Source organism: Lygodium microphyllum, chromosome 1 (genome assembly GCF_053477565.2).
Source record: "Lygodium microphyllum isolate KBCC chromosome 1, Lygodium_microphyllum_v1.1.10, whole genome shotgun sequence".
NCBI classification, from domain to species: domain Eukaryota; kingdom Viridiplantae; phylum Streptophyta; class Polypodiopsida; order Schizaeales; family Lygodiaceae; genus Lygodium; species Lygodium microphyllum.
This window is the reverse complement of record NC_141135.1, coordinates 146,397,266-146,469,354: the sequence shown is the minus strand read 5'-3', so window position 1 is coordinate 146,469,354 and position 72,089 is coordinate 146,397,266. Positions and strand designations below refer to the sequence as shown.

Genomic DNA, 72,089 nt, shown 5'->3' with positions numbered 1-72,089 from the left:
TCTTATCCTTGGTTTTTGTCTGTTACTTTGCAGGCATTCTCTTTGATTGTCTGTGTTTGTGGTATATGTGTGTGTAACCATTTGAATGGCGCCCTCTCGTACTCCTCCCCCAATCCAGTATGTTCCTTTGGCTTTACATGATTATTCATTGTTACTGGATTCGGACATTGTCGCTAAAGCGGGCTTGTCCAAGTTCGTGAGCCTTTCTTTCCCACTGGTTCCAGATGATCCTACCATTTGTGACGAGTTTTTAACCTCTTACAGTAAGAGGTCTGGTCCAGTCCATGGCACTACTGTTCTTCTGACACCGAAGAGTCTAGGCAAGGCTCTTGGTCTGCCATATCGTAGGGAGTCTGTCCCTACTGCCAGACAGTTGTTCACCAATGACGATATTTTGAAGCTGTTGCAGAAGCAGACTCAAGATGTTCTTGATCCGAAGAAGGTCATTACCACATCAGGAGTCGGTGTTTCCATGATTTCCAATCCCCTATGGAAACAGCTATGCCAATTCCTTTAGGATAGGTTCATGCCTGCAAAATCCCCATTTCATTATCTTTCCAAGGAGTTGTTTACAACTTCACGAATGATTTTGAAAGGCATAACTATTGATTGGAGTACCTACCTCCTCTCCAAGATGGATCACCACTTTATCCAAGCCACTCGAGGAAATGTGACTAATGTTACATTTGGGTCCTTTCTTTTTGTCTTCTTGCTATATGCTGCCCCTGCAAAGGAAGTTCCTTTACCTCCAATTCATCCTTCAGAAGTTCATCCTCCGCCTCATAATGAAGATGATGATGTGATAATTGAGGATGATGGTTCTCCTCCTCCCCTTGTCATTCAGAGAAAACGCCTCAAGAGGGTGGCTAAGTCAATGTCTATTCCTCCTCTAGTTCCAATGACAGTTTCTGCCCAGTCTTGCAGCACCTTGCCTGCATTCCTTTAGACGCCCAATCTTTTCAGAGCCCATAGAGATGGGATGCTAGAACTTACTATTCCTTCTGTTCACCGCCTGGTAACAGGAGATGCTATTCAGTTTCTGTGCAAGGATATCTAGAGTTCTATTGAACTTTCGATGTGACTGCATGTATCCAGCAATTATATTATTCATTTTATGATGAAGTTCAGCAGTCTAAGGAGGAACTGAATAAGACCAATATTGAGTTAGCCTCTGCTTAGGAGAAATTCTCTGACCTTTGTACGCAAATGGAGCAACAGAGTAAGCTCGCGGATACTCAGAAAGCTGAAATCTCTAAGTTGAAAGCTGAATTGGCAGAAACTAGGTCTCAAGTGATTGCCGTAACAGAGGAGAGGGATAAGTTACAGAAGGAGAGTCAAGAGATGAAGGAGGTGATAACTGCCCAAGCAGAGAAGTTTAAATCCACCACAGCTATCTTAGACCAAAGCAATGCTCAAATCCAGCAACTCAAATATGAGTTGTCTCAGTCTCGGTCTAATACACAGAGTCTTGTGCAACCAGTTTCTCTTTTATCCCCTGCAGACTTGGCAGCTCTTCAGAGACATGCTACATTATGTCCCTTATTTCAGGCCAAGGTGGAAAGATTACAATCTCGCATGGATTTATTATGGTCTTCTTTTGAGCAGTATCAAGAATATGTTCCACCAAATCATTCATTTTTTGTCCATTATCAAGAACGGAAGTTGGCCTTCTATATAAAACTTTCCACGATGGATTTACCTATTCCAGAGGATGGATGGAGTGGGGCCTGGTCATCTGATTTGCTGATAGAAGTAGTGAGGATGGTTTTTGAAGACTCTGTCACTCTAGATACGATGCTTCTGTCCTATATGTATTTGAGAGGTGATTTACTAATTCCAGATGATGAAGATTTGGCTTGGTATGTCGGAGATGTGGTATTGCAAGCTTCTTTATATGTCCGACATTTGGAGTTGAGGATTGATGAGATGTTCCAGGGATATTCTTCAAAGGTGGATGAGTATCCTGAGTTTTCATGGCACACTATGGTTGATGCTGTCATTTTGAATCACCGTCAGGTCAAAGCTTCAGCTCATGCCCAGAACAATTAACCAACTAAGGGTGGATCTTTTAGCCTATCTTTCCAACCAACCCCCATTTGATACTTCTTTCTTTGAAGCCTATCATCATAGATCAACCGTCCTTACCATGCTTAACTCATTATCAGCAAATGGCTCATAGATATGATGCTTATATTTCCCTTTTTCAATCTAACCCAAAGGTAATTTTACCCCTTCTTTTCCAACCTCTAGGATCTCCTCAAATTCCTATCTTTACCCATTATTCTTTTATTGAAGATCGAGTTTTTCTACCTCTTGATCCTTGTCCTTCCCCATCCCCTGACATTCTATCAACTTTTCATGCTTATCTTTTAACGCCTTTCTTAACCGAATCTCCTCAATTTTCAGCAAATTCATCTTTAATCCATTCCTCATTTTATGATTTTGCCTATCCATGGCTTCATCCTCTTTCATTAGTCCCTCTTCTGTCTCCTAACACTTCTATTCCTGATCCTCCTCAATTGGTTAGTGGTATCTTTTTTGGCTGATTTTTTGTTGTTTTTGAGAGCTGAATGGTTGATTTTATGAGATGGTTGATTGGTTTGGAAGTGGTTTGAGAGTGTTTTGGATAGGTTGGAATGGTTTTATTAAGCTCGTGATGTTTATTAGTAGAGATGTGAAGTTCTGATGATGTTCTGATATGTTCTGTTTGGTCCTGATAGCTTCTGTTTTGTTCTGTTTTCTCTCTGTATGGAAGGATGGAGTATTTATTGATAGGGTTTGAGATTTTTTGAAAGATTATTGAGTGATTTTTTATGGTTTGGAATGGTTTTGGTATGAGTTACGTGGTTTTGATGCTTTCTATTGACCTTCTATAACTCTCTGTTGAGCTTCTGTGAGCCTCTGTAGACCTTCTGTATGCTTCTGTATGCCTCTGTATGTGTTCTGTTGGATGAGAGTGTAGCTTGGGAAAGTTTTCTAGCCTTGGAAAGAGGTGAATACAAGTGCAAAAGAGCTAAAAGAAGTCAAAGAAGTAGCTCCTGAAGACTCAAGTGAAGACTGGAGTGAAGTGATAGTGGTGAGCTATGAAGAGTCACTGTAGTGGCTCTGGTGCCTCTTCATATCAAACATACCTCTTTGGAGGTATATCCACGACCTAAGAAGGATTATTGAGGATTATTATTGAGTATTGTAGTGAGGATATGATGTACTATTGATGGAGAGAGAGAGAGAGAGTCAGAGATAGCCAAATCTATCAAAATAGTGTGATTGTATATGAGAGATTGAGAGAGAGAACTATGAAGACATTGAAGATGAATACTATGTGATGTATTTCCATTCAAAGATGGTGTATTCCTTTGTGTTCTTTGTTCTATTGATGGATTTTGTGAAGATATTGAAGAATATGGTTGACTCTATCAAATCCATGGGAGATCTACATGATGCTGCATGAAGATTTGTTGTACCTGGTGTTCTTTTCTTCATTGTGATCCTATAAAACCTAATAAAAAAGCTTGTTGATGTTACAAGATAGATTTTCTTGCAAGAGAATTCCCTTTTCCTTGGTGTTCCTCTTGGGGCTCCAAAGAGTAGGGTCCCACCATCAGTACCACTCTATATGATGGCTAGGAGCTCTAACCAATACCAGTGCACCCACCACATGAGTCTCCAATGTTGAACTTGCCTATAAACGTAAGAGTACCCACCATCAATGAGATTAAGAGGATGAGGAAGAAGTGGCACCTGCATACTTGCGCATATCGATCACTAGTCACACAACATATGCCTTTGATGCACTCATTGACAAGGAAGCTGACTGTAATATCCTTACACACGATCATTAGACCCTCATTAGTCAACCCCAATTGCATTCTACTAATGCAAAACTCAACCTGTTTGGGGGGTAGTCCTACTGAAAGCCTTCCTAAGATCTTTTACGTGATGTGTCTAACAACAAGGCCGCTGGTAAGGAATGGCTGCTAGGATGTGCATTTAAGAAACAAGCACACTATAATGTCGACTATGACTCGTGGCACATTCACCTCACCATTGGTAATGTTCGAATAGTGATAGCTTTTAGCAAGGGTAGTGCAACTCCATCTAAGACCATAGCACCACCAATAGAGAAACCTAGTGCAAGGTCTAAGGGGGGGGGGGGGGGGGGGGGGTCATGACTTGTCCCACCTTGCCAAGATAAATCAGTCACAACCCAAAGGAGATACATCCAAGACCATTGAACAGCAACTCAAATGGGTGCTGAAATGACAACTACAGCCGCCTAAAAGCCAAACCACACAAACCCATAACCATGAAACCTCACACCCTAGGCCTAAGAGGCAAAGTTAGCGCTAACCAAAGAAAATAAATGGTCAAGCCATGATGGGTGCCCAATGACCTATTGTGCATTCAAAGCTACTATGAAGGAAACAATTGGATTTGGTTGCCCAAGACTATGAGTGGCACACTGCCCCTCAATCTAGGCCCTTCAAGCCATCTCCACAAAACAGTAAGCCAGTCTGGAATGAGAAACCAAATGACTCAAAAAGCACCAAATCCATAGAACCTCAACGAGTCTATCAACCAAAACCAAAACCAACTACCCCTAGACCAACTCAACTTGACACTCCTAGTGGCCCAATTGCTCCACAAGCAAAAGGTAGCACATCATCTAAGCCCCAAGACCACAACCCATCACACAAGTGGCTGCTAAACACCCTACTGACCATTTCATGATGTAGGCATCAGTTCCTAAGTTATCTAGTCCACCCCAACCTCCCTCTCGTAGGCCTCATACCCTTCTATGTACATAGATATATCCTTGCCTTGGCCTTAGACCTCGCCATGAACACGAGAGACAACCTGGTCACTTGTGTTAGACATTTGGATGCCACCTTCACCATGCTAGTTAGGAGCTATAAATGGTTGGATTTAGGCCTCCTCACCTAGACATTAGCAACGTAAGTGCACTCCTTGCCATATAGTTGGGAGGAATATGATTTTGTGTTCATCAAGATTCTCAAGGTGGCCAAAGTCTTGATTGACAATGAGACTTCTCGAGAGCAAGCTCTCAAATAGAGGTTGCTCACATCCTATAGTAGGAGCAAAGTCTCTACAACAATCTAGGAGCTAGAAGAGTTGGAGTGGTTAGCTGACTCTAACTCTTTCTTTCGACGAAAATGGTATGCTCTACGTCTCTAATGGAAACAAGAGGATAGTCAAATTATGACCAATGTCAAGCAAAGATGCGCAATCAAAACCGCTAAGTACGACCCTATCATGGCGCATCCCTATTTGGATCAGCTCTTGACTTATGAAGAACTATATGTTGCCAGTAGGATGAACTTTGGAGATTTTCCAACTGATTTCATGAACTACATTACATAAATAGGCATTAGGGCTCAAAACAGCATGGACAATCACACCCACTTAGAGTATAACCCACAGTTCTATACTTGGCTCATGAAGAAATAAAGCACCACAAGCAAGTGCTTCACGCCCTTAACCCTTTAACCCTTCATCCTCCAATCCTAGGAAGGATTTTCATCATTCCGAGGGGTAGGGGGTAAGTTGAAAAAGAAAACATGACTTCAACTTCAAAACTTCAAACCGAATTTCAAAAGCAAAAAAGAACAAATAAAGAGAACTTGTACTTGAAGAAAATCATTTATCGAATTCATGCTTGGAATGTGTGGATTGCTTGAAGTATGAAAAGTTTCCATTCCTTACTAGAATATTGTACCATTCCATAATGTTTGATCTTAAACTTTTTCATTTTTTGCAAAAAGTACCCTTAAAGGAGCTAATTGTAAGCTGTTGTGCCATAACAAAAACTTAGATGGCAAGCCAACTCCCATTCTCAAAGGAAGACCACAACAAGTACCAATTGGCAACTAAAATGCAAGTCTATAACCAACTAAAGTACCACAGTGTCAACAATTTGGGAGAGCTTGTGAACGAGGAAGGCTCGGTGAGATAAATAGTAGACCAGTGCAATCTCCACAAATACATAGAGAAGGTTGGACCACAACAAGTGCACGGAATTCCTAAGGACTTTCATGTCCAAAGGAACAGTGGCACAGTGACCATCAGGCAAGGTGAAACCTCTAGAAGGGTGGAAGTTGCCCTTAATCTAGAAATTGTGGAGAAGGCATTTGGGGGATTAGCAAAGAAGCTTAAGAAGAGGCCAAAAAGGGATGTGTACGGGAAACTAGGGATGGACAAAAAGAAGGTTTACACTAATGATGTATTCAGCCTAGTTGATATTCTGGACCCCACCATTCGGCTGTAGGCTAAAATGGTCCACACCCTTTTCTCAAGCCAGAGATATAATGCTCTCATGAACAGAATAGGCATACCATTACTGGAAAGTCTTGCAGAGCCAACACCTTGGATGAGGTAAATTGGAACGACTACATCTGAAAGACAATACAGGCATCGGCAAAGGTACTAGCCATAGCACCAAAGGTAGCAAAAGGGAAGCCTCCAACTACCATAGCGGAGTCTAAGAGGAAACATCCTGCCTCCAAGGGTTTGATTATAGGCTTTGGAGAAGTGTTAACTGCCATCATTCAAGAAGCTCTAGGGGAGGTGGAAAGAGAAGTAGTAGAGGAGACCCCAGAGCTGTCACCAATCCGAGAGGAATATCACTCTCTCACCCCAACAAGCCCAACCATCTCACTTTTAGTAGGAGAATAGGGGGAAGATGAAGTCCGCAAGAAACAACAGGACAATACAAAGAGAGTTGCTAATGAAAAGGAGAATGACCAACCATCTCAACAGCAAGAAACCTCGAGCGAGAGGACAGTCAGTGAGAGTAGCAAGGCTCAGAATTGTCAAGCCAAGGGGAGAGAAAAAAGATCACTCTCAAAATCCCCATAATACGAACTCAATCCACCTCTGAGGAAAACAAAGAGTTGTAGAGGGCGAAGGAGGAATTGAAGAGACAAAAAAAAAAAAAAAAGGCAAGAAGAGGAAGAAGAACAATTAAGGCAATAGAAGGAGGAGGAGATTGCCCTGGCCATTTGGAGATCTGTGGAACAACCCTCCCAATCTCAAGAATTGGCAATGATGAGCCCAACACAGGAGGATGTATCAAGCACGAGCATAGCAACTGAAGAAGTTGGACCAAGATTGGTGCGAGAAGGCAAGGGTAAAGCTTTGCCACACTCAATCCCACCTATCATGGCCGCACCAACGAGAGGCGGTCAATGAAAGAAACATCTTGGCATGGGTGCAGTACTTAGTTAGTAAAGCCCAAGAGGTTGCACTAGTATCTAACAAAGGGGCCCCTCTTGTAGGAACAAAGAGGCCAACAATCAATGCAGAATCACGCTAAGGGCCAAAGATACCTTGCTTAGAAGCATCAACCACTTTGGTGCCTTCAACCATGCACAACAATGAAGTTCAAGAAGAATTAGTAAAGGAGCTGCAAAGCCAACCCAACAAGGTGACAGAGGAGAAAAAGGCTGCACTTGTGGAGCTCAAGGAAGAAAAGATTGCATTTGCATCCTATAGGGTGGAGCAAGCAAGAGTGATGACCATCATAAACATGAAAGTAATCCCACTAAAAGATGCCTTAAAGGTAAGGGAGTGAGAAGAGTGTCTAAAGGAGTTGTATGATGAAGAAAGAGAGAATCGCATCTCCTTAGAAAATATGCGCACCTTCAATTCCCAAGAAAACAAATATCTAGAGCTAGAAATAAAGGAGTTGAAGAGGCAAAGAGAAGAGGCTAGGACAAGGCTATAGGTAGTAAGGAACCAAAGAGATGAGGAGGCCATGAAGAAGCTGATGGTACTGCACTACAGTCAGCCCTCCATGAGCAAGTCGTATTGAAAGAGTAAGTGGAACATAAAAACTAAGAGCAAGAACAAATGCACACATTGTGGCAGGAGCAGAAGCATGTTATTGCCACATTAGCCTAATACCAAAATCAAGGGCTAGAGAAAATGAGGGAGAAAGAAGAGGAATGGGAAGCTAGGAACAAAAATAGAATTAAGAATTAGCCTACAAGCTGGCCCATTCCGAGAGTGAACACCTACTAGCAAAAAGCAAAGCTGCGCCTAGATAGGAAGGGAATAGGAAAAGAAGACCTAGGCTAAAATTGCTAGTCATGTAAAAAAAGAGATGGGTGTCTAAAGGGGATTAGGGCTTGTATAAAAGGCAAAAAGTAAACGAAGAAGCTCATTCTTGTATGTAGCCAAAACTAGCTCTCCTCTTCTTCTCCTTCTTCTTGTTCTTGCTTGAGCTTTTTCTTGAGAGAGGGAGTGTGAGGGAGTGAGCGTGTGAGGGTGAGGGACCATGGTGGAGAAGCTCTCCACCTTTTTCTCTCTTCTTCTTCTATTTTCTTCTCTTCTCCTATCTCGTGCGCAGCAATGAAGCTTGGATCTTGGAGCTTGAGGATTGAGCTTGCTTGAGCTTACACCGTGGATTGTGAAGCTACTGAAGAACTTTGGGAGGAGGCAACTCAATCAAGCATGAATGTAAGCTCACTACACTCGTAGGTGTGAGAGTGCATATAGCTATGTGAAAGGTAGCCATTGCACTTGGCTTGAAATGCTTAAAGTAATAAGCAGTCCATGGGTCTTGGAAGTTGAGCGACAACTCCCACATCTCCACATAGCTTTTAGAGACTTTGGACCGTGCATCTCTCTGAACCTTTCTTCATGAGAAGTTGTGTGGTTAGAGGCACCCGAATCTACATATCATACATCATTATTTAATGAACCATAAAGTAATCGTAGTATTCATAAAGTGTTGCATAATAAACAAATGTTTACTTATATCATCATTGTTTCTCCTAACTGGATGCATAGCTATGTTGCTACTTTTTTCCATTTCTAATTTCAACCTTCTTCTTGAAGTAATTTTTAGAAATGTGGCCTTTCTAACCACAATGCCAGCACTCTCTGCTATCACCAGAATTCTAACTTGAGGTTTTCTGGTCTTTGTGTTTACTTGGAAAAGCCTTGCCAAATTCTTCCATGCAATAGTGGGAGTTTTAAATTCCTACAAATATCCCATCATACTATCTATGACAGTAACATATAGCTAGTACATGATTTTACTATGTGTTTACTTCCAATCTTTCTTAGTCTTTACTTGTTCTGCAACTGTAGCATTTAGTGGAAAAATTTTAGGTGCAACTGCCATGTCTCCTTTAATATGATTCCAAATACCTTTGCCCTTCAAGAAATTTGTCATCCTGAACGTCCATGTAGGATAATTGTTCTTATCAAGGTTCTCGCTAACAATTTGGTTGAAGTTGTCAAACATTTTGACAAAACATAAAATCTTGCAAAAATTGCAATGTACAAAGCAAGTTAATACTAGATGCACCACAACTAAACATGAAGCCAATTATATTGATTGCACAACAATAATTGCAATTTGCAATCTATATGCAAATGCCATTTATATTTGCAATGTAGCAAATATATGAAACCTTACAAATTTAAGGTATATAACATGTGTACATGTAAACAGTGGACACAATTAAAACTGCAGTATACTCAAAAACTGCTCTTGCGACGACTGCATGTCTAGAAAGGAGGTTGAAATGACCTTAAATGTTAGAAATTACAATGGATACGATCTAAATGTCTTGTCTATAGTATAGCGGCTATAACCTAAGGCAAATTGAGCAAGGTGAAAGAGCTTTTTACTCATTGCTTGCTTGCTTGCTGTTGTGCTTGAACACCTTTATCTCAGCTTTCAATTGACCTTTGTGTAGCTATGGGATGACTCTAATACCATAAAAATAATCAAGAGGGAAGAGAGGTGAAGAGACTAAGAGCATACACACAAAAGTAATGAAGACTTGAGTATGCACAGAGATAGGATTGAAAATTTCTTATTCTTCTTTCTTCGTCCTTTACACAAAAGAACTAAGTCATACAATATGATAAAAGACTAATATGAAAGTACCACAACATATGTATGCGCGGTCACTAAGCATGAATCCGCAAGGAAAGAAGAGGTGGTACAATGAATGTACCATAACTAAGAATGGACATAAGTGTAGTCTAGCTGTAGAATCATTGGCGGGTATCCTCATATCGATCACCTAACATGCCAGTGAATATTATCATGCCACATCACTGATGTTGGAAGAGAGGGAGAGAGATAGAGCAGAGCGGAAGATGAGCCTCAGCTCATTGTTATTCTTCTTCCATTATTCTTCCATCATACTAACTGAAAGAGACTTACACACATAGGTATGACTAACCAAGACTAACTGTGGTTAAGTCACTGACTACACTGACTTATTGAATGTCACACACGTGTATAGCTGTATCCAGCTAATGTTGGTCACACACATAAAGATAGACTGACTGAAGAGTAACATGAGCTTGATATTCTAGCACTCCCCCTCAAGCTCAAACCATCTGATAAACTCCAAGTAGCTATCTGAAGTACATGAACTTTTATTTACCAAGAGACTTGGTAAATATATATGCTACATGGTCTTCAGTCTTCACATGAATCAAGTCAATCTGCCCTGTAAGAACCATTTCTCTGATGAAATGATAGTGAACCTCAATATGTTTGGACCTGCATGGTAGACAGTATTGCTAGCCAACATAACACTGCTGAGGTTATCATAATGCAATCTCACTATGCTTTCTAGCTATATTTCCAAGTCTTTCAGCAGTTTCATTAACCAAATTGCTTTGCAAGCCACTAAGTCAGCTCCTCTGTACTTAGCTTATGTACTAGACAATGCAATAGTAGGTTGTTTCTTACTCTGCCAACTAATTATACTGTTGCCCAATCCAAATGCATAACCATTGTTTGACCTCCTGTCATAGGCACAACTAGCCCAATCAGCATCAGTAAACCCTGTCAAGTCAAGAGTTTTTCCATACGCATAAAATAGCCCATAATCTGTAGTACCCTTTACATATCTCATGATCCTCATGACTGCATCTAAATGTGGTTTGCGAGGCTTCTGTATGAACTGACTAATCAACCCCACTACATAACATAAGTCAGGATGGGTAATAGTCAAGTATATTAAGATGCCCACCATCTGTCGATACATGGTCACATTCTCTATGCCATTCCCAACATCAATCCACAGCTTGACATTCTAATCAAGAGATGTCTCCATAGGCTTGCATTCAGTCATACAATACTTCTGTAACATGTCATGAGCATATTGCTTCTGTAGTAGCAGCCATATACCTTGAGGCGTAGAGACTACCTCAATCCCAATAAAATACTTTAGTTCACCAAGGTCTTTGACTCTGAATTCAACCTATAAACATGATTTAATTTCAGCAATGCCCTCTTCATCATCTCCAATGATGATAAGATCATCTACGTAAACCACTAGAAACACATATCCATGATCTATCTTCTTCATGAACAGATTGTGATCTGCATCACCCAATCTAAATCCATGTTGTTGTAAATAAGTGCTAATCCGAGCATTCCATTGTCTAGGTGCCTGTTTCAGTCCATATAAAGCCTTTTTCAAGTTACAAACATGTGTAGGAAAGTCTGGATGAACATAGCCTTCAGGCTGCTCCATATATACTTCCTTAACCAAATCACCGTTCAAGAAAGCATTCTGGACGTCCATTTGCCATAATTTCCAACCTTTGCATGCTGCCAAAGCAATAACAGTTATGACTGTTGCCATTTTAGCCACCAGACTGAAAGTCTCCTCATAGTCAAGGCCATATTGCTATGCATACCCTTTTGAAACTAGCCTGACCTTATAGCATTCTAACGAACCATCTGACTTGCACTTAACCTTGTACACCCATTTGCAGCCAATGGGGACTTTGCCTTCAGGCAACTCAACCAATTTCCATGTCTCATTTTCAGCCAAGGCCACATACTCCTCATCCATGGTAGTACACCTGTTATCATCTGTGATGCATCATCAAACTTTGTAGGTTATTTGTAACTTGTCATACTAGCCATGTATGCATAATGGCAGACTGAATAACCAGTGTATGTAAACTTGTCAACTGGTTTTCTGACTCTCTTAGATCTCCGTAACTATGGCTCACTCTGAGCTTGCCGCTCATGAGGCGGTACATAATGACTCTACCTTGCTTCAGGCGTCATAATAGACGAAATGCCCAACTCACTATCCAAACTATCACTGTTGGATGACTCATAACCTGCTGTAACTGGACTTGTCACATCCTCAAGCATCGTTTCTTTTCCCTTATCCAATCTCCCCCTCACTAACATATCCGTGTCAGTGGATGTAGGAGTATGACTCTGCAAGTGTCCTGACCAAGGACTTACTGTAGGTGACCCATTACTTGTAGGACCACTCATGGATGTACTCATTGTAGGTGTATTTTTAGCATTACTAGTGTTGACTGATCCATCAGAAGCCATTGCAACCGGATTACCATACCACGATGCCAACTCATCAAAAACAATATCTCTGCTAATCAATGTCTCATGTGTAGACGGTACATAACACTTGTAAGCTTTCCGGTCTTGTGCATAACCAAGGAACACACTCTTGACAACTTTAGGATTCAATTTCTTCCTCTTTTCATCAGGAACATGCACATATGCAATGCTGTCAAATACCTTTAAGTGTGAAATGTCAGGCTTATGACCATACAACCTCTCATATGGAGTTACATCATGAATCCCTGCTATAGGGGTTCTATTCAGCACATAGACAGTAGTCACTACTACTTCGGCCTAATAACCATTTGGCAAACTCTTCTCATTTAGCATAGCTCTTGCTGATTTCATCAGTATTCTATTTTTCCTTTCTGCTATACCATTTTGTTGTGGTATATATCTGCAAGTTAACTGTCTTCTGATCCCATATTTAGCAAGGTACCTGTCAAAGTAATTAGAGACATATTCTCTACCTCCATTTGATCTAAGACATGAAATTTTACAGCTCAACTCATTTTCAGCATGCTTCTTGAAGTCCTTGAATGCATCAAACACATCATTCTTATGTTTTAGTATGTAAAGCCAAGTATACCTGCTGAAATTATCAATGAAGGATACATAGTAACGAGCACCACCAAACGAAGCAATATGAGATGGACCCCATATATCAGAATGTACCAACTGTAAGGGTCATGAGCTATTCTATACATGTCTCATAAATGGAAACCGTGCTTGCTTTCCTAATTGGCATGCATCACATACATGTCCAAAGTCATGATACTTGAACTTAGGCAGTCCAAGCACAATCTCCTTCTGCTGTATAGATTTCAGCTTTTGTACATTCATATGGCCAACCCGCTTATGCCATATCTCAACATCTCATATAGCACCATCATTATGTGCAAACATGGCTGCTTTCAATTCTGGAATTGACGCATCAAGAGTAAACATTTTGCCATCTCTTCGACCTCTAGCAATCAATTTGCAGCCATTACCATATTCTTCAACAAAGCGTCCATCTCTATTAAATCTCACCTGCAGATTCTATTCTTCCATCTGTCCAACTAACAAAAGATTATTGGTTATTGTAGGTACATGTAATACATCATGCAAGCTCTTTTTCTTACCATCAGGCATCAACAATGGAACAATTCATGTGTGCCGAATGTCATGTTGGGTGTCATCCCCAGTACACACATAACCATGAAAACCTGCAACCATCTCATCAAACCATTATCCATGGGGTGTCATATGATGTGAAGCCCCTGAATCAATGTACTATCTCTCATCTCTGTTTGACTTATCATTTGACTGCCATGAACTAGATCCACAACATCTACCATGGGGTGATCTCCCCCTACCTCTAAAGTCGCTAGATCCACGCTGGCCCTATGTATTTGTGCCAAGCCAGGCATTCTGCTGATGTTGTCCATAAGCATTTCGAGTGTCTCCTCGATCTCGAAAAGAGCCACGGCCTTTGTCGCCTCTACCACGTTGGCTAGAGTAAAGAACATTGTCTTTGCTTTGAGACGTACTAGAACCGGTATTTAGCCTAATCTTAACTTCATGCAGCATCAAAGCAATCAGCTCATCCCAATCAGGGGATTCAACTCTCACAGAAATAGACGTATCAAACACTTTATACTCTTTGCCAAGTCCATTCAATGTCATTGCAATCATATCATCCTCAGACATTGAAGATCCAATGGTGGCAAGTTGATACGCTATGTTCTTGATCTCTGTAGTATAGGCATGGATGCTTCTGCCATTCCTAGATATGTTATTGAACTGTTGCTTCAGCTGAAACTTTCTTGCATACGTTACATTTCCATAATTCTTCATGAGTATGTCCCATGCATCCTTTGGAAAACTGCATCCAGTAATCTGTATAACCATAGCATCTGATATACATAAGGAAACCAATGTAACACCTTGCATGCTCTCTCAGTCCATAGCTTATGAGCCCTTTTCTGATCATTTATCAGATTCCTTTCATGTATTTCAGGTTTAGCCTCATCACTTGTATATAAGTCCCAATAACCTTTGCCAACCAAAAAATTCTTCATATGAAACTTCCATAAAACAAAATTTTTGTTGTCAAGCTTTTCTCCCACAATTTGAGTGATATTGTCAGTGCCTTGAGCATTTGCCATTGTTGCAACTTAGGTATTCAGTGATGTATACAACCTGTAAGTATCTGACTCCTACAGTTTAGGACCAGTTTCTTACAGTTCAAGACAATTTTTCTGATAACTTGCTAGCTGTAAACTATATTCCAACAATGAAAAAACACAATCAATTGAGCATAAACTAAGCTCAAAACATTCTATGGTAGTGGCAAAACATCCCAGCAACAAACTATATCCATACAAGTATCAATGCTTATACTGTATGGAAGTAGTAATACCAAATATAGCTAGCCCACTACTATAACCAGTAGTATTTTCTCTGTTAAAACAAGAGTATTCATACCTCAAAACAGCCCCAAAACAACTCATTTAGTTGCCACTCTATATAGGAGTTGATACATGTCCAATCGGTCAGAATATATTACATATATGTCAAGTGAAGATGATAGGTATCCTTCATGCAGACAATAACCAGTCAATACCTTGGTATAATCAGCAACAAATCAGTCCAAACTTTGGACTTTCAGCACTCACAATATCCCAAAAAGCATCTGCCACTCAAGTGGTATGATCCAAGCATTTGTCACTAGCAAATAAGCATCACAGGTACTTTAACCCTGTAGGTATATTGTTCCCAAATTCAGGACATCAACCAATTTATTGTTTCTAGCTTGCAAATAAGCTTCAAAACCAAGCATTTAACACTCCAATATCATGCTCAAATGCATGATAATAATGGCATATACATTGTTAGGATGAAAGCCACGAGTGCCCTAGAATTACCTGCTATTGACTGCAGTAAACAACCAATCTGCACAGGTCTGTGCTGAATATCTCAAAATTTGAGAGGAATTTGAAAAAACTTTTTCTGCAAAGTTGTAGACCACGTCAAAACAGTCAGGACTTACAAGTCCTTTCTCCAAAAACCATTTCTGTAGCAAGATATAGTTTCTGCAAAAAAACGTGTTGCAGGCACAGTCTAGTCTGTGCTGAATATCTCAAAATCTATGAGGAATTTGAAAAAACTTTATTCTCTACAAAGTTGTAGATCACATCGAAACAGTCACGATTGATTGGCCATTTCTCCAAAAACCATTTCTGTAGCAAGATATAGCTTCTGCAAAAAAACGGGTTGTAGGTAGAGTCTCCTTTGATGACGTTTTCTTCAGATCTGATGTCTTGATGTCAAATGGCCACTGCCAAGCCTTCAAGCTTCAGGCATTTAGGCTCTAATACCATGTTGGAAGAGAGGGAGAGAGACAGAGTGGAGTGGAAGATGAGCCTCAGCTCATTGTTGTTCTTTTTCCATTATTCTTCCACCATACTAACTGAAAGAGACTTACACACATAGGTATGACTAACCAAGTCTAACTATGGTTAAGTCACTGACTACACCGACTTATTGAATGTCACACATGTGTACAATTAGATCCAGCTAATGTCGGTCACACACATAAAGATAGACAGACTAAAGAGTAACGGGAGCTTGATATTCTAATAACCACGGCATGTGGTGGATGCCAACTCATGTAGAGCTCAACATCTCAATAATAAGCTACTCATAAATGTGGTGATACACCTAAAAATCGTCTTATTAGATGTAGAAGATTTACTGCTTGTGACATACCATCATCCCCTTGTAAAGATTTTCATAAATAGATAATACATTACAGAATATTACAATTAGAGCTTATCTCTATTCCATAATTAGTGTGCATCTTTGCACACTTTACTCACTGTTAACTCAATAGTTTAAGCTCACTTGATCCATGATTTTTGGCTAGAACTCACTGAAGTGTTACACATTGTCTATAGACAAGCGATGCTTTCAATGAATTGCCCACTTGCACTAAGTGCAAGGATATGGGACACATTGATCGAGATATGCCTCTCCATCTCTCTAGCACCTTGATCATCATCATTGTTACTCATTTTTGTTATGATGTAAGTATTACATAGTGCCATGTTATGCTATCTCTCTTACTCTTTTAATTTCTCTCTCTTACATTCTCCTGTTTGTCTTCCTTTCTCCATTTCTCTCTCTCTCTGTCTCTATCTCTCCATAATACTAGCCCTCTCTTTCTTTGTCTCTCTCATTCTCCTCCGTTATCTCTCCTTCCTTCTTTGTTGCTTATCTTATTGTTTATATTAAACCCTCTCTCTCTCTCTCTCTCTCTCTCTCTCTCGCCCTCAACCTTCCATCGACCCCCACTACTTCTCTACCACTCTTTGACTTCACCACTACCACCACCTCCCCACACACATCTCTCTCTCGCACCTCGATCATCATCACCGCTACTCATTTTTGCTATGATGCAAGTATTACATAGTGCCGTGTTATGTTATCTCTCTTACTCTCTTAATTTCTCTCTTAGTGCTTTATTCTCTCTCTCTCTCTCTCTCTCTCTCTACTACTACTACTACTACTACTACTACTAGCCCTCTCTTTCTCTCTCTCATACTCCCTCTCCTTTGTCCCTTCTTTCTTTGTTGCTTAGCTTATTGTTTATATTAACCCTCTCTCTTTCTCTCTCTCTCTCTCTCTCTCTCCACCACCCTCAACCTTCCCGTATCAATGCCCTCGACCACCCATCGACCCCCACCACTCCTCCATCACCCGTTGACTTCACTGCCACCTCCTCACCTCCCCACCTCTACCACCTCCACCTCCCAACACCTCTGTGTGTGTGTGTGTGTGTGCATTTGATGATCTAATTTAATTTTATTAGATGGTCAAATTAAGATATGGAAAGACAAAGGGTGTAGATATAAATATAAATAAAAATGAATAAATATATGATGATCTAATATAAATATGTTAGATCATCAAATTAAAATGTGGAAAGAGAGGGTATAAAATATTGGAAAGAGAGAGAGAAAACACATTTACAAAGAGAAAAAGAAAGTATAGAAAAACAAAAAGAAAAAAAAGAAGATAATTTAAAAAAAAATAAAATATGTTAAAAAAATTTGGCACGATGTGACAAACATAAGCTGACGTATAGCGTCAACCCCAGGCACGAATTGGGAAGATAGTAGGCTTGGAATTCCTATTTTAATTTTAAACGCCAGTCTTTGCCAATCCTAGCTGCTATAAGTTACAGTATAAGGATGGATTTCGTAAGCACTCGGAACAAGGCATTCAATGAAATCTGAGAAGAAATACATGTTTCGATGAGTCTCTCCTCTCGGCCAAGAAGGAAAGAGCAAACATCGTTCAGGCACAACCCTTTCTCAAAGCAGCCTGTAAAACCTTACTCTAATCTTTCCGTGTCTATCTATCTGTGCTGCAATGTGGAGGTGTGCGAGCAGACGGCTTGTGCCCGCTGTTTGCAACTCGCGGGCTGCGGCCCCCATCGCGGGATCTCGTGGACCTCAGCAATGGCTCCAACCTGCCGTTGCAGTTTCCCCTTCGCGCCTGGCGAGATGGTTTTCTGCACAGCCTCCCACTGCACCCACAGAAGGTAAACCCTGTCCCTTGTTCCTTATCAGAGAAAACAGTTATGCCTTTAGTTCGGAAGCACATACTTCTTGTCTTACCGTGATCCCATGTCCAGACACTCAGAAATCAGAGAATTTCATTGGATCCTCAGCTCTCAGGAATGCACATTATTCATAGCCGTTATCCAACGCATGTTCCCATGCTCTTGAAGTATACGCTGGCTAGAACATTGGCTTCACGCTTATTCGTTTCAATCCTCAAGACTGTGTGCAGCCTGTCCAATGTCCAGATGTTCTCGATCTGTCTAAGCATACGGCTTGAATGTATTTCGTATGCAAGAGAGGGAAATAAAAAATGCATGCAGAAGATTAAAAGAGTGTACAACTAGCGGACTCTTTCCTTTACCGAATCATGAACCTATGTTGAAATGGTAGCAAAGTACCGCACAAGACAGGGTTAAGTTTCATAGCCAGTAGGAAACTGCGTTATTGGGGTAATTGATTCTGTGCTACATGATTACTAGAGAAGGTTGTTCACCGGAATTTCTCCAGATTGTGCCTCCTGTCACCAAAATGTACTTTGCAGTTCAAAGAGGAAAGAACAAGAAATGCGTGCTCAAATTTTAACACTTCATTGGGGTGATTCTCGCCCCATGATTACCTAACTAAGTCCGCACTTGCAGGTACAAAGATGGTCACAGAGGATGATATAGACCTAGCAATTGCAACTGGAGTTGAGCTGGAGGAGCTGTTGGCTGAGCGCCAGGTAAATTGTAGTTTCAGTGCCTCATTGATGATCTTAAAGCTTTTTTGGATATTTTGAAGATAATGTCAACCCTAAATATGCTTGCAGGGGAAGAAGCTTTTTGATCTGGACCCTCCTCGCGGTCCTTTTGGGACAAAGGTAACATCAAGAGCTTGAGCTTACTGTAGTTGTGACCTGACATCTTTTCTGTTTTTACCTATGTGGAATCACCAATTTGCTTCCCAGTGGCGTGTGAACTCCTAAAATGAGATAGCTCCTTTTTAAGTTTAGACCTGATTCACAGTAGGCCCTGACAAATAATTATCTTACATTGGTGTTTTGAGGTGAACCGGTACATATATTATATTGTATATTGATTTGAGTTGTATATGCCGAGATGCCATGATCTGATTACCTTCTATATTCTAGTGGAATGATTGCTATAGTAGAAAAAAGTGAAGTTGGTGCTGAATTTGTGTCTGTTTTGCATCTGCTTCACCACAATTTTAGGAAGTTGATGAGCACAAAGCAATGTAGCTGACAATCTGCTTCTCACAACTCTGTTACTTGCATAGTTTCTATTGTAGTATGTCAAGGTCAAAGCATATTAATTGTCAAGTGATGTCTGCATTTATACTGCTGTATATGTTTCATGCATCAGGGTAAGCAGCACTTCCTTAGGGTTGTAGGTGAGTGTGTGCAAATCCTTGGCAGGTTATACAAGTGTCAAGTAGTATGCCAAGGTCAAAGCATATTAATTGTCAAGTGACGTCTGCATTTATACTGCTGTGTGTGTTTCATGCATCAGGGTAAGCAGTACTTCCTTAGGGCTGTAGGTGAGTGCGTGCAAATCCTTGGCAGTTCATACAAGTGTCGAGTGTGCTGTTCTGTTAAAACTGGTCTTTGTCTAAGCTTTTGTAACGGATTATAATTACAGTACTGTAACTTAAGCATTATGAACAGTGAGCAATAAATAGCTCTGATCTAAGGCATGCAGGAGTGGGAATATTCCAGCTATCAATGATTCTGTTACACATAGGACAATGCATTAAAAATTTTATGTTGATTCATGATACCTGTTCTTGTGGGCTACAAATTTTGATGGGGTTTCTTTTCCTGCCAGGAGAGACCAGCTATTATCCAGTCAAGGTATGATGAGCGGATCGTGGGCTGCTCAGGAGGAGTTGGAGGTGAGCTTGTAGCTTAGCTTGTTGGATATGCATATTGTTAAGTTGATGCATCAGGAGAGCTTACACCTTCCTTGTCTTTGTTCTTTTACTCCAGAAGACGAGCATGATGTTCTCTGGTTTAGGTTGAAAAAAGGAGAGTTGCATGAATGCAGAGTTTGTTCTCAGGTCTTTAAGGTAAGAATGCTAGATTTTCCGTTTTCTATTCTCGGTAATGTCAGTGCATGTGCTTATGCTTAGACCCTTGAAACTCTCGGTATCTCAATTTTGGAACGAGCTAAGCATTTGTCTTGTTTGTGGTGAAGCTCAGATCATTTTTTAACATGTGTGAGCTGATTTGATGCAGTAGTTTTTCTTTTCATGAGTCTCTCTTGTCTTACCACATACTATGTCTATATGCATGTTGAAGGGATGAACTTGTAATGTTTTTCCTATAGGATAGGCATTAACAGCTTGCAAAGCTTGTTGCCTCGAAAGGCAGACTTATAGAGCAAGTTAGCAACTACCGACTTTGAATAGTGGTGCCTAAAACACTCTGTAGGAGTTAGCTACTGAAGCTTTCATGTCTATTGTTTTGGAAAGGTTACGATCATCCTAATTAGTTGTTCTCTTTGATTTCAAGTGAAATATTCTCACCTTTCTTCCTCTCATTGTGTTTTCCATTAGAACGTAAGAGTGGACTACAGGCCCTCTTGAATTGCACCTTACTGTTCTTGCTTTAAATGGATACTTTTTGGAAGGTTTTTGAGGCATCATGCAATTATTTTTTGATTGGTTTGGTGTGTTAGTTCTATCATTGTTTTTGTGCCAATTTTTTGAGCCTCCCAAAGCAGGCCCTTCTAAACAAGAGGCTACTTAAATGGCTTTTGTTGAAGATTGTGGCTGTAACATGAAGGGCCGTTGTATAACTTACAACCCAAGCCTCAAAATGAAAATGAACAGAACAATTATGGAGATGCAATAATTTGCAAGGACAAATTAAGTCGCATCAACAAAAGAGTCAGAAATGTGCTAGAGTGCACAATTGGTTTTGCTGCCCTGAAGTATAAAATAGTTTTTTACAAAACAATATATTGCATGCTTGAATAGCTTCCCATCTTTTTTTCTAGGTGCTTGTTCCATTGATTTGATATCACTTTTGCAATGCATATATGGGTGGAACATAGTGTTCTTATCTAGTGCTTATGGCTTTTAGTAGGTGCTTATCCTTGTAATACTATATCGATGGTAGAGACTCCACTAGGCTATTATATTTCTTTGTGCAAGGCCACTTGCAAAGCATATGGGCATTTGTTTTAAAGAGATTGATATTCACCAAATGATTTAATATGCTCTTTGATATTTGTAAAGGACTAGTACCACAAGTCACCCGATCTCTAGCTGTAGGGTGTTGAGAAGAGTGCCTAGTAGCCCTTTCCTTGGGAGTGAATTACTTTAAAAGCATACCTTTTTAATTTGAAAAAAAACCATCGATTTAATTTCCACCTAGGATCCAACTTGCACATGAAATGACACAACGCAAGCTATATGCACGAATATAAAGGGATTGGACATCATACTCATCTCCTAGCCATGGAGCCAAATGGGGTCACCCTCAAGCTTTGGAGCTAGTTGTACTTTGGGTCATGTCCACATTCCAAGGACTAGTATTGTATACTACTAGTCCACACCATCTTGGTATATAGATGTGTTGGCCTAAGGGCCAAGAGTCTAAAAGTGGTGATTACACAATGATGTGCATAATAGGGCCTTGAGTTTTATAAATGGGGCTTGGTTGTTGTAAGCTTGGAGTGTCCTTAGTGCATTCACACTAAATCACTTTATGATCACAATGACCAATGCTACTAGTGTCCATTTGTATGCCCATGGGTTTAACACTTTTTTCTTTATGAATGATTGTTGTCCTAGAAAGATCCTTGGGAACAAAGTTGGAAAAATGACTTTTCAATGAATGTACAGGCTCCCAAGTAGCCTTTGCTTTTTGGTGGTTTTTCCACTTGACCAAATACTTGGGATAAACGGCCCAACAGGATCATTTTTCCCTGGTATTTGGTTAAGTGGAACATAACAAACAGTGCCCTTGAGTTGTAGGACTTGTTCAATTAGAACAAGCAATTCAACTTCTCCTAGTCTTGGTTTCTAACAACTCATGTGGAACATTTGGTGAACTTTGATCTCCAAAGGTAAGTTAAGTTTGCAGGACATGCTATTTATTTTCTTAGTAATTTGAAAAGTACCACAATACCTTAAAGATAGCTTATTGCACTTATTAGTAGTCACCTAATCAGAGTTCTTTGGGATTTTAAGGTAAATCCACATGCCCTCTTGTAGCTTTTGTGGAGTACAATCTTGGTTAGCGCAAAATGTAGCATGATCTTGGGCTGTTTTAATACTTTTCCTTGCAATCATCTACATTTCCTGTATATCATACATATCTTATATATTGTGGTTTGTATGAGGTAATCCAAATATAAAATCCATAGAAATGCTACTCTTCTTATTACGAATTTGTAAAGGATGTAACATTTCTTGCTTGTTTGTGTTGATTAACTTTTTTAAGATGACACAATGGACATTGATGTTTGTAAGAATTACCAATCGACTTGGACCCCATCTCTGCCTTGCTGAAGGGCGACACCAAGATGGTATCAAACTATGGCTTGCTCATGTGTAGCCCAAGGCTGAAGTCCAATGTATACTAGGGTGTCCCATGCTCAGCACGTTATGATGCTCATGTAAAATCTTTTTGTAGGTATCTCAATTGTCAAGCCATAGTGACCGAAAATGTTTCATCCTATTTCATGTTTCGAGGTTTTGAGGTTTCGTCAACTATCTTGAGGTTTCGAGGAAGAAAATAGATCCATAAAATGAAAATGTTCATTTCACTTAGATCATTGAGTTAAAAGCCTAAAATCAAAACATCCATTTAAACTATCGATGAAAAAATTAGCATTCATGACTCACAAATCAAAATTGGTAGGCTATAGTATACATATAATATATATCATAAAGTGAAAGTAGAAATTGATATTTATGAGTGAAAATTGTCAAAGAGAAGCAATGCGGAAGTGAATGACCAAGATAGAGTGAAGTAAGAGAGAAAAGAAGGAGAGAGATAGTGAAATGCAGAAAATTTGCAGTGAAGAATGTTGTATAAGGATGTTGAAATATACATGGGTACAGAGAGAATATCTGCATATATCTTCACCTCAAAGAGCTTAGTCTCCATCAGCCTTGAGAGCAGTCTCCACAGTTTGCAGCTTGAAATTTGTGAAAACAATTGTTGGAGATAGTCGAAATTAAGGCCAATTAATAGGCCAAGAAAAATATAAAAAATAATACAAATCGGTTGCATTTAATGTAGGCGATTGGAGAGTAGTTGTTTTACTTGCACTGGTCAATTGCAGGAAATCTGGCCGATTGTGCCACGTGGCACTTGTGCTCCTTGCCACCTGTTGCACGAACTGACTACCACATGGACTAGAGAAATTGCAAAGAAATTGCTCTGATCTGAAAATTCTTGCTAGTATCCATTGGGCAAGAGCTCTCTTCTAGATTGGTTTTCATGACTTTAGGGATAAGTTGTGCCTTTGCCAACTTATCAATCTATGCTTGCATGGTTCCAAGTTGAGCCACTAGCTCACAGAGAGTTGTAGAATTTGTTGTTGGTTCCTCTATCACCTTCTCCTTTTCCTTACTAGAACTACATTCTCCTTTTTAGGCTATAAGGTTTGCCATTGTTGTGTGATTGATGGGTCCCAGCTATGCATGCACTCTTCTATTGATGCTCTAATAACCCTTCATACTCTTTTGTAATTGCCTCATTCTAGCTTTCAATTTTCTCCATTTCTTTGTTGACCTTCTTTTAGCAATCCGAGGCCTTGGTTCGTCAATTCTCTTAGAAGAAGGGGAAGGACCAAAAGAAAAGGGAGGAGGACAAAACTAAGGACAAAGAAAAGGAGTCTACTTGTCACATTTGTGGCAAAACAGGTCACTGGAAGAAGGATTGCCTCGACAAGGAGAAGAAGGAGAAATCTTCAAAGGATTCTGGAGCGGTGGTTGCTCTCTCATCATTTACTTTCCTCCACTTGGAGGTGGTTGAAGATTCGACCTTGATAACTTCTGATGTTGTGTTAACGGCCCCATGCTCTCGGGAGTGGATTGCTGACAGTGGTGCCTTACGACACATGACTCCTTTAGTAGGTGTTTCTCATTTGCAATTTTCACACGGACAGATTTTCCTTGGTGACAATTGGTCTATTCCTATACAAGGACCAAAAACATGCATCTTATTCTAGATGGATGAGGTGGTGCCCATACATTGAGGTACTTTATGTGCCGGCCTTGGGGTACCATCTACTTTCAATGCACAAGATTTGTACCCTTGGCCTCTTGGTGGAATTTGATGTGGATTCTTTTTGATTCTTGATCGAGAATCAAGACAGGTTCTTTCTTTAGGATATGAGGAGAATGGAATCTACAAGTTGTAGTTTTCTATTGCCTTGACTTCTCTTCTTCTTACCTCACAAATTGAGTCCGAGCTTTGGTATGCCTGTTTTGGCCACCTCAATTATGATTACCTTCGAAAGGCATCCAAGGGATAGTTTATTTAAGGTTTGTCGGATACTATGGTGAGCCAACAGCCTTGTGTATCCCGTGGAAAGCTGACTCGTGATATTGTTCCTTGCAAGGCTTCGAGGCGGTCTTCAGTACCCTTGGAGCTTGTTTCTACTAATCTTTGTGGACCAATGAGGATGGAGTCTCTTCGAGGGAGCTTGTATTTCATGCTAATTGTGGATGATTACAGCAAGATGACATGGGCTTATTTCTTGAAGGTGAAGTCGGAGGCTTTCTCCAACTTTTAAGGATTGGTTACTCTTTGAGGAGAACCGCTCAAGCCGGAAGCTAAAGACCTTATGATCGGATAAGAGCGGAGAATTTGTTTCTAATGAGCTTGCTCGTTTTTGTGCAAATCATGGTGTTCACTAGGAGTTTGCCAATACAAACACCTCTCAGGAGAATGGCTTCTTGGAGCGGAAGAATCGCAATGTGATCAAGATGGCCTTAGCATGATGGAGCATTGTCAGACACTTCAATGTCTATGGGTTGAGTCTGTGGCTATTGCAGTTCACATCCTTAATCATTCTCCTTCTTCCATTGTTACTGGTAGGACTCCATATTAGGCATACTTTGGGTCTAAGCCAAATGTTTCTTACTTTGGGATGCCCATGTTGACATTCTAAAGACACAACATGACAAATTTGAAGCGGCTTCCAAGTGATAGGTGTTTGTGTGCTATATAGTTCGCACTCTCAAGGCTACCAATTGTATGATCCTGTTGAGCGAGATGTCTATACGAGCTGTGATGTTTGGTTTATGGAAGTTCCAGCCTTAGAGGGGGTGAGGAACACCTTGTTCTTGGAGATCCTGATAATAGCTGGTCACCACCAACTGTATAGGTTCTTTCGATGGTAAGGTGTACAGGTTGTGGAAGGCTTTCTATGGCCTTAAGTAGGCTCCCCCTGCTTCGAATGAGAAGATTGACTCGTTTCTCCAAGAGAAATTAGGGTATCGGCGTTCTAAAGCCGAACCTCGATTGTATGTACACACCTTAGGTGGAGGTCATGTATTGTTTGTCCTTTATTTGGACGACTTGATTGTGGCAAGTGACCATACTTCGATGGTCGAGTAGAGGAAGGCAACACTTTATGAGAAGTTTGAGATGACATATATGGGACTTCTTCACTTCTTTCTAGGTCATGAGATCTATCAAACTCCGAGTTGGAATCTTTCTTTCCCAACAACGGTATATAGAGGAGCTCTTGACTACGTGTGAGATGGAGGGATGCACGTCTCTTACAACTCCTATGGACCGGAATTGGAAGGCTACAACTCATTCCGTTTCTCCTTTGGTAGATGCTACCCAATATAGGCAGTTGGTTGGCTCCTTAATTTGGCTTTTGAATACCCGTGTTGACTTATGCTATGCTATAGGTGTGCTGGTCGGGTTCATGAGCGAACCCAAGATGGTCCATTGGCAAGCTACTCTAGAGGATTTTGCGGTTCCTACAAGGGACTCCTAATCTTGGGATATATTATCCCGCTGGTGCAGGTACTACAGACTTGGTACTTATAGGATGGAGTGATTCAGATTTGGTTGGTGATGTGGATCAATAGAGGTCTACGATAGGTTATTGTTTAAGCTTGGGTGCTGGTGCTATTTCATGGAGTAGCAAGAAGCAACCCACGATTGCCCTCTTCGACGGAGGTAGAGTATCGGGCGGCGTCTTCTACTTCATGTGAGAAAGTGTGGCTTCGAAGGCTCCTAGAGGAGCTTGGCTACCCACAGACAGGTCCTACTATTTTACAATGCAACAATGAGAGTTGCATTGCCTTCGCCAGGAATCCTGTGTTTCATGCTCAGACGAAGCATATTGAGATCCAATACCATTTCATTCAGGAGAAGCTCCTTGATGAGACTATTTCCTTGGTCTATTGCAAGACAGAGGACAATCTTGCAAATTTGTTTACCAAGGCGCTTCCCCACGCTATCCTTCAACAACACTCCAGATCCCTTAGCATTCTATCGTGTCCAGGATTTGAGAGGGGGTGTTAGAGATTGGCATTCTCCTTGGACACGCACGTCCCTTTTAATTGCTCCTCTTGGTCCAAGACCATAGTAACCAACTCTTCCCACGAGTCTCAGATTGCCTAGAAGCAATCAATGCAAAATAAAAACCATTGAAACAGGGTAGTAATTGTGAAAGAAGAGTTATCGCCATGTCTTCAAAAGTGATCACCTTCCTTGCGTTTATGGTCCGCATCTGTACTTCCAAAGAAACTCGCTTCATGACAATCATCCAAAACTACGTCTGATCCAGCTCCAACCATATCTCCCAAGCCACGTCAAATGCTCAATATGAGAGAGAACAATTGTAGTACATGAGAAATAAAAACAAGCAAATGCGAGCATTGAGTTTGTACCAATGTGCCCAAGCCTTTGCCAACTCCACCTTATCATTGGAAGAGAGTTTGAACTCGTCTTGTGAAGAAGGACGAATAGCCTTCGTAACAAGCTTCACCAAATTATATGACTTCAAAATGACAAGCATCATGACCTGTTAGATGTGGTAATTCTCGTCATTGAGCTTTTGATATGATGGAAGTGTTAGAGATCATAGCCTGTTTAGGCAGCTGCACAGTCAGCAGCAGCAGTCGGACCAGTAGCTGCTGACTCGGACTGCCACGTGGCAGTCCGATTGCTTGCAGCCGTTTTTACCAGGCTGCGCCCTATTTCTGGCGCCCCGTTCTAGGTGGTTTTTCGCCTATTTATTGTCGACGACTTCGGCAGTCTACCCATTCTTCTCTGTCGCAGATTACAGACCGGTGCCGTGCAGATTTGTGTCTCTGTTCACAGATTTCAGACAGCAGACAGTGCAGACTGCAGCAGACTTCGAGGTGGACAGCAGGTCGCATCGTCGAGGTGGAGACACGCAGTCCAGTGCACTGCACCCGTGTATATCTTTGTATTCAGCATTCTTTATACGGCAGATCTTCATTGTACACTGTCTCTTTCTCTCCCTTTTTCTCTCTGCGTTCTCTCTCTCTCTCTCAGTCCTACGCTTCCGCACCGCTGCACTCTGACATGGTATCAGAGCAGTGTTTGAGGGCTGACTGAGTGCAGAATCAACCTGAAAAGGAGTTTTTATCGCGACACAAATTTGCGTTTTTTGCGTTTAAGGGCAAACAGGAGGGTTGCGCCTTGGAACAAGGCTGAAACGAGTGTGGGCGCACAGGAAAGGAGTACAGGTGGTGGATTTGCTGCTGTTTACTGCTGTTTGACGCGGAGGAAGTTTGAGTTTTCAACCTAAAAGTGCAGGTTTTGCTTTTTCATCGTCTCCGGCGGGTGAAGAAGCTTCGGGACGCGGAAGAGCCTTAGCAGGCTGAGTTTACTCAGTCAGAGGGGGCTGCTTTTGCGTTTGAGAAGGCATTGCAGGTGAAGATGTCTACAGAGATGGACTTGGAGTTCCAGGCGATTATGGATCGGAAGGTGCCTGTCTTACTGGCTCTTCCTACAGATCAGAAGCTCGACGGCAACAACTACCGCATTTGGCGCGTTATGATGTTGGCCATTCTTGAGTCCTATGATTTGGCGGAGTTGGTACAGGAAGATATTGACCGGCCTTCGGTAAGAGATGAGTCCAAACTCTCTTCCGATGCTCGTGCGGAGTTGGCCAGGGCCCAGTCTCATTGGGACAAACTGAATGCCAGGATTCGATCCTTTCTCTTTCTATCATGCACTACAGCCGTGATCGCTCACATCGAGCACTTGACAGTGGCTCGTGAGATATGGCTGGAGCTTGATCAAATGTACAATCGGATGACCCTGATGAAGAGGTTTTCTTTGGAGGTACAGATGCGGACCTTGTCCGTCAATAAGTCTTCTTCGCTAAGGGAACACATTAACAAGCTAAGGCAGCTACAGATGCAGGTTCAGAATGCGGGGAAGCCAATTTCCTCCGAAGACATGGCGATCACACTCTTGTCCCAGTTGCCGCCACGATTCGGTACATTTTACTCTGCCCTTATTGCTTCGGGGTGAGAGTCTACTGTTCGGTGGGAAGAGTTGGTTCCTATGGTCTTGGACCAAGAGGAACAGTTAAAGGGAGAGAATGCTTCCAAGACGGAGGCGTTGACAGGTCAAGCCTCTCAGAAGAAGGGGAAGGACCAAAAGAAGAAGAAGGGGGATAACAAGTCCAAGAAGGACAAGGACAAAGACTCCACATGCCATATTTGTGGAAAGACTGGCCATTGGAAGAAGGATTGCCCTGACAAAGACTTGAAGGACACCAAGAAGAAGGAAACCAAGGATTCTGGAGTGGTGGCTGCACCCTCATCAGCTGCATTTCTACATTTAGTTGTCATTGAGGACGCTTCACCGAATGTTTCTGATGCTGCGATGGCGGCCCCCCAATCTCGAGAGTGGATTATTGATAGTGGTGCCTCACGGCACATGACTCCTTCATCAGATGGTGTTGCCCAGCTGCGACCTTCGCGTGGGCAGGTTCTCATTGGAGACAGCTCTTCAGTTTCTATTGCAGGTCGGGGTAAGATGCAGCTTATTCCGGATGGACGAGGTGGCACCCATACCTCAGAGGTTTTGCATGTACCAGGATTAGGGTACCATCTCCTTTCAGTTCATAAGATTTGCTCCCTTGGTCTTTTGGTGGAATTTGACAGTTCTACTGTGCGAGTCCTTGATCGTGAATCGAGGAAGGTTCTATCATCTGGATATGAGGAGAACGGCATTTACAAATTGAAGTCTTCCACTGCCCTCTCTTCTCTTCTTCTTACCTCACAGTCACAGTCTGAATTATGGCATGCTCGGTTTGGTCACCTGAACTATGACTATCTTCGGAAGGCGTCACGTGGACAGCTTGTTCGAGGGTTGCTGGATATAGTGGTGAGCCAGCATCCATGTGTCTCCTGCATACGGGGGAAGCAGCATCGGGATGCCATTCCCCACACAGCTTCGCGGCGGTCTACTTCACCGATGGAGCTAGTATCTACGGATCTATGTGGCCCTATGAGGAATGAGTCCCTGCGTGGGAGCTCGTACTTCATGCTGATCGTGGATGACTATAGCAGGATGACATGGGCCTATTTTTTGACACTAAAATCAGAAGCTTTCTCGCACTTCAAGGATTGGCTTCTCTTTGAGGAGAACCGATCAGGCCGGAAGTTGAAGACCTTGCGATCCGACAAGGGAGGTGAATTTGTGTCTAATGAATTTGCTCGGTTTTGTGCAGATAGAGGAATTCACCAGGAGTTTGCCAATACCAATACTCCTCAAGAAAATGGTATTCTAGAACGGAAGAACCGGAGTGTGATCGAGATGGCGCGCACCATGATGGAGCACCGACAGACCCCTCAGGTTCTGTGGGCCGAGGCTGTGGCTACTGCAGTCCACATCCTTAATCGATCCCCTACTTCGGCCGTGGAAGGGATAACTCCATTTGAGGCTTATTTTGGGACGAAGCCAGATGTTTCTTACTTTCGGGTCTTTGGGTGTGATGCCTATGTTCACATTCCCAAGACTCACCGTGACAAATTTGAAGCGGCTTCCCGAAAACAGGTATTTGTTGGCTATAGCTCTCAGTCCCAAGGCTACCGACTGTATGATCCCGTCAAGCGGGATGTATATACTAGCCGTGATGTGCGGTTTGTGGAGGTTCCGGCTTCTTCAACGGGTGAGGATCATCCCGTTCTTGGAGATCCAGGGGAGAGTTTGGCTCCTTCTACAGTTCCACTTGAGCCTGTGCCGTTTGATTATGATTCTGTTTCTGACACAGAGTCTACTGTTCCACCGGATCCTTCTGAGAAGTTACCACCGGTGGACATTCCAGAGTCTTCTACTGATGGAGAACGACGAGGGGAGGTTCGGCCTCCTCCTCGCTGGGCCCGTGACACACTCTGTGATTCAGGGATTGAGGGGGTTCCTGAGGAGTGGGGACCGCAGGATGGTCCGCGGCGGTCACGGAGGCACCAGGCGCATTCTTCGGAGCTTGTTTGCTGCAATTATTGTTTGATGTCCCGAGTTATGCAGGATCGAGAGCCCACCTCCGTGAAGGAGGCTTTGCAGTCCGCCCCATGGAAGAAAGCTATGGAAGCTGAGTTGGAGGCTATTGAGAGGAATGGCACTTGGTCACTTGTGCCACGCCCCCCGAAGAAGAAGGTGATTGGAGTCAAGTGGGTCTTCAAGACCAAATATCTCAGTGATGGTACTTTGGATAAGCACAAGGCTCGCCTTGTTGCTAAGGGTTTTGCCCAGCGCCCAGGGATTGACTGTCATGACACCTTTGCCCCTACAGCTCGTATGGCAACCATTAGAGCTGTTCTTGCTTTGGCTGGCCATAGGAGATGGCCTGTTTATCAGCTGGATGTGAAGTCGGCCTTCCTGAATGGTGATTTGAAGGAGGAGATCTACGTTGAGCAGTCTCCTGGCTTTGGTTCTTCAGATGGGAAAGTCTACAGGTTGAAGAAGGCCCTGTATGGTCTCAAGCAGGTCCCGCGAGCTTGGAACGAGAAGATTGATTCGTTCCTCCAGACTCAGTTGGGATATCGGCGGTCCAAGGCCGATCCGCAGCTGTATATTCACACTTCCGAGGATGGTTTGTGCTGTTTGTATTATATGTTGATGATTTGATTGTCACAGGTGATGATGCACAGCAGGTCAAGGAGACAAAGTCAGCTTTACATCGGACGTTCGAGATGACGGATTTGGGGCTACTCCATTTCTTTTTAGGCCATGAGATTTATCAGTCTCAGAGGGGGATCTTTCTCTCCCAACAGAGATATGTACATGAGCTCTTGGTGACTTTTGAGATGGAAGATTGTTGGGCCCTCTCTACTCCTATGGATCTGAACTGGAAGGGCACTTCCCATTCAGCTTCTCCTTTGGTTGATGCTTCCCGCTATCGACAGTTGATAGGGTCTTTGATTTGGCTTCTCAACACGAGGGTTGATCTATGTTTTGCTGTTGGGCTCTTGGCAGGGTTCATGAGTGAACCTTAGACGGTGCATTGGCAGGCTGCTCAGAGGATACTTCGGTATCTAAGGGGGACGTCTGATTTGGGGATTCATTACCCCGCAGGGACAGATGGGTCAGATCTTGTACTTGCAGGTTGGAGCGACTCGGATTGGGCTGGTGACGTGGACCACAGACGGTCTACAACAAGTTACTGCTTTACTTTGGGTGCAGGTGTTATTTCATGGAGTAGCAAGAAGCAGCCCACGGTAGCCCTTTCGTCTACTGAGGCGGAGTATCGGGCCGCATCTTCCACCACATGCGAGGTTGTGTGGCTTCGGAGATTGTTGGAGGAGCTTGGGTGCCCCCAGACTCGTCCTACATTGCTGTGATGTGACAATGAGAGTTGCATTGCCTTGGCAAGGAATCCTGTTTTTCATGCCCGGACGAAGCACATTGAGATCCAGTACCACTTCATCCGAGAAAAGCTTCTGGATGAGACCATCACTGTGGAGTATTGCAAGACGGAGGATAATCTTGCGGATTTGTTTACGAAGGCGCTTCCTCAGGCTCTACTTCGGCAACATTCCCGATCCCTCAGGCTTCTGCCCTGTCCAGGCTCTGAGAGGGGGTGTTAGAGATCATAGCCTGTTTAGGCAGCTGCACAGTCAGCAGCAGCAGTCGGACCAGCAGCTGCTGACTCGGACTGCCACGTGGGAGTCCGACTGCCTGCAGCCGTTTTTACCAGGCTGCGCCCTATTTCTGGCGCCCCGTTCTAGGTGGTTTTTCGCCTATTTATTGTCGACGACTTCAGCAGTCTACCCATTCTTCTCTGTCGCAGATTACAGACCGGTGCCGTGCAGATTTCTGTCTCTGTTCACAGATTTCAGACAGCAGACAGTGCAGACTGCAGCAGACTTCGAGGTGGACAGCAGGTTGCATCGTCGAGGTGGAGACACGCAGTCCAGCGCACTGCGCCCGTGTATATCTTTGTATTCAGCATTCTTTATACAGCAGATCTTCATTGTACACTGTCTCTTTCTCTCCCTTTTTCTCTCTGCGTTCTCTCTCTCTCAGTCCTACGCTTCTGCACCGCTACACTCTGACAGGAAGAGCTAGTAAGATGGGCACCTTCTAGTCCATGATCGCTTGAAACTTTGTCTTGACCTCAGAAGACATCTTCACCTACAATGCTTGCACAAAACACAAAAAAAAGGCCCCCTTTGACTGTGAGAATACAACCTACTAGGGCTCTTGTTCATTCGTCTCGCTTCTTCTTCACCTTGATGAAAATGTAAAATTTGCACTTGGAAGGCCTAAAATGCAGCCTTCTTCCTTCTCTAATAGCAAAAACTAGTAGCAGCTTTAGCGCTAAAGTCTTCTCCTTTCTCACACCCCCACGCTCGCCTTAGCCTTGTTTTGATGTGCAGCCCTCCTACTCGCACTTGAGCATTGAAAACGCAGCCTTCTATTGCAGTGAAGTCTCCTCTTCAGGTAGGTCCACCCTTGGTCAGCCCTTTAATACTCTGATACCATGTTAGAGAGAAGCAATGCAGAAGCAAATGACCAAGACAAAGAGTGAATAGAGAGGAGAGAGAGAAAGAGACAGTGAAACACAGAAAATCTGCAGTGAAGGCTGTTGTATAAGGATGCAAAATTATACATGGGTGTAGAGAGAATATCTGTGTATGTCTCCACCTTGAAGATCTCAGTCTTAGTCAGCCCCGAGGGCAGTCTCCACGGCTTGCAGCTTGAAATGTGTGAAAACAATTGTTGGAGACTACTGAAATTAGGGCCAATAAATAGGCCAAGAAAAATGCCAAAAATAATGCAGGTTGACTATATTTAATGCAGCCGATTGGACAGCAGCTGTCTGACTTGCACTGGTTGATTGTAGGAAATCAGGCCAACTGTGCCATGTGGCACCTGTGCTCCCTGCTGCCTGTGTACGGACTGATTGCCACGTGGACTCCTTGGAGAAACTGCTCCGATCTGAAACTGCATGTCCAGGAAGTCAAAAGCCTAAAACCAAAACATCCATTTAAACTACCAATGAAAAAATTAGCATTGATGACTCACAAATCAAAATGGGTAGGCTACAATATACATATAATATATATTGTAAAGTGAAAGTAGAAATTGATATTCATGAGTGAAAACCTTGTAGGGAGGCATTTTCACTTGAGGTAAGGTCCAAGGTATATTGTCCAAGATTGTGAGTTAATTTGCATCTGTTAGTTTTGTAATAAATGTTGCTGTTGTAACTAGGTTGTAATCAGGGAATTACCATCCATCCATGGAAGGAAGACTGGTTTCATAATGAGTGCCGATTGATGCGGAGGTACCAAAACATACATAGATCCATATGATACCATAGGTGGAGGTGAAGACATTGAGACACAATAGCCCTGTTCAAATGTCAGATGGGACTCAACATAATGACTGGATGGTTCACTAGGTAAAGCCATAGAGGCAAATTGCAGTACGAAACAATCCACACTCGAGTATGTTTGGGATGCGCTCCTAGAGGAATAATCGGAAAGTGTGTGTGGGAGGTTGAGCCTCCGTCACATGTGAAGATGGAGGAGTGTGTAGAAGAGGGGGAGGATGAAGAGTAGGAAGAGATGAGGTAGAGATGGAGGGATGGAGGACGACAAGGTGGAGGGATGGAGGAGGAGGAAGAGACGCACAAGGAGGAGGAGGTGATGGTGTGTGCAAGCTGGACATAGAAAAATGTGTGTTTTAATAGCAAAACAGCCCTTATGTTCTTTTAATAAAAGAAACATTTTTTTTTTCATTTTGCAACCCTATTTTGTGAAATGAAACAAAGTAGGAAGAGATGGTGGAAGTGATTGGGCATGCAAAGAGGGTGAATAAATATAGACTACAAAAGCAAAATAGGTTCCATGTTTTTTTAAATGAAAGAATTTTTTTTTTTTTCATTTCGCAATTCTATTTCGTGGAACAAAAATGAGATGTTTTGTATGTTTTAAACTTTTGCGATTTGCTAGGAGGAAACACATTGTTTTGGTTACTATGTGTCGAGCAAACATACTTTGCCTTATTTGAATAATAATTCATTATGAATGGAATAATTTTCCACCATCTTTCTTTCAATAGTTAGCTTTTGGGCGTTTGACCTGTCAAGGTGTCTTGGGCTACCAAGTCCATCTTGGACTAATTGCCAAATTCTATCAAACTAAAGATCATTTTGGCAATGCCCTTTGAGATAAAGATAGAAAACAATTGAAATTTCGAAGTAAGGACAATATCTTGGGGATTCGACTAAGGGTATTGGCCATAGTTACGTGAAACGGCCTGAAACAGACCCTAATCAGGTTCGAAACCTCGAAACTTTTGATGATCCTGGCGAAACGCATTTCGACAGATGAAATGTTTCAGCCTTCGTGTTTCGGCGCCTTGTGGTGTTCCAGGCAGGATCGGAAAAGTTTTCGAGACGTTTTGGGATAAGACAGTCAAATTTTGGCGATACGTTTTTTGTTCGTTAAATTTAACGGTTGGAATGTTTTACATAGCATTCTATGTTACTAACGAAACGTTTCGTTCCGACCTTTAAAGTTAATGTTTCAACTAAAAAAAAAAGCTTTTTTTCGTTTCGTATTATTCTTCTCGTATGAAGACGATTGCACCACGCATACTCCACACTTGCCTTGAAGTCGACCGGTGTAACGGACTCTGGAGCAACATATTCAAATCTCCCTCTTTTAAGTCGTCGATGCCAAACATGGAAGAAGGATCCAGAAAAAATGACCCTTTCTCTTCCTGTTTCTCTCTTTGATTTCGCACCTACCTCATCAGCAGTGAATCGAATGATGTCTCTACACTGTGCTGTAACCAAATCCAGTAAATGACTCCAGCCCAGTGGCCCACACAGTGCAGAGGCTGCAACAGAGAATCCTCTCTCTCTCAGAGTAATACTTCACAGTGGACACTCACTCTCTGTTATAATGATTTTAATAACAGATAACAGATTTTGATAACAGATAACATCTCTCTCTCTCTCTCTGACATGAACCACCAAACACACACTCTCTCTCGCCTTATTCTTATGCCAGGTCTGATTACTCATGAATGTTGAGTCATTATGTATATGACAAGTCACAGAACTCTCTCTCTCTCTCTCTCTCTCATAAATAATCTCTCTCTCTCTCTGTAACAGATTATTCACTTGCAGGTTTGCCAGATCAGCCTCTCTCTCTCTCTCTCTCTCTCTCTAACCTCAAGCCTCTCAGGAACCTATACCTCGAACCTTATCTTGATTCCACTAAGCATCAAGTGAACTCATCTCACTCAAGGACCAAACCACAAGTCACTTCAATTCAGCCTAAACCTCAAACATTCACATCTCGCACACACATTCAGCTCGAGCTTTAGCACACTTCAGCAAGCCTCCAACTTCAACACACTTCAATTCAGCTTAAGCCTCATACACTCATACATCTCCCTTTCTCCCTCCCTTCCTCCCTCTCTCTTTCCCAGAAGTGAAATTTCAACACAATCTCTTATCCTATAATCTCTCTCTCCCCCCCCTCTTGTTACCTCATAATGAGGCCTCAAACCATGGAAGCCCAGCTAAATGAAACCCCGAGAGAGAGAGATAACCCAAAGTGACTAGTGGTGGCAGCAAGTTAGCATTGTTGGGACCTACAATAGCAAGGCGGGTGGAGTGAGACGCTTTTGAGTGTCGCTTTTGTGGCATCAAAAGACGTGGAGGTGTTGATTGAGTGATGGCGCATCTCCTTAATGTCCTTGGCCATGGTATCAAAGGTTGCGACAAGATATCACCAGAGGATCGTGCTCACATGGCAAGGGATGTCAGGATGTATCCTGAAACTAGGCCCCCAAAGGACACTCACGTCATCTGAGCATTAATGTCTTGAACTACAACCGTGACTAGTGGAAGTTGAGCTCGTGAGAGTGGAGCAAATCAGTCTGCCACTTTTCCTACGACTGCGACAAGCAGTGGAACACAAGGTACATCATCCATCCCTTGTGGAAAGCAAGGCAATTTGTTCACTGCATGGTACCCACAAAGGGAGGCTCAAGTAGATGTAGCTGTCGCATGTTTTTTTAACTCATGTGGAATTTCATTTAAGGTGGCACGATCTCCTTTTTTCAAGGAGATGGTTTCTGAAATAGCTCAGTTTGGACCTTCCTACCAACCTCCCTCTTATGATGCACTACGTGAGAAACTTCTACAAGAGGAAGTGACCGGCGTAAAGGATGCCATCACACCAATTAAACAACAGTGGGATACCTATAGGGTGAGTCTCATTGGTGATGGTTGGTCTGACATACGCAGCCATTCCTTGGAAGGTGTCCTTGCTGCATGTCGTGGCAAGCCTCTATATATAAAATCCACGGAGTGTGGTCCCTAGCAAAAGACAGCTCGTGTCTTATGTGAGATGTGGGCTGAGGCTATTGAGTATATTGGACCCAAGAATGTAATTCAATTTGTCTTTGATGGAGAGGTGACAAATAGGGCTACAGGTACCTTACTAGAGCAACAATATACCCAGATCACATGGAGTCCATGTATGGCCCATTGTCTTAATAATTTATTGAAAGACATTGGAGCATTAGCATGGACCAAGGGTACAATTGTTACAGGCAAGGAAATCATTTCTTTTGTCACCTGCTATCATTTCTCTCTAGCCTTGTATAGGCAATTTGCCAAAAAGGAGCCACTAAAATATTCAGAGATGAGGTTTGCCTATAATTTCCTTATGCTTCATCGGCTATACAACATGAGGCGAGCTTTAAAACAAATGGTTGCTAGTCCATCTTGGGCATCATGGTCTACTTCAAACTAGCTTTGGGCTAGTTGTGCTACACAACGGTAACCCAAGATGATCATTGGGAGGAAGCAAAGCAATTGCTTCTTCTATGCTTACCCATGGTAAATCTCTTGCGGCAAGTGGATGGTGATGTACCATATATTGGTAAAGTGTACGAAGCAATGGATCGTCTCATTTAAAACATCCATGCGCTTAATCTTGCTCCACCCAAGAAACAAGAAATTGAGGAGCTTGCAGTTAGTAGATGGAACCAATACTACTCAACACTTCATTGTGCTGCTTACAATTTGGATCCAGAGTTCCAACACAAGGGAAAGCAACTCCAGTCGGATGCTGAAGTAACTCGAGGTTGGAATACCACACTTCAGAAATTGGTGGCAAGTCTTGAGGAACGTCAAGAAATCAAATTTCAACTTGCTAACTACCACAACAAAGAAGGCTTGTTTGGCTGGCCTGATGCGTAACGTGATAGGTAATTCACAAAATGCTTAGTTTTTCAATTTATATAAAGTTTTAATATAACTTTTCTAACTAAACATCATTTTGGATTGTTGTAGATTCCATGTAGGTGCAGTTACATGATGGGAGAACTATGGAGCTGATTCTCTAGAGTTGCAAAACTTGGCTATCAAAATCTTAAGCCAAGTTTGTGCATCTTATGCACTTGAAAGACTTTGGATCACATTTAGTCATGTACACACCAAGAAGAGAAACAGGCTAGGCACTCAGAAGGCTGATGATTTAGTCTTTGTTAATGCAAACTTGCGTTTGCTAACAAAGATGAAATCCGAGTATACTCGTGATCTTTATATTGGATTTCATAAAGATGAAAACAATCCAGGCTCCATGCAAGAAGTTGAAGATGAAGAGGAGGAGGATGCCGATGAAGAGAATCAAGATAATGAAATTAATGAGGATGATGAAGGGGAATAGATTCTAGATGAGATTGATGTTTGATGTATTTGTATTTTCTTTTTGCTTCTTCTTGACATGTCATTTGTATTTCGCTTTTAGTTTTTGATGTTTAAACTCAGCCTTTATATCTTTGATGTATTTGTATTTTCTTTTTGCTTCTTCTTGACATGTCATTTGTATTTCGCTTTTAGTTTTTGATGTTTAAACTCAGCCTTTATATCTTTGATCTTTTGTAAGTTTGGCCTTCCCTTCGTTATAAATTTAGAAAGATGTTTTCATTCTATATATTCCAAGTTTCAACCTTTAGCTTTAAGTTCTTCAATACTTCAATATTGATAAATTAAGTTTTCTTTCAAGTCTTAGAATCTTTTTAAGTAGAGTACTACACAGTATGAACCCCTCGTATCTCCTTGATGATGTGGCATTCCCGTTCCCGTTTCGCCCCTTCTAAAAATTAACGTTCCCGTTTAGATGTTTCCTGCAACTATGGTATTGGCAACCATATTAATTGCATTCTTTTGGCTATGGATTTCTAAGTCAAACTCTTGCATTAGCTCTCTTGATCTCGTCTCATCAACATGGAGATCGGGCTTATTGCACATGCATTGTAAAACATGGTGGCCAATTCAAATGATAAATGGGGCTCTATGCAAATAATGCCATCGAATTTTAAGCACATGGATAACTATCAATAAATTCTTCTCTTGAATGGTATAATGCCTCACTAATGCAACATGTTTGCCATCCTAATAAAGAATAACACTTACATCATAATCACTCGTATCATTGATAATTCGTAATATTAGTTTAATAGTAACCATTTTTTTCTTGCTTTGGATATTCTTAAGTAAATGTTTTAAGGCTTCAACAATATGAGTATAGTCCTTAATGAGCTTTCAAAAGGAGCCATCAAAACCCAAGAAAGCTTTTACTTGTCTTATGGTCCTTTGAATAGTCTAATCTAGCACTAGTCAAATGTTTTTGAGATCAATACATATGCCATTAGTGGTGGTGATTTGTTCGAGATATAATAGATTTGTGTGAAAAAATTTGCACTTGGGATAGTTTTGCAAATAATTGCTCGTCTTAAGAGACGTAAGATGATACATAAGTGCTTTGCCTGCTCCTCCAATGACTTACTATAAATAAGTATATTGTCCAAAATGACTATCCACTTTTCAAGGTTCGAATGAAAAAAATCATCATCTGTTGGAAAGTCATAGGAGCATTTTAATCCAAAAGGTATGACGAAAAATATGAGTTTTAATGCTTGACTTGATATTTGATTTAGTTGTTAATAAAATATGCATATGTGAAGTGTATGTGTTGTGCAAGTCAATTAGAGTCACAAGGATGGGCCAAGGACCTTTTCAAGTCATTGGGTGTCAAAGACAAATGTTGTGATAAGTTATGGTCTTGTACTAAATGGTGCTTGGTGACAAGTTTTGGCTTAGAGTGTTTTATTGGCCATTAATGTTGGTGGTGACATTATGAACTAGTTTGCTTGATATTTGATTTAGCTGCTAATAAAATGTCCATACATGAAGTGTATGTGTTGTGCAAGTTAATTAGAGTCACAATGATGGGACAAGGACCTTGAGAAGTCAGTGGGTGTTAAAGACAAATGTTGTGATAAGGTATGGTCATGTACTAGATGATGCTTCATGACAGATTTTGGCCTAGAGTGTTTTATTAGCCATTAATGCTAATGGTGACATTAGGAACTAGGCATGAATTAATTAATTAGTGCCAATTCAAGGGCTAATAAATGCTCACGATTGCTTTGATGACAAATTGGCTAAGCCATTGTTGGTTGGCATAGTGAATTGCTGGAAATTGGATAAGGAAGCTTGCCACTTGGCAAAACTTGCCGTGTAAAGGGTGGGAAGGCTATTTTGGGCTCGAGGAGAGAACGGAAGGCTGATTTCCAATCGTGATCAGTTAGGAAGGAGGTTTTACTGCTTTGACTGCTGATTTGGGGCTAATGTCTGTTGAAGATCATGAAAGTGCTGCCTTCTCCTCCTCAGTGACATTCAGACTGCCACATTTTGTTGATTCAGGTCATTCCAGCCTGTGTTTTCTGACAAGGAGTTGACACCAGCCTGTCACATCATCTTTGCAGCCTGCATTTACTGATTTTCTGCAGTCACGTGGCTGCCATGTCAGCATCTGCAGTTGCATTTCCAATTTTTGCTGCTGCCCACATCATTTTGATACTTTTCTCAGCTGACACCCATTGTTCGAGCTGTCCCAACATCATCTGGCTGTAATAAAGGATTCTTAACCTAAACTGATTTAGCCTAATTCTAGCCTATGAACATGAAATTGACAAGAAATGGACAAGAAATTGGCAAGAAACCATAGCTAGAACTGTCATTAACTATGAAATGAAATGGTTACAAGGGGAGAAACAAACCAAACTTCTTGGTCCAAAATATGATGATCCCAAATTTAGTGGCTACTTCCCTATTTATAGGTAACCCTAGTCTAACCCTAGCAAGCCTTAAAATTCTTACATTACAAACCATCCCTTCTCGAAAAAGACTTGTCCTCAAAGCTTGGGAATATAGAAAGAATTACAATGAAGGTGATGGTTGTAAACTGCTAAAACCTGTCCAAACAGGGCTATTGTAGGAGAATGGTCATAACTTTTGAAATACATGTTGGTTTTCAGCATATGAGATGTCATAATGAAGTAGACATCATATAGTACCTTCGCCAACTGTAAAGCTTGCAAATTGATTGAGAAAGTCAATTTATTTTATGATAGAAATTTTGGACTGCAAGCTGCCCTGCCTTTGGAACACACTTTTCCATATGTAGTAACCATAGGAAAATCATTAAAACTGCAGCACCCATTTATGAGTTATTACCTTGTAGGCAATACTCCAAATAAAGATATCAAGTACCCCCGGGATCAAAAGGAAATCCCTCAAAATAATAGTCACAATCATGGGTACTTGTCCAAGAATCATGTATATCATCTATACCTCCTGGGTCAAATGGGAAACCACCCAAGAATTCATGATTACCACCATGAATATTGGGATCATAGAGAAATGGGGCATCTGAATCATATGACATGTCAACACCATGATCATATACGTGAGAATCAAAAAGAGCATGATTAACTATAGGCTGATGTATCTCATCATCATAAGTATCCTCAAGTAGATCATCATCATATGAGTATACATTCTCATCCATTTTTGCAAATAACTCTCTTTGTAAGCCATCATCACATATCTCTGCATCCTCATGCTCTTCATTGTCTATTAAACACTCTTCTTCACTTTGATCTTCATCTTCTTGACTATCTTCATGCTGAAATTCTTGCTCTTGGTCTTCTTGTTCTTCAGCTTGGTCCTCTTTCACATCTTCTTCATTGTCATCCTCTTCTTGAGTGCTGTCTTCTTCATTAGCTTCCTCATTTTCATCTATGCTGTAACCTCCTTCAGTTTGCATGGTATACAATCTTGCATTAGTTACCATAGGCTGATCATAATGATTTCCTGCACTACATGGTTCATGCTGTCCATGGTCAACTAAATGTGGCCGGAAATAAGATGTATGATGCTCATTTCCATAAGATTGCTTTTGAAAGCATTCATGACAACTGCATTTGACATTGCTATGCTGCCCATAAGCATAGGCATTCTCATAGGTATGGTTATAAGTGTGCTGCCCAATGTCATTTAGATGAGGTTCCAAAGAAGAAGCATATCCACCATGCAAATAAGACCCACCAAAATAATCTTGCTGCTGCTCATATGTATCATGTTGGTGATCATAAGCATAAGAGTCCATATAAGCATCATGTCTATTCTCAAAAACCACAATAACCATTGACTTGACAAGGAGGACTGCATACATGGTTCTCATGAACAAATCTATCATGGACATAACCATTTTTTTGATGCTTAAATCCATTTGGAAGTGGATGACTTTGACCATCTTGGCACGAAACATGATATCCATAATGTCCAAAAGAACTCATAAAACTCTATCCATTTGAAGAAGAAGAGGCATAAGGTCCATAGCCATCATATCCATAGATCGGAGTATCATAGGAAACACTTCCATATACATCAGTGCCATTCTCTTTTTCACGAGAAATACCATACGCATAAACATTTTGCTGAACTCTAGGCGCTTGTTCTATGCACCTATCAACAAGAGACACAAGCTCTTCAACTTCTATCTTCATTTCCTTGACATCTTTGACCAAACTGTCCATTGTAACCATACTGTCTCGGTTACCCCTATGCACTGTTTTGGCCATAACTTGAGTAATATGGATCCGAATGAGGTGTTTGATAGCTCTAATCGAAGCCCACGATGTCTAGCTTCAATTAGGAATCCTGGTTTTAATTTTGGTGTACCAATATCCCATTCTGGAAATGATTCTTTAATCCTGTCCACAGTAGACAGCACCCTGTTTTACCCTATTTATGCCCTGTTTTGACCAAAAATCAACTTCATACCAACTCCAAAGCTTAGATCAGCATAATAGGCATTTGATAGGGTCTCTTAGGCATCAAATGACCCTGCATTAAATGCATAAGTACCAACACCAAGTCCTCTGCAAAGCTGTAGGCATAACTCATTGCCAACCCAAAGCATTACATCACGATCTTCATATAGTATTCCATGATACATTGAAAAACTGCTCTGTTGTAAGCCCAATTGACATACATTGTATACTCTCAAAAAAGCATTGAAAGCTCTACTAGATCACTTCAAGATAGAACCAAATCAAGAATCCATAGCTTGAATTGATGGCCATTTCAAAGATTCCAATGGGTTTGAATTATACCAAGTAGATGCAAAGAGAAGAGAACCCGATTGCTTGACCTTGCTTATTGTACCTTTCTGAAGTAAATCTTATTGAAGGATGCCAAGGGAATACTCAATCTTGAAGAATACTTGTTGATGCTAGCATTGGAGAGCTCAATAGCATAAAAAGAATCCAAAGCTTGGAGAAGAATCCCAAGATTCAATAGGTCTTTGTCTATACCTTTCTGTCCAAGAAGAAGGATGAAGGAAAGAGTGCTCCAATCCTTGAATTTAAGCTCAAAGCTTACCAATCTTGGTCATTGAAGTATGGTAGAAGCATCTCGAGATTGAAAGAAGTAAAAGCCCCAAAAGATTGATCAAAGATTTGATCAAAACTGGAAAAAGAAACCAAGATGTCCATAGAACCTCCACAACCAAGCTTGCAAGAGCTTGAATCCAAGGTATGTCTTCATTCTTGCTCCATTAGTTGATGTAGATGATGAAGATCAAGGACATGAACCTCTAAGAGCAAAGATTACTTCAAGATTTGAGAGATTTCTCAAATAAAAGCTTGTTGTCCATGATTGCTATACCTAGGGTTTCCATAGCTTCAAGAGATCAAGAAAGGGTGAAAGATCAAGTGAAAGACGGTGTATACTCCACAATAGCACTCCATTTGTCCACCTAATAAAGAGCATAGCATCCACTCCAAGCTTATACAACGTGATGATAAAGATGACAAAGTAGCTCCAATAGCTATTCAATCTCAAGCTTAAGACTCATATTTTCATCCTATATAGGTCTCATGAGGAGTAGAAGTCATGGGAAGGAGATATGAAAAGAAATCTCCATGGAAGCTTTCGTAAAGAAGCTTGGAAGAAGCGAGAGAAAGCTTGTTACAAAAAGTAACTCTTCTTTTTCTCAAAGTAGTAGGGTTTTTGGTGTCCTCCAGCCATTTGTGGCTCTTCTTTGTCCAAGGAAGCTCCAAAATGGCCCTGAAAATAACCACGACCTGCTAAAGTGGCCATAAGCCTCCATTTTCCACCATATCCCTATCAAGATACTCAGAAATAACCATGGTTGAAAATGATGAAGCTTGTTTTGTCACTGTTAAGATATAACCAAGTCCTGAAACTAAATTTCTCCTCCAGTTACACTGTGTTGTAGCTTGTAATCAATCTTTCCATGAAAAATGATCTCCCAAGCAAGATCAAACCATGAAAATGATTGAAATAAAACCTTGCCTTGGATGAAAGCAAGGCTCTGATACCAATGTAATAAAGGATTCTTAACCTAAACTGATTTAGACTAATTCTAGCCTATGAACATGAAATTGACAAGAAATGGATAAGAAATTGGCAAGAAACCATAGCTAGAACTGTCATTAACTATGAAATGAAATGGTTACAAGGGAAGAAATAAACCAAACTTGTTCCAAAATAGCATGATTCCAAATTTAGTGGCTGCTCCCCTATTTATAGGTAACCCTAATCTAACCCTAGCAAGCCTTGAAATTCCTACATTACTCTGGCATTAATCTAGACTTGGCGATAGCAATTGGAGGACCCAAGAGACCAAGTGGCAGTTGCTTTAGGGGCTGATGGCAATAAACTAGACCCCTACAAGAGCTTGTGACAGCTAATTGAGCTCCTCTATGAACTTGGCTGTTGGTTGTCAGACATTTACAGCAGGGCAGCAGCTGATTTGATCAGATATTGGCATCAAAACTCTGAATTTTCTCTCTCTCCAGCTTCCTCTTTATTTTCTCAGCCAATTTACAGCTTTTCTCAAGAGATCTCAGTCTATTTCAGTCCGAGAAGGGTATAATTGAAGAATTTCTATCGTAAACCCTAATTTAGAGTGGAAATTAGGGTTTATGAGTCAGCCTAGGAAGCGTGCTTTGAAATTGGGAGCCTAGTAGTTGAAAATTGGGCATTTCAAAGAATTAATCTTGGTAACATTTATATTTCAGTTTATGTAAATTTTATGCTTCCTGTAATTAGTGCTTAACCAGGTCAGTTACCACCCTATCCATGAAGGAAGGCTGATTTAATTTTCCATGTCCAATCATCCAAGATAGCCAATCAAGCATGAGATCAACTTGCTTCCTTGTATCAAGTGTGCAATGAAGCTTGAGTTGCCTACTTTCGTAAGTAACTGAAAGTTGTTCACATGGATGAATGAGATAATATGGATTCTTATCTCATTAGCACAAAAAATCTTTGAGAGCGACTATCGAATATTGATGAAGTGTGTAAAGAAATACTTGAATGTAGAAGATAAACAAAAGTGGATGACAAAACACAAAGTGATAACAATACAACTTAGAGATTAAGAGTAACTTAGAGATAATGAAGATTGAATTATAAAGAATGTATAATACAATGCTCTCAATACAATAAAATAGTGATTGCAAAACCTCTAACTCTCGTGTCTCAGAAAGGACTGGGGGAGAAATGGCTTGAAGGTTGGATCGCACTCTAAACAGATCTGGAATTGTAATGCGCAACCTCGAAACAATGACTAATTGTTGTAAATAGCAGTGGAGTCTGTATTGTTTTAAAAACATAGGGCCGAGGTTGAAGATGACTAATATGATGAAGATAGAAGCACCTAGACACCGGTTGTCAGCTCTTAGAGACTAACGACGATCGGAGTGATTGCTCGTAGTAAACATAAGCTGGAAAATAGCTGGTGATAGCTTGATTGGTGATATTGATAGTGTATGAAAAGTCTAAACAATATTTTTAAAGAAAACTATATTGTATATATTATTCAATTGTTTCACTTGGCGTTCAGCTTGAGACTTGCCTAAAGGTGAAACGTATTGGGGTGAAACACAATGTTTCAAGGGTAAAACGTTTGGGGAGTGAAACGTTTTGCGGTTACCTTGAGTTGAAAATAGCCTAAAGTTGATCCTGTTCATTCCTATCATGATCTTGCACTCCATTTTCATTGGATATCTCTATATTAAAAAAATAAAGTACTATAAGACAATAGATCTTCAAACTTATTACATCCATTTTCATTGGATATCTCTATATTTTAAAAAAAAAGTACTATAAGACAATAGACCTTCAAACTTATTACAACATCTCCTTCTTGAGCTCTTCTTTCGTTTCAAGAAAAAAAGAAGCAAGCCGTTCCGACACTTTTATGATCAATAGTTAAGAAAGGTTTATTTTCTTTCTTTCTACTTTCATCTTGTAAATTAATGAGTAGTTTTTATTGCATAGTAAGTGATGCCCACATGTGCATGTACATTTTTCATATGATTTTGTGAGAGTGAGAAATACTGCTTCTCACTCTCAATTTCTGACTCTCATGTTGATTATAATTGAGCTTTTTCCTAAGGGATTTGGATTGAGTAGAAATGCACTCCTTGGGATTTTTAACCATCTTTAATCCTCAAATTGTCTCTTTTTTTTGTAAGTACTTATGATTGTAATACTTTATGTAATTGTTGTGTTCAATTTGAAGTATCCATTCTTTTTAATTTCTCAAGCGATTAAGTGATAGAAATAAGCAAATATTAAATTTTGGCTATACTACATTGTTGGGAGCGTTTACAATTATTGTAATTTTGATGAGCTTGTGTCTCTTTTTTTCTAGGAAGAACAAGACTGTCTCAACCACTGCGATTGATACTAGCTTTAATTACATCTGTGTGTGGATACATCTTAGTATATTTTAGTGTGTATATTTAGGTGTGAACACCTTCTATACCTCTTAGCATCTAATAAGGCTCAAAGGTTTAGGGGTAAACCTATGCCTATATAACGAGATCCTAGTTTTGTACTTTTTACCAATTATCTATTACATTGTTTTATTAAGCTTGTTGTATATTTGCAAAAGAGTTTTCTCTTTCTCTCTCTCTCTCTCTCTCCCTCTGGTTCCCTAGACATTTGGATGGGTGCTAGTAGCATTGGTTATAGTGGTAATGAAGTGACTTAGTCCAAATGTACTAAAAATACTTCGGGGTTAGGGCAACCGAGTTTTATTTATAGAACTCAAGGCCCTATTGTGTGGATGCATTGTGTGTGATTACTGCTCTTGGGCTCTTTGCATGTTGGCCGATACATCCGTACACATTGTGAAGAAATATCCTAATAGAGAAACACAAATAACATCGTATGACAAAGCATATACTGATAAAGAACATAGGTAGGGTTAGGGTGACTCATAGACAATCAACAAAGAGAACGAATAAAATGATACGACTATTGAATATACAATGCTCATATAGCAAACACTCTATGTAGTGAATGAATACTTAACCTCGAACTCTTGTATTTGAAGGATTAGGGTAGGGGTAATAAGCTAGAGAGTATGTCACACTCTGAATAGATCCTAAATCGTAGCAAGGTAGCCTTTGGATGTCGAACACCAATAAATGCAGCCAAGGAAGGTTGGATTTGATGCAAATGGCAATGTAGAAGATAAAAAGACTAAAAATGTTAGTGAGGAGAGAGGCTAAAAACGTAGGTTACAAGAGAGAGAAAACAACAATGCAGATTGTAGAGGAGTGAAAGACTATAAACGTAGGAAAAACCACGAGCAGCAGTCAACATGTTGAAATCAGCTCCGAAAAGTGTACGGTAGGTTGAAAATAGGCGCCATACTATTGTAGATAGCAATGTGTCACTAGATGGTAATACTTTTTACAGTTGCATTTCTTATTTACTTATATAAATATTTTATTTTTCTTTTCTTTTGTTGCTGTTGCTTCTTACTCCTAGAGTTCTCTTGGAATAAGCCGGGATCTTTGCATGGCCAAAAGAGGCAGCCATTGGGACAAATTGGACTAATGGTTTGTCTGAGCCTTAGGACCGGTTCCATATTGAATGGACACTTAAGAATAGAATGCCAGTGGTTTGGGATTGTGTGCTCAGCCACTAGAGATGGTACATGACAATGAGCTTGGCCAAGACAGAAGATGCACATGTGAGAATGCTCATGGAATAAAAGTCACCGTAACTGAGCCACATTACACTTTTTGATGTGGTCACAATGATAAAAGTTACTCAGAACAACTTGAGGAACGTAGGGGTCACCATTCTTAAAATTTGGGGAGTTACTATTTTTGGACCCTACAATTTGTTCGCGTCATTATCTTCGTTTTTGCATGAGGATTAATTTTTTGGTCTCTGCTGAGGTCAAATTTTGCATCGATCATGGAGAATTTTAGACCAAAAGGTTTAAATGGAAAAATTATTACATATATGCCACGTGGCACAAATTCCACAGAGAGAGAGAGAGAGAGAGAGAGAGAGAGAGAGAGAGAGAGAGAGAGAGCATTTTAAAAAAACGTAATAGGCATAAGGGGCGGATGGAAGAATGAAGTTTTGAGGAGCTGAGGGTGGATTGCTGCAAGAAAATCAACCATGGAGAGTACTTCTATGTCTCTGACTTAAGTACGGAGGTAGAGCTTGCTCCCTATGATCAACTCTCTCTCTCTCTATTCTCAGAGGAAATGCTTCACATGATGGGCTGATTCCATCGAAGGTACAATTCTGTGTTTTCTTTGAAATTCTGCACATGAATCATTGAGTATTGGTCACAGAAAATGCAGGACATGCTGGACAGTAAGAACAGTGAATTTAGAGATCTGCACACTATAATTTTGCACACGAATCATTGAGTTTTGGTCACATGTTGAACAATAAGAATAGTGAATTTGGCACATGCTGGACTGTAAGAACAATGTGCTTGATAGTAAGAACAATGAACCTTGGATATGCTGGAGAGTAAGAACAATGAATTCAGAGATTTGTAGACTGCAATTTTGCACAGGAATAATTGAGTTTTGGTCACAGAAAATGCTTTCCTAAAAGGGATGTTGATTTGGACATGTTGTATTGTTCTTATGTAGCTGGGATTTACTCAGAAGAGATGAAAACCAACTGTTCACAGGTTATGTATTTTGAAACATTATCATTTTTGTAAATTTTCACCTTTTAATTGATAAAGAAATATGGAGAGGGGCACCGGTCTTCGGGGCAAATTTGGTGTTGAGTGAGGGAGTGAGGTCTCTGCTTATGTATGTGTGTGTGTAAAGACCAGGTGTTAATTGAAGGAACTACCGCTTTATGTGAGTCATAGACCGGTTTCACAATGGCTAGCTTGGACCGCGATGTCCTCCACGTCTGGAGTGTGGGCAACAAGTCGAAATACTTGAAATTTGTGAAAACGAGATTAGAGTTGAATGGAGGGCAAAATACTAATTTTTTAGAAAGTTTGGGCCCTCCCAAGTGGATTTGTGCTTATGGGAAACAAACACTCTCTAGGAACATATTTTTTTAAAATAAACAAGATTTCTTTCTTAATTAAGCATGTTATGGGGTTGTTTAAGTGAAGCTAATGCATTTTTAGCTCAACATTCCCTCTCAGGCCCAACAACACTGCTATGAGAAGTAGTCTAGCCAAGCTATTTTTTTTTCTCTTTATCTTTTACCTTAAGGCGTCCACCCCAAAGTGGCCAAAGCTTTGGACAAAGGATGCACGTTGGCTACCCAGTGTCCTACTAAGACTATAGAGGCGATGGTTATCTTACCAAGGGAGCTAAGTGATCATCCCAAAGAGGCTAGGGCACTGCCTAGTGGCCTACTAAGTCTTGCAAAGGCAGATGGAATAAATTATGGGTTTTTTTTTTTTTTTCGGAGGGCTTTGTAGTGTTGATAAATTTAGCATCAAGTAAGGGTTTTAAATCAGTTTTCATCCTATTGAGTATTTGTGCCTTAAACGGGAGGGGGATAAGGAATGCTCAGACCCAAGACCTTCACAAAACAAACATACTATCCCTGTCATTATTGGGTATTGGTGAAAAGAAAAATGACTAAAGTGTGGGTAACACAAATATAGCAAAGATGTGAAGCAAGTAAGACGAGTAAAGCAAGCAAGCAAGCAAGCTAGGGAGAATTGCCTTGGAGACTACCATTTGCAATGCCATGAATATGGTGGATCCAGAGTCGACCACTCCGAAAGATGGAATAAGGATAAATGCACACAGATGAATGTTTATATGAACAAAATGCCAATGCATGGGGTAATGCAAAGGGAGATGCAAGATGTTATGCTTACATAAAATGCAATGCAATGGTGTCACTTGGACAGTGCTCTCACAGGTAAATTGTTCACTTGCCCAAGTGTCCTTTTACAATCATGTCATCTTGACAGTACAGATGAAGATACAAATGTCTGTAAGTACAATACGAAAAAATAATGAATGAATGAATGTCTAAAAACTGTAAGCATCATCACTGTCACTATCAAGAAAAGTAGTTGTTTCCTTTGAAATTGAAAGGGAAAGCAAGAGGGAAGCATCCTCTCTCTATCAATTTGAAGTAGGGGAGGGTGTATCCAAGTTGAGCCTGAGTAAAAGGTACTGAAGAACCGGCCCGTTGACTGCTTTGGTCAAAATGTTTGTAAAATTGTTTGATGAAGGCACAAACTCTAGGCGATTAGTGTCTAGCTCAAACTGCTCTTTGGAAAAGTGAAAGTGAACTTCCACATACCCCGTCCGTGGTGTAATGATTGGATTGCTTGCAAGGGCAATGGTACTCTGGTTATTGCAATAGACAATGGTGGGAGAGTCATGAGGGAAGTGAAGTGCATCCTTAGGTAGATGGCCTCGGTGGTGCCATTGAAGAGAGCCCTATACTCAGCCTTTGCCGTGGAAGCCACAACCATCTCTCGCTTATGACTGGATCAAGAAATGGAAGCCGTGCTCAAGATGAAGAGGTAGATGGCCTTGGTGGTGCCATTGAAGAGAGCCCTCTACTCAGCCTCGACCGTAAGCTTCTCAGGTAGATGGCCTCGGTGGTGCCATTGAAGAGAGTCCTATACTCAGTCTTGGCCGTGGAAACCACTATCGTCTCTTGCTTACGGTTGAACCAAGAAATGGGAGCCGTGTCCAAGGTGAAGAGGTAGCCAGCATGGGAACGTCGGTGTCAGGACCTCTTGCCCAATCAAAACCAGTGTATCCTTGCAAAAATAAACCAAAACCATAAGTGAGGCCAAAATAATAAGTATGCCGTAAATAATGCAATACACAAAGATATGCAATCCAATGTGACATTCTAGGTGTTGTGAAATATTGATTGAGAATGTTGATTGAGTAAGCTAAGTTTGACCTAGTATGAATGAACCAAAGAAGTTTCCCCACAATAGATCTATAGGTATGTGAATCTCTGAAGTGGAATATGACAAGCCGAGAGCCAAAGTATGCCTTCGTACAGGGTCTTTTGAGGAAGAGCTGTAGTTGACACTGGTTGAGGATATACACTGTAGTGTTAGTAACCTCAATCCAAAGGTGCTCAGGGAGCTCCTTTGCGAAGAGCATAGAGCATGCTATTTCCATGATTGTTCAGTTTTGATGCTCTACAACTCCATTCTGAGAGGGAGAGTTGGTAGAGGTGAGTTGGCAAGAGATGCCATGTTGCTATAAAAACTCGGAAAGCTCGTAGGAGATGAACTTACCATTGCTATTACTCCTCGTGCAACCATTACAAAGCATCGGACTTATGCTTGAGGAAGTACACCCACATGTATCTCGAATGATCATCCACTATCAAAAAGAAGTTCAAAGCGTTGTTCAAGGTAGCAGTGGATGTGGATCCACAAAGGTTAACATGAATCAATCTAAGAGGTGCCTTAGCTCTATGTGTATATTGTTGAGGAAATGGGGTATGGTGTTGCTTCCCGAGTTGACATGCTCTATAGACATCTTGAGCTAGCTTTAGCGAGAAAGGTCCTCAACCATCTCATGGCGAGTCAACTCATAAAGAGGGTCATAGTCAAGATGTCCTAGGCAGAAATGCCAAAGACGCTCATTGTTCATAGACTTTCGAGATGTGGCTTATGTTTGGAAGCTATGGAACATGGAGCCCTTGGCTGTTGGCTCGGTAAGAAAATGGGTTATGTGGTATAGGCCATTAGGCTATGTCTCATCGCGAGCAATCACTGAACCAATTCGAGAGTCAATGACCTCGATTGTGGTTGCTGTTGGTCCCAAAACTGGCAAAGATGCTGAAGTTGATAACAAGTTCATCCTAAGTGAGGGGCCTAGTATAGTGCCTTGAGTCTAGATCTTGACCAAGGAGTTGTTTCATACGCGGACCCGCTCGGTTGTAGGGGTTCGGGTATGAAAGATGTCCTCTATAAGAGTCATGTGATGTGTAGCTCCATTGTTCACAATCCAAACATGTGCTGATGTGCTTGGCTGTGACCATAGTAGCAATGGAACGGGAATAGGAACGGAAACGAGAATATGGGGTCCTAAGGGATCGAGAATGAAGTCCCAATGGAAACGAGAACGTAAGGGGAACGACTTGTACTATATATATATATGATTTATATATTTTAAGCTATTTATTTATATATTTCATAAAAGCTCTTTGAAAAACACATTGCACAATTTGCAAAACATGATAGTCTTTTTCATAGATGAAAGGATGGTTACATTGAAATGTCACATAACTTATAAGATCCAAAATAGATGATAATCTAGCATCAAGTAACAAGTATAGTTGACAAAATATGGCAACTTGGAATTTGAAAGTCTCTCAAAGTAACCATTGGATCATACATGACTGCCACTAGTTGCAGGAAGACTATCCAAAAGACTATCATCCACATTGTCTAAGAAAGCCGTATCATCATCAAAATCAGCATTTGCAAGTTCTAAAGCATCTTGATCATCGGCCATATGTGTAGGCATAGGTGTCTGCCCATCTTCATCATCAGAGGACTCTTCTTTTTCAAGAGCTATAAACTTTTATGCCTTGAGGGAAGCCACATCTACAAGCAAGCACAAGTTTGCAGTGACAAATATCAAGTCAGTCACTTGTTTAATCGCAAAACTATTTGGCTTTTTAGAGATACAACATGCCCAAATACACTCCATAGTTGCTCAATAGGAGAGGAGCTTGCACCTTGAGACAAAATCCGCACTGCTTAGGTGTACATGCTCCATAATCTTCCCACCACAAGGCAGCCCCAATCTTAAACTGATCTATTTGTGCATCAGCTAACCCAAATCTTCTTAACTTGTTTCTATAAAAACCAAGCTGATCTTTCACCAATCTTCTCTTAGTATCAATAAGAACCAACCTAGAAAGCATTATGTTCCAACCCTGCATTGTCTCTTCATCCTTCTCTTGACCACACCCTTGGAACTCTGGATCTAATACATATGCTGTTGCATGCATAGGTGAGTGATAAGCATTCCATCTTGCCTCATATAAATCTCGGACTTCTTGATACTTTGCATCATCCAAACCAACGTGTCCTAGCTTTTCAATCATGCGATTTGCCCCCTCATAGACCTTTCCAATGCATGGCTCTCATCCATCTGCAATTCGTATCAAGCGCATGATTGGCTTCATGACAATATTGATGCTTCTCAATTCATTCCAAAATGCATGATCTTGTATGATGTTCTCCACGGCTATACCAACCCTTGATCTGAAGTAGCCCATCCCATCGACTCATTACTTACCATCAATTGCTTAAGGAGTAAGCTTACCTTCTCAAGTCTCTTTGTCATAAGAAAGTTATAGCCAAAGTGCGTCTCAGAGTACTTTAAGAGGTCTTTTTTAGGTGATCTCTTGCGGAACTAACTAAGAATGAACTGATGGTTTTGGATGAAACTGATTATATCCTTGCCCTTTTGGATGAAGGGATCAATCCATGACAAGCTACCAATGTCTTTCAATAAATTGCTCAAACAATGAGCAAAGCATGGGCTGAATGTGATGTGCGGATATCTCTCTTCAAGTCTCATACTTGCTACCCTATTTGTTGCCTCACCATCGGTAATAAATTGATCACATTTTCAGCCCCAACTTTTTCAACACCTTCCGCTCATTCCTCCACAAGCTGATCTGCACTTTTTTCTGACTTGAGGCATCATGTGAGGAAATGAATTGCATCTTTCATCGAGAATAAGTAACCATCCCATGGATGGATCGTTTTCGAGTACCACACCCATCTGCTATCAAAGAGACACCATTCTTCACCCAACTTTGTTGCATAGTTGCCAAAGCACACTCAATTGCATCCTTTTTCTTTTGCAACAAAGTGGTGTGTAGTGTCTCATATGATGAAGGCTTATAGGTTGGACCATGTTTTGCAATCTCTTGGACCATCTCAAGGAAGTAGGGAGATCTTATAACATTGAATGCAACATGATCATGGTAGAAAAACCTTGCCACAGGTGTATCCACCTTGTCCTTTTTACGAGGATCCCAAGCTATTCCCAAGGTTTGTTGCTTGCTGCATTTTTCATGATGGGATTGTGAGGATGCAAAAGTTCCAAGTCTCCAATGCATGACTCTATCATCCAGGATTATATCATCAGCTTGTCCAGTAAAAAAAGATGCATCAATTGCTTGCTTTTTCCTTGCACATGCTCTGTTTTCTTCACTTGGGTACTTTGCCAAGAGCTGCCTTCGCATTTCGGTTGTGGTATTTGGGCAGAAATTTATTTGGGCTCTGATGTCAACATGACATAAATGTTGCTTAACACGATTGGATTCTCTTGTTTTCAATTGTTCACACCTTTTTCATTTCCATTTCTTTGCACCTCCCTTTGATGCATAATCGTCCACTTTCTCAACCTTGTCCCACCAACTAGGTTGAGATTGCTTATTGCCCGAACACTTTGATCCTAAGGAAGCCATGACTTCTACAAATTCAGGAATCAAAAGCATTAGTCGACTCTCCATGAGACTCAGCTTGTTTTGAGAGAGAGAGAGAGTACTGTGAAAACAGAGCTGTTTGTGTGTGTGTGTGTGTGAGAGAGAGAGAGAGAGCTGAAATTAGTAAAAGAGAAGGCTGATAGCCGTAAATAGTAAATCTGGGGCTCTAAGCTTGTTTAGAGAGAGAAATGAGAAATGAGAAATGATATATTAACGTCTACAAAAGGCCAAAATGACCTATGAGACCATGAGTTACAATCATGTGTATGATGGTACAACTGTTTGGGCAAAGTATGTAGCACAAAGCAAAATAAGAAAGGAAACTAACTATGGCTATGTGTAAAACATAGAGCTCTATCTAGTAACAATGAGCTCCAAATGGTACAATCTTATGTGGGTATGGAGGGCGTAGCTCTAGCCCGTTAAATAATCCCTTGTATCTGCCTATGAAGGTGTCGTTGGTGTCTGTGTGAGGCCTAGGACGTTTGGATCGGCTAAGCTGAACGACTCGATCAATCAGTACTCCTTATGTGTGTGTGGACTATGGCGTGAGAGAGGCTCTCGTGTGGACTGTGGCTGTAATTGTATTGAAGTCTTTTGAGTCTCCTTTGCAAAGAAGTCTATGAGCTGCCTCTGTGGAGGGTCTCGGTGTCCTGGAGCAACTGTACTCCTGAGGCGCATGTCACGAAGCCGTCGTATCTCAAGAAGAAAGAGACCAAGGCATTGCTGATCGATAAAATCCATGATTCTGGATAGTGGTCCTAATCCGTCTCTCAAGAGACGGTGGAAACGACCACGGACCTCATAATACGCTGGGCAGTAGTAGATATGATGCTCCTTTGTCTCTGGCTCTAATTGGCATATCTGGCATATGCATTCCTCTGATGGGATGGATCTATATCTGCCAGTCTCAATCTCTAGCTGATGTGAGGAGGTGTGCAACTGGCCAATAGTACATCTGATCCCATGGGAAAGGTGGGTGTCCATGTATCTTGGGCGAGCAATGAATCCATCATTTGTAGTATGAAGGAAATGCTCGTGGTAGAAAGCCATCTTTGTCCCTAGCTTCTGCCTTGGCATCAACCATGTCCGCTTGATATCCAACTGGGTAAGATCCATTTTGATTATCTTGCGAATCTCTAACTTGCTCAGATTAAGAGATGGTGCATCAAGGGAGTACTGGAAGGGGGGTAACTTGTCCATGCTAAAGCCATGCAACTCAAACTAGGCCGACATCTGTGCATACTAACATGAAGTATCACCCTCTTTGGCAAGCTGCCTAGAGGACTCAAGGGCCAACCGTGCATACCTGTGTCTGGGTAAGTCCCATAGGCTATGTCTGTATATGACTGATCGGGTGAGGGCCTCTACCACAATCGATGTAGCTGCTAGCTCACTCTGATGATCTCATGTGGCACTGAGGCCTTACATCTGATCATCCTGGATATCATGGACACTAGGGGCTTCTCCATCGACCTCCATCCATCATAAGTGCGCCCTGATTTGCTACGGTAGTCAAGATTGGGTCCCCATATCTGTACTCCATAAAGTAGTGTGGATGTGACCAGTGTATCGAAGATCCATAGCTTGGTGCGGGTTCTTGGAATTGCACGTGTGAGCACATCCTCTCCAAACCACCTAGTGCTGTGTATCCGCGAGTCAGTCTAGTGTCTGCTGCCTCTTGCATAGAAAAGGTGGGCCCTGTGAATAAGATTCCTAGGTATGTATAACAATCCATATACTCCAGCTCCTCAGATCCATATGTGAATTTAGGTGCTGATCTCCTGACCCACTGTGGTGTAGTATTAAACACCATCACCTTGGTTTTACCAAGATTCATTGAATGCCCATTGTCCAAAGTATAGGAGTGTAATGCATCCAAGTGTCTTTGTAGATCCTTTGGAGAGTTAGCTATTAATACAATGCCATCTGCATACAAAAGGAGAGGTATCCAAGTGCTAGCTAGTGGAGCTCCTCTATCTTGTTCATGTGAAATGTAATCAGCAATCCCATCAATGTACAGTCCAAATAATGGCAGAGAGAGGGGGCATCCTTGCTTCATCCCAATGGTGGAGTAAATAGGTGTCGAAAGGCCCTCAGGTGTCCGGATTGTGCCCACAACTCTCTGATACAGTGCCAAAATACCCCAACTGAGCTCTTTCGGTACTCCCATGGCATGCAATCTATGTATCAGCCTGTCTCTCGATATTGTGTCAAAGGCTTTGCGGAAGTCCACAAAGCAGTAGTAGGTGTTTCGGCCATGGGCCCTTCCCTCAATGATCACTCTGAGTGTGAGGATGTGATCCAATGTGGAGAAGCCTCTCCTAAAGCTAGCCCGTCCGTGTGCTCTAAGACCCCACATCTCTACCCACGTGCTTAACTCATGCTCAAGGATGGAAGCATATAACTTAGCCAATGTATGCCCAACCATGATAGTCCGATAGTTACTGGGTAGAGTAGGGTCTCCTGACTTGAGGATAGGCATAATAGTGTTCGTGCTCTAGTTTTTTGGTAGGCCTTCACACATGGCTTTGTTAAACATGTAAGCTAGGAATCTTGCCACCAAATCTCTAGCATGGATCAAGTGCTCGGCTACTAGTCCATCATGATCTTGTGCCTTTTCTCTGCTAAGTTTGTCAATGGCCTCTAGGACCCTATTTTGTGTAAAGAAAGTGGTGGTCTCTGGACAAGGCTCAAGTGGGTCAGGAAGAGGTGGTTTACCCTCCACAGTATGGAGACTAGCTGCATACTCTTCTCATACAGCGGTGGACGTAATGGGTGTGGTCGGGCAATGCTCTCTGAAAAGCCTCCAAGCCTCTCTAGAGTCCTGGCTCAAGAATAATTGATATAGGTCTCGTTCCAGCTGGGCCAAGAATGTTCTCTTCTTCCACCGTGTGAGGCGTCTAAAGAGTATTTGTGCATGTCTGTGGGTAGTGGACCCCAGTGCTCTCTCTCTTTGTAGCTGTACTCTAGTCTCACGACACTCAATCATCATACTAGCTGTTCCGAGGTGTCTCCCCGATGGAGGCTTTCTGTGTGGGTCGTGAGTGTGGAAAGGCTACACCTGCAGCTATGTGTAGGGCCTCATTGAATTGCTGAGTCAGCTCCTATAATGGAACGTCGGGGTCTGCATCATGTAACAATTTAAGGATCTTTGCCTCATAGGTATCCTTTCTCTCTCTGGAAAAGAGGTATCTCGGGTGTCGGTGAGCTGCATGATGAGTCTGCGTGTCAGTGAATTGGAGGTTGATGGTGAATGATAGGTAGGCATGATCCACTGCAACTCCGAGAAGGTGTGGGGATACTGAGAGATCCTGGATGTGAGATATCAGCGTCGGTGGGGCAAGAACATAGTCTATTGTGTTGGCACCGTGTCGATGAGGATAACATGTGAGGGCGTTGGATAGGGGTATCTAGCCAGGCCATTGAGAATGGCCAACCTGTGTGATGTGCCCATATCCACAAGGTATCTCCCATATTCGGTGACTTTCCCCATATCCTGAGATGTCCTCTCCAGCTGTAGCTTTGACACATTCTGCTCATGTAGCATCTCCTCAGATGCATCAAAGAAAGACACCTGATGCGAGGCTGTTCTGGCATTAAAGTCTCCTAGTAAGATAACCTCTCCCTCCTTCGAGAACTCCCAAATATACTCATCCAAAGCCACATATGGTGATTGTCCCTTGGGTGGGGCGTATCGGGACATCATAGGGGGGAAATAGAATATGGCAACATACACTGTGTGTTTCTCACCATGCACTCTCACCCACATGTATCTAGCGTGCTCATCTCTGCGGACTACTTGGATCATCTGTTGTAGCTCCTCCTTGATTAACACTGCCACTCCTCTCGACCCGCGATTACTGTGGTCTGTGCGTGTCTCCTTCCTGCAAGCTGACTCCCACTTATATCCTGTCACCCGTGGAAGTGTAGTATGTGGCCCTTGATGTGTCTCTGAGTAGAACAACATATCTCTCCCTTTGAATGTCTCCTCAAAAGCTCCCACATTCAATTGGAGGGCTCCATTACAGTTCCAGACTGCCACTGCAAGGCTGGTCCCACATCTCTCTCTCTCTCTCTCTCTATATATATATATATATATATATATATATATATATATATATATATATATATATATATAGAGAGAGAGAGAGAGAGAGAGAGAGAGAGAGAGAGAGAGAGAGAGAGAGAGAGAGAGAGAGAGAGAGAGAGAGAGAGAGAGAGAGAGAGAGAGAGAGAGAGAGAGAGAGAGAGAGAGAGAGAGAGATTACGTTTTTCAGTTTGGTGCCCTCCTAAGATTCGCAAGGAGGTGAATTCACTGCAAGGAGAGGTCTTAGCCTCCTCCAGGTTGTTGGATTGGTTGGACAAAGATATGCATAGACTCAAGTTTAAGTGGATGGCTCGTTTGGGGTTGCAGACAGTTTTTGATGGTGTTATTTCTAGGCAGTCCCGTATTTACTCTTTTCGGCGTATTCGTCAACACTTTTGGGTACCCCATGGATATTGTAATATTTGGTCATCCATATAGGCTACACTTCAGAGGTTCTCTGCTTTACTAGTGCTACAGCCATTGTGACTGGAAGTTTATGATTCCAAATGATTTTGAGAAGAGGTCTGCTAACCAGATATACCATCAGATGGTGGAGGACAAGAGATGGGTCGCTACAAAGGTGAATAAATTATGGCATATTAGGGACGGAGAAAAGAAGTGGCAGGAAAGATTCCTTCAGCTTTGGAGGTCTAAGGTTCCCTATCAGGGAAAAGTCTTCTTGTGGAGATTGCTGATTGGTGGTCTTCCAATTGGAGAGGTGCCGTGTGCTCGAAAGATCTTTGCTGGTCGTTGTGTATTTTGCACTACATGTGATGAAACATTGCTTCATCTTTTTGCCTCTTGTCCAGTAGTGCGACAGATCTTGTGTTTTATTTCTCGTGTTTGGCTCTCGGCGACTCACCACATAGAGAGGCGGGATGTTACATCCTTTACAAATTCCCGACAGAAAGAGAAGTAGCTTTCTATTGATTTTGTAGTAGGATTGCTCCGTATGAATTGAGGTGATGATGCAGTCTGGCTTATAATTGACCGATTGATGGAAACGACTTGATTTATTTTCTCAAAGTTGATAGTGAAAAGCCATGAGTTGACTGGCCTCTTTGTCGAACATCTTTATAGATTTTATGGTTTACTCGTCAAAATAGTTAGTGATTAGGATCCTAAGTTCATTGGCCATATTTGGCAAATTGTTTTTCAAAAATTAGAAACTTGATTGTGCATGTTCTCCTTAGAATATCTCGAAACCTATAGATAGACTTAATAGACAAATCAAACCATGGAGGATATGCTATGTGCATATGTCTTCTGCATGCCATTTGATTGGGAACATTATCTTCCTAAGATTGAGCTTGCTTATAACAATGCTAAGCATTTTGCTTATGCTATTGGTTATAGCCCATTTATGCTTATGTACGGTTATAAGCTGAAACCACTGGTTGCCATAGAGCTTAAGGGGTAAAAATACAGTCCTAGTTGACTTTTTGCATGATATGTAAGAAATGTTAATGATTGCAAGGGAAAACATAAAACAACTCATGATTGCGCCACATTTTATGCTAATCAACATTGTTCTCCTAGGGAGCTCCAATAAGGTATGTCGGTTTACCTTAAAAGTCCCGAAGGACTTGGATTTATGACTATCGACGAGTGCTATAAATTGTCTTCAAGATATTACAGTTCTTTTCAAATTACCAAGAAGATAAGTAGCGTATCCTATTTTGCCTTTCAAAGTCAGAGTTCACCTTGTGTTCCAGATGAGTTGCTTGAAAGAACTATTGGGACAAGGTGAAGTGATTATTTCGATTGAGGAAGTCTCGTGGTTTGAGGATACTGCTTGTTATATTTCAATTGAATTTGAATTGGTTCTTGAGCTTAGGACTAAACTATCCTCTTGGATTGTTTTTCTCAAGTATTTGGTCAAGTGGAAAAACCACCCAAAGGTGGAGGCTACTTGGGTGTTGGTACATTCATCGAAATGTCATTTTTCTCACTTCATCCTTGAGGATATTGCTGAGGACGGCAATCTTTCATAAGGGGGGACGTGTCATGTCCTTGGACATCTGGATGGGTGCTAGTAGTATTGGTTAAAGTGGTCATGAAGTGAACTAGTACGGATGTACTAAGAATACTTCGGGGTTAGGGTAGCCGAGTTGTATTTATAGGGCTTAAGGCCCTGTTGTGCACATTTATTGTGTGATTACCACTCTTGGACTTTTGGCCCATAGGTCGACGCATTCGTGCACCAGGATGGTGTGGGTTGGTGGTATGGGATGTCAACCCTTGGGATGTGGTTGTGACCTAGATTGTTGCTAGCTCCTAGGCTTGGGGGTTAGCCCATTTTGCTCTATGGTTGGGGGATGCGTTTGATGTCTAGTCTCTTTCATTGTGAATGTGGCTTATGTTGTATCTCGTGTGCAGGTTGGATCCAAGGGGAACATTTCATTAGCCATCATATAGGTAAGAACAAAAATGGAGAAGCACACGAGTATTCTTGAGATGTGTATAATTACAGCCGCCCTAGCAAGTCAAGAATGTGAAAGCAGTTCATGATACCTTTCTCATCACTATCAGAGATGTCTCCCATGGCCGATGCAATGTGGAAACCTCTAGGAGAGAATGAGAATAGGAGGCTGGAGCAACTCTTTAAAACTTGGATCCTAGTAAGCATCATGGCACTCAACTACAGGTTCCATGAGTAATGTGGGATCCTAAACCAAAACTTTGATGATTTAATTTTAGGAACAAGTGATAGTGAGATAGAGAAGCATAAAAAAAGGTAACTTGGTCAAGACAATCGTAGGTTCCAATGGTATGGATGTCGCTACCAAACAAGCAGAAACAAACACAGCCCCTAACACAGTAATGTGAGATGCTAAATCAAAAGTTTGATGTTGATGATTTAACTATAGGAATAAGTGACAGTGAGAGAGAGAAGCATAAAAAAGGTGACTTGGTTAAGGCAATTGTAGTTGCCAATGGTATGGATGTTGCTACCAAACAAGCAGAAACCAAACACAGCCCCTAATACAATAATGTGAGATGCTAAATCAAAAGTTTGATGTTTGTAATCAGATGCAAAAGCTAGGTTGTTTGTAGCAATGGTAATCAGCGGATAAAGACAAAAAGGCCAAAAAAAATAAGGGGAAAAAATGAGCGCTCGATGTCAACAATGAAGGATATGGCACATGCAAAAGTGGTCAGAGAAAGGGAACGAAGTTGAACTGAATTCCTTTACTGACTGCAGTCTTTGCAGAATCCAGATGTAAATCAATCACAGGCTGAGGATAATAAAAGTGCACTTAATGATGATGCTATCATTGACTTCAAAAAGGCAAAACCTCATGTCAAGCTTCATAATGTCCGTTTTATGGTGTTCAAACAACCATCTGGGTCTTTTTGAGGTTAGTATCTGGCATGGGCTCTTAAGCAACAAGTTTTAGGCAATCTCTGGCCTGAGAGTAAAATTTCTACTGGTAGTGGTCTGTATGCTGCAATAGCACTGCCGGTACTGGTCTACATAGTGCATATTATTAGTACTGGTACTGGTTGTAGTGGCCATGCTCTGTTGCCTGTCCATATTGAGCTAATTGGTTAGGTGGTACAGTGATTTAACCATATATATACTTGAATGATCTGTCATGTTCCTATGAGTTTGCTTCAATCAGGCAGTCGTCTGTATGCTATTTCGGCTTTGTGTGTCTTTCAAAGTGTAGATTCAATTTTGGTACGAATTGTTTCTTGTAAGGAGCTCATACTTGGATTTCTCTGATGAGGTCTGCATGAAGGCGATTTAAGATCAGGAAGCTGTTTTCTTGTGACAGAAGGCCTCCTCTTCAAGTATGGTGCAGGTTGCACCTTATTGACAAGTATCAATCTGTGGCCTGAAGGAATTTTTCTGCTGGTACCTGTTCAACTACTTGCTATTGTTACAACTGGTGACTGATTGTAGTGGCTGCGCCTGAATGCCTTGCCTATCCATCTGTATTTGCGGGTTATGACCTGACCCTGTATCTATGTGAAACATTTGGCTATGGCAGTCATCATTGATGCATAATCATGATTGCATTGTGGCAGTTCTTTCCTGTGTTTCATCAGGCCTGCATGATTGCTATTGACTGCATGTGTTAAGAGATGGAGGAAGATCAAAGTTAGTTTATGCTGTTTTCCATGACAGAAAGCTCCATATCTTAATCTCTGGTGTAGTTGGGTCAGCCCGGAGCTGTATGTGCCAGCTCAGCGGTATTTGTATCTTAAGCTTTTGGTGCACTGGAAGCAGCCATCTTCTAAAGAAAGTGCATTGTATTATTTGGGTTGATTGTTTCGAAATCTGCTTGTGACAGGGACAAGCCTTAAGAAGTTAGAACTATTGTCAATATGGTAATCTTAGATGCTTCCACATGGAACAAGTGACCGAAGCCCTGACCAGACTTTGGAGATAATGGTACAGAAACCCATCTGGTCATGTTTATTTAATACATGTTGCTCTGGCAATGCATTCGTATGTTCAGCTGTAGGTACGAGGGGGTAGTAACTAGCTACTATTCAAGACCCCCAAAGTTTTGAGTTTTCCAAATTGTGTAATTATGGGTACTTCTCTTGAGTTCTTGGAAGGAACCTCATGCATCCCAGAGATAATGTGTTTTAACTCTTTGTGGATGAAGAGTTCTCCAAGGGAGGTGTGTATGAGGGATATAGTGTTCACTCTTGAGCCAGTTCCTCACCTGCAGTGCTGAGTCATGATGCATGCTTGTGGAAAGCTCCCTCACCCCGTGAGTCTGATTCCAAGTTGTTCCTCTATGTGTGCCTTCTGCATGTACCTCTCTTTAATAATGTGATAGCTCCAAGAAGGGCCATTCTACTCTCTTTGCCTACTATTGCTCTCTTGTGCCTACATACTTGCTTCTGTGCCGTGTTATGCTTCCGTGTGCATTCTGTGCAGGGTATTTTGTGATGCGCCCTGCGTCGAGACCCCTCCAAGGGGATTCTGTTGTGTAACCCTGAGGCCCCTCATGGATCATGCCAAGAGGAGTAGCGGGCCTAACCTGCGACGGACTAGTCCCCACAGGGCCACCCTGAAATGGTGGTCAAGGGATGGTTTGTCACACTCATAGTCAGGTGAGGCATGTGCCACAGTGGTGAAATTGCTTTATCCAACGGATAGGAAAATGACATCATGACAGATAGGAGATTACTGTCTTTAATCAAGTGGAAACTATATTGACTATAAGTAGAATAGCTCAAGCTAAAGGGTTTTGACCTCACAAGTTGATTGTGGCAAGCTGCTGTTTCCTTGAGGCCAACACCATATCTGAGGAGGCAAAAAACTATATTGAAGTACACATTCCTGAACATTTATCCTATTTCTGATAAGACCAAACAGTTTTGACCAATGTACTCGATTGCATCTCATTATGTACAAAGCTTTTTGTATGCAGTCAATTTTTTGAGGATGAGCTGATGGCAATAAAATGCAGTTATTTTTTCTGGCTTATGTTGAAGGATGCTTTCATGGGACTGTTTTAATTGTTTCAACACATTGCAGAGCAACTATTTGTCCAAGTCTGTAATTTGAGTTTTGTGCATCATATGTTCCTGAGTTTGTGCTTGTTCCATTCGAGCCTTAATGAACTAGTATTAATTTGCCTTTGGGCTTTCATATGTCCAATACTAAGCATAAGATCAATCAATTATATTTATTACTGATCATACCTGTTTTTCAATGTTTAAAACGATTTGCAGTTGGAAGTTGTCGGACCAGGTGGACCTCCTGGAGGCCATCCCCATTAATTCACTCTAGTCACTCAGATTCTTCACAAAAGTGAGGCCCAAATCATGGAGTCTTTCTGCAGTGTCTGCTGAATCATAATAATATAGCCATCAGTTGGAAGAACGAATTTTTGGTTAAAAGTTCTTCTAGTTCATTGAGCAGTTTTTTTTTTGGGGAGAAAATAAAGTTCTAGCTAGCATGCGACTGCACCTCACCTTTTATTTTGGAGGCTTACATTGGGATTTGATTGATATATTATACATTTTACTTCGGTGGGAATGATAGCAAGAGTTTGATGGTTTACCATTCCAGTCTTTTTTTATATAATGCAAGTTGTCACGATTCTCCTTTTCTTTTTAAACAAGATTTGGTCTCTTATTTTCTGTCTCTAGAATACAGGACTTGTCCACTGTGAGATGCTTTGGTAATGTGGGTGCGAAGTGTATGATATCTTTATTTTTGCATAGAGCATTGGCAGTGGACAAGCAAGTTTTAGTTCAAATTACAATTTCCAGCATGTTGTCCAGCCTTTTGAATTTGTGCCTCATATTATCATCTTCAAGATGAGTTAATCTCGTGTCATTAACATTGCCCTTACTCACCTACTTGGCATACTGTTCAGAGTTACTGCGAGTATTTATAATGTACTATTTTCCCTGACCTTTAGACTAAGCCTAATATTTGAAGGCTGCAACACCCTTGAAAAGCTTTCACCATCTGAGGGCATCGTTGCAGATATTACATTTCAAATGCATGGCTGCAAATTAGGCAAAGAGTGTTATACAAATCTACCGATTACTTTTAAAAGAGCAGCTCTGGGTAAAGGCAAACTTTAATGATTAGAAAGGCCTTCCATTGAAGCTTGGCAACCTACTTCAGGCCAAGAAGCGACATTGTCCTTGTTGAAAATTGAAGAGGGTACGGAAGAATATTTTTCAATGATCCATAATCTACTTCGTCCAAGACACCAAAATTTACAGGTATAACAATCAATGCTTATTGATGTATGTTTCCATAGTAGAATCACAAGGAAAAATGTGATGCTGAGCATTCTTCCATGCTTTTGGGAAATTTCAATCAATTACATTTAGTGATATGGTGGTAAGAAAGGCCATCCTTAAATTACCTAACAGCATTAGGAAGTTTGAAGAAATGTGTAACACCGAAACTTATTAAGTAATGGTGGTTGAGTTGGGATATAATCATCTACTTGCACCACTTTCGGAGATAACGCAAGTATAGAATCTTTCAAACAGTGTGAAAACTTATCCATAGAGCATTAGTTTTTGCTGGAATGAAAACCTAAAATAAAGAAAGATGAGGAGAGAATCATTTGTAATACATTGGCTTCTTTGCTTTTTGACCCATTCTATGCTCGTGATTGGAATGGCGAACCAAGGATTTTGCCATGTATTGGGGGTAGCTGTTCTTATATTGATGCATTGGCACAAAGAGGGACACTTTGGCTTCTCACTCTTGCTATCTTTTGCTTTTTGTCAATGACCAAACATGGTCGAGCATTCCACAAAATATTGAGAACCTCTTTGATTTTGGTCATATGATCGATCCCTCACAAGAATTTGTTTTGACATTCTCTAAAAATCATCAGGTTTAAAACCATGTCCTACATCAAATTTTTTGAAATCAACTTCATGTATCTAAAATCTTGACATTGACCAAAGATTGGAATTTTACTAGGAGGTTGTATTGGCTCAGGATTCTTAAGTACTCCGTACTTTGCTCAAAGCTCTCTCGATAACATATTATAGTTCCTTCAATTGTGACTTATTTTGCTAGGCTAGATTTGAGTGGGAAGGAACATGGGAGTCCCCAAGATGAGGGGATGATGGTCTACTTTGATATTGCTACTACATGACAAGCATCGAAGGTGCATTCATTGGAGAATATGAATTTGCTAATGATGATGATAGGCAATGATCATCTTGTGAAGAGATTAGATTGTTTGTTGGTTCTTACTCGGGACTTAGGTGAGTTAAGCCCACTGCTTTTCATTCAATCCTTCGACAAACACTCTTTGTTCGTGTGCTTGTTTACTTTTTTGATGCTTCTCTATATGTATGTGTGGGAGCTTTCACTCAACCGCCAAGACCCACGGACCGCTTATTGTTTCAAGCGTTCCAAGCCGAGCACTAATGGTTACCTCTCACATAACCGTTGCGCCATCCATATCTACGGGTGTAGTGAGCTTACCTTGATGCCGTTCGAGTTACCTCCTCTCCCGCGCACTCCAGTAGCTCCACGATCCAAGTGCAAGCTTCAAGCAAGCTCCATCCTCAAGCTCCAAGCTCCAAGCTCCATTGCCACGAGCAAGACAAGAGAAGAGAAGAGAAGAGAAGAAGAGAGGAGAAGATGGAGAGCTTCTCCTCCTCGGTCCCTCACCCTCACACACTCACTCCCTCACACTCTCACACTCCCTCTCTCAAGCAAGCAAGAAGAAGAAGAAGAAGAAGAAGAAGAAGAAGAAGATGAGAGCTACTTTTGGCCACACACAAGAATGAGCTTCTCATTCACTTTTCAACTTTATATACAAAACCCTAAATCCCTTTTGGGCGGTCATCTCCTTTTCCCCATTTTTCATGGCCGGCCGTAGCCTTGGCTCTTTTTTCCCATTGTCCTTCTATCTTCCTAGCTTCTTTTCCACCGCCCGTCTACATTTACAAATTGGACGGGTGAGAGCCCGGTGCTCCTTGAATTAAACCATGATGCGCTTGCGCTCTTTTACAAAAGTTTTGACTTGCGCTTTTCCTTGTGCGCCTTTCTCCCTTGTTTAGGACTCTTCTCCTTGTGCGTCTTTGTCTTTCGTTTCTCTTTGCCTTGGCCTTTGTCTTTGTCTTCTGCTTTAGCTTTTCCGGATTTTTCACCTTCATTCATTTGAGGATTAACATTACCTCCCTCCTAGATGAGTGCCAGTCCCATGACACTCACTGTTGTAGGTAGCAAGCGTTTAGCATGCACCGAAGACGTGGGTGGCAAGGACATCTGTGGTTGCCATGGCGGAGTGTTGGTAGTGGTGGGGAGGAAGGTCATTGGGGGCACATTGGTGGGTTGAGTGGTAGGTGGTAGGGCAATGAGAGTTGGTGGTAGGGCTGTTCTTTGGGGGGGTTGCACTAATGGAGTACAAGTGGTAGTTTGTTGGGGATTCTGTACATACATGCTGATTCTTGGCAGGCTTACAGGGTGATAAGGATAGGATTTCAGATTTGAGTGTTGATGAAGAGCGAACGACACCTTTGTTGGAGTCTTCAATACCTGCAATTGAAAACCTCTCATGTGGTCTCTCTCTAAGGGGTAGTGCTAGTCTTTTTATCGTGCACAAGACATATTTTGATTAGTTTGGGAGACAGGTCGAACTCTAAGCAAGCTGAGAGTATTGTCCTGCACTTGAGGACCCAAACTGTGTATATGCTTCGGTGCAGATATTATGTGAGTGCTTATGTATACTTAGATTTTACGTAGTTAGAAGACCGCGGGCTAGTTTCTCGTAACACTGTGTTGATGAAGCAAAGTTGTCCATGTTGAGGAGAAGTACACGTGAAGGTATATGAGACATCCTTTGCGTTGCGACTGCACGACGTAGCATAATTGAATACCGGGACATCGCACTTTTGGTAGCTGGAAGCTATTGGACTTGCTTGATGAGGACGGTGTACATTTCATGGCCAATCGTGCGGTGCTTACCACAATTGATTGCAATGGTATTAAGGCAGAGTGCAAGAGGGAATTGTGCAAGTGGGTCAGGGTGACAGGTTTAACCATAGGCGAGATAAGCTCCCTAGGTATGTCCTGCCCTTGATGTGCCCTGAACAATTGTGGGTGATACTAAAGGGTTAGGGGACTAGGGACGGAGCCAGTCGATCAAGGTCACTAGACGTACCTAATTTGAGGACCCCTAGGTGCTGTGCTTGTAATTGTGGGTGCTTCTTTTTGTTCATTTCTTCTCTGTGTTTTTTCTTTTTTTTTTGTTTATTTTTTGTTTCTTTTTCTTGTACTTTTTTCTTGCTTTCTTTATTTCTTTCTCTTCTTCCTTTTTTTTTTTTTTTGACTTGCATGAGTACAACCATTGCAATATGTTGAGGTTATCAGCCTTTCAGTGGGTTGGAAAATGTCAAGCTTTGAAGGCTCAAGAAATGGATATTACAATGATGATTGTGCCCTAGCCTTGTTGTTAGAGAAACAGTTGTTGAGATGGGGAGATACACTTGAGATATTGCAAACCTCCTTGCGACACACGCGATGTTGGTACAAATGAGGTAACGACTGCTGTGAGCCAACTATAGAGCTTGACCCAGAAAGAGAGTGTGACCCATGAATGTGTGTTGGTCCATGCGATGTGGGTGATTTTTGCTTTCGGAAGCATGGCTTTGTCGCGGCTCTTTGTGGGGTCAATGGTCTTGCGGTGATCAAGCATTGAACACTTTCACACAAGAACCTGTATTATCTTGCATCCACTTGTCACTTCGTGAGAGTATATGCTCGCTTGTGTTAAGTACATCAAACAAATGCAATCATGTTAAGACATAATTTTTCAGAATTCTATGATGTTTATTGGGATGCCTATTTCCTTGCTTGTTAAGGTCGCATACAGTAACGAGAGGTAACGGAAATGTGTATAAGTGGGGATCTTGCCCCTTTACTCATAAAAAACAAAATGTGCTGGCAAGCATGACTTGTTGAGCTACTTGTACATCAAAGGGGTTTAGTCGATAGGTACGAGGCGGAGTGAGTTCGGTTGGCTAGGCGATCGGGGCGGTGCTAGTGCGGGGCTCCCATGAGGTTGAGCAGGGAACATGTCGGTTGGGACATGAATGGTGTAGTCCCGGGCCGTGACCGTTTTCAAAATGTCTTTAAACAGTTCATTAAATTCTTCCCTATCCCTGGCCGCCTTGTCACTTCGTGAGCACCTGGTGCCTGAGCGTGCGTTGGGGGTTTGTGCAACTGGCGTTGCCACATTTTGTGTGCCTCCCTGAGCTTCTGCTCCCCTGGCCCGCGAATTCTTCGGCCTTCATTCGGGGCGGTGTCGCTTGGGGCCGCGTTTCTTGGCGTACCTTTTAAGAGTGGGCACATAGCGCACCGGTGGAGGGGCGTGTGTTGCATGTTCCCATCGGCTGCGGAGAGCGTCCTTGCAAGCTAGCTGCCCTTGGTTCTCCATGTTTTCCTTGCGGGGGGCCTGTAAGATACGGATCAAGGATTAGGATTTGTCACATGATAAGACCATTCATATGTAAGGGGTTATAGTGCAGATTATCAAGCGCATAGGACGAGAAGGGGAGGGGTAGGGCATGCAGTGCTTGTTGCAGAGGGATGGCCCCCGTGATGTATATTTAACCTCCTGCCATTAGCAGATCTTGGTTTACCCCGAGTTACATCGGCTGGCGGTCATGGATTTAGGCAGGGCTCCTCCTCGGAAGGATAGACCAGAAAGGGGGAAAGGTGTATAGAAAGGAACGGTACCCCATCTACACCATCGGAGTCGTTGGTCAAGGCTTCCTATGGCGGTAATGAGGGTTGCATGCCCTTCACTTGGAGGTGGGAATGGTCACACGACTTTTAAAAGTGTGATGAGAGGAGGACCTAAGGAGCTTAGTGTGTCAAACCCAACTCTTCTCCCTGCGCTTGACTATCATTGCTTGTGTGTGTTGATATTGTTTATACACAGTGACACAAAAATCAGTGTTTATTTATATACATATTTATGAATCCATGTCACTTCACGAGGATAAGAACCAATTGTAGAACTGGGGGTTGTACTGGAGTGTGGCGCATGCATCCAGCACTAGTGGCAGCTTACTTAATACCGATAGATATTTTGCCACATCGAGCAGCATGGAACCTTGTCCGAGTCTACTGGCAATGTGTAACTCCTCCTCAATGAGAACCTTATCAATCAAAGGGCTCTCTAGGCTAAATGCAGCTAAGTCCACACCCCGAATGCCAGTTAGCACTCGAAGGGAAGTTGGTGCCACATAGGTTGGGTCCCTTTGGGATCGCCATTTGGCTAATCGCTCCTCAGAGACTGTCATGATCTGAGCCCCTAGTTCGGCCATTACAACGCGAGTTTCGCACCAACCCTACTCAAATTGACTCTGGCTTGCTGTCAATCACTTTAGTTGCTCTATGTCTACGAGATTCGGTCGGTAGAGCACTTCGTTGAACGTGACGGTTAAGCGCAGTTCGTCAGCCTTCTCGTTAGAGATGAGTCGTATGCGTTCATACAGGAGCCTATCATAGTGCTCGTTAAGATGTTCCTGCTCTTCCCATGATAGAGGAAATGTCAAGTAATCTCCAAGTTGCTCCTCGGGATTGTGCCCATGTCCGTAAGGACGTAGACACGCGCGACCACTTTGAGCTTAGCCTCCAACTCAGTTAAGCATTCTGCGACACTTCTATGTTCAACGAGGGCTTGCTCGGTTGCTATCTCATGCAAAGTTCTAAGAGTTTCCTTAGGCTTTAGCATGGCTGGGGGCTCAAGCCTAGATGAGCAAGATTGGTCAACGCTAGGATTTCTTATGCTCTTGGGGTTCTCACGTTTCTCCTGAGATTTTGCTGCTATTTCGTCATGGTTCTTCTCGGATGTGACTGGTATAGATTTGTCACCTTGTTGTGACAGCGTTGTATCCACTCTTGATTGATCAATGTTAGTTCTATTGTCAGTGGATAGAGTGTTGCAAGCAACTGTTGATGGCAACTGTTGCTTTGGTTTGTTAGAGCACACAGATGTGTCTGAGGTTTCACCGCTATTAGGAGAGGCATCAGTGGGTTCATTGGTGGATGGACTCCATGCTTTATTCATCAGCTCTCTAGCGCCCTTCGTCTCAATGTTCTTGGGGTCCACAACCACCTGCAACTGTTGTTGTTTTCGCTGTTTTCTCCTCTTTTTCTTGGTTAACATAGGTGCATCTAACATCTCAGGACCCTGGGCTATATCGACCGTTGATGTGCTTGATCGGGCCTCAACATTTCCCTTCTCTAGTGTGTCCTTATGGGACATAGCCGTGGTTTGCTGAATAGCCTTGCCCTATTGTGAGAGCACAACTGCCACTCTTTTCGGAGAGTCTAGCTTTTCAACCAACTCCCTTGCGTTTAACTCCTCCGTCCTAGGCTTTAGGCACTTTGAAAGTGCTGGAGTGGTCGAGGAAGTTGGTTGCGACACCTCCTCCACAGGTAAACTACTAAGGACATGTTCCACAAGGGGCGTTGTCACGGCCAAGGGCTGTGACTGCTGTGATTTCTGATTGGAAGTAGTGGTGGCTAGTTCAGTGGACTGGCTACCATTGGTAGCTTGCGGTGTCAAGTCCTTAGGCAGATTAAAAGTGGTCGTGCCTTTTGTTGCCCTTTGCGTATTCACTCGTGCAAATTGAGTAGCGGTTGAGCTAGCCACGGTGGATTGCACAGGCACATCCTTAGGTTGAGAGCTAAGGTTGGTGCCGTGTCCTGCCTCTTGGACATTTGGAAGCTCTGATGTAGGTAGAGATTGGGATTGAGTAGCCTCACTTGACGAGTATTGTGCTTCGTGTGTCCGTTTAGGGGAAGAGGGTGTAGGAGGCTTGGAACTCCTAAGTGGCTTTGACACTGGCTGGGAGATTTGCTCGTGGCTGATAGATAGTACTATTTGCTTTGTTGAGCATTTAACCTT

General features: G+C 41.7%; 1 protein-coding gene and 2 pseudogenes across 2 annotated transcripts; 2 read left to right on the top strand and 1 right to left on the bottom strand.

Annotated features, from left to right (window-relative positions):
- The first annotated feature begins 17,613 nt into the window (after positions 1-17,613).
- LOC148041782 (cytochrome c oxidase subunit 5b-1, mitochondrial-like) lies at positions 17,614-64,799 on the top strand. Of its 2 annotated transcripts, XM_087682420.1 has the most exons (7): positions 17,614-17,972; positions 18,633-18,715; positions 18,803-18,853; positions 19,818-19,884; positions 19,979-20,058; positions 62,490-62,569; positions 64,408-64,799. In XM_087682420.1, the coding sequence occupies exons 1-6, from the start codon at positions 17,801-17,803 to the stop codon at positions 62,529-62,531; spliced, it is 495 nt and encodes a 164-aa protein (XP_087538546.1). In that variant the 5' UTR covers positions 17,614-17,800; the 3' UTR covers positions 62,532-62,569; positions 64,408-64,799. The 2 variants fall into 2 exon arrangements, with proteins under 2 accessions (XP_087538546.1, XP_087538540.1); XM_087682414.1 differs by lacking the exon at positions 62,490-62,569 and having other exon boundaries at positions 17,617-17,972.
- LOC148041784 (uncharacterized) lies at positions 34,069-42,997 on the top strand (annotated as a pseudogene).
- LOC148041783 (uncharacterized) lies at positions 52,499-54,700 on the bottom strand (annotated as a pseudogene).
- Positions 64,800-72,089: the final 7,290 nt, after the last annotated feature.

Excerpts from the sequence above, each read along its gene's own strand:
- LOC148041782 (XM_087682414.1), top strand. The coding sequence starts at position 17,801 with ATGTGGAGGTGTGCGAGCAGACGGCTTGTGCCCGCTGTTTGCAACTCG. Across the intron at positions 18,854-19,817 it reads GCGGTCCTTTTGGGACAAAG|GAGAGACCAGCTATTATCCA; the intron begins GTAACATCAAGA and ends TTTTCCTGCCAG. Across the intron at positions 20,059-64,407 it reads TTTGTTCTCAGGTCTTTAAG|TTGGAAGTTGTCGGACCAGG; the intron begins GTAAGAATGCTA and ends AACGATTTGCAG.